At 36.0% G+C, this 72,089-nt stretch overlaps 1 protein-coding gene and 1 pseudogene across 2 annotated transcripts; one reads left to right on the top strand and one right to left on the bottom strand.

The window, feature by feature from the left end:
• Positions 1–43,919: 43,919 nt before the first annotated feature.
• Positions 43,920–44,241, top strand: LOC308422851 (elongin-C-like; annotated as a pseudogene). Its single transcript has one exon. The product of its transcript is annotated as an elongin-C-like (transcript).
• A 150-nt stretch (positions 44,242–44,391) lies between these two features.
• Positions 44,392–45,006, bottom strand: LOC308422754 (large ribosomal subunit protein eL15-like; the record flags this gene model as incomplete). Its single annotated transcript, XM_080919419.1, has 1 exon — positions 44,392–45,006. The coding sequence occupies one exon, from the start codon at positions 45,004–45,006 to the stop codon at positions 44,392–44,394; it is 615 nt and encodes a 204-aa protein (XP_080775545.1).
• Between the last annotated feature and the right edge of the window lie 27,083 nt (positions 45,007–72,089).

Below are 72,089 nucleotides of genomic sequence, written 5' to 3'. Positions count from 1 at the left end.
CCCAGTTAGGGAAATGAATTCCACAGATAGGCAACAGACATTTATTAATGGAACGTCATAAAACTGAAAGTTTCTGTAAAGCAAAAAAAAAAAAAAAAAAAAAAAAAAAAAAAAAAAAAAAAAAACCCACTCTCAATAGAGCAAAGCAGTAGCCTACAGCCTACATGTTGGGGAAAGATCTTCACTAACCCTACATCAGACAGATGGATAGTATCTAAAGTTTATAAACAACTCAAGAAATTAGACATCAACAAACAAAATAATCCAATTAAAAATGTGGTATAGAGCTAAACAGATAATTCTTGGCAGACCATTGTTGAGATCTCCAATCGCCAATGACCTAGAATCACTTTTTAAAATGTTTAATGTCTTTAGTCATCACAGAAAAATCAAAGTAACCCTAAAATTATATCTTACATCTATTAGAATGATTAAAATAAAAAACTTAAGGACAGCACATCATGGGGAAGATGGGGAGCAAGTCTTCCATTTTTGCTGGGCATACACAATTCTTCAGCTACTCTGGAAATTGTCCTGGCAGTTTCTAAGAAAATTGCAAATAGTTTGTCCTGAAGACACAGTTATACATCAACTTAGAATATACCCAAAAGATTCCCCATCATACCACAAGAACATGTACTCCACTATGTAAGTATCAGATTTATTTTAATGGGCAGAAACTGGAAACAACACAGATGTCCCTCAATCAAATAATGGATACAGAAAATATTGTTCATTCACACAATTAAGTATTATTCAGTTATTAAAAACAAAAACATCATAATTTTTGCAGGCAAATAGATTAAACTGCAAAATATCCTGAGTAAGTTAACCGAGACACAAAATACATGCTTTGTTCTCACTGATAAATGAATATTAGCCATAAAGAACAGAATACTCATTACACAGCCCACAATCCAAAGAAGCTAAACTGGAAGAAACGCTCAAGTGAGGATGCCCAAACCTCATGTAGCAGGGGGAATAAAATAGTCATAAGAGACAGATGAAGGAAGACAACTGGGTTGTAGAGGGAATGTGCAGGGGAAAGGAATGGGTGGTGGTCAGGATCGGTGTGAGTACATACAAGAGTGAATGGTAATCTGCAACTGATGGTGTTGAGAGGTGGTAGAATCATATCTATGGCATGCTGACATAATAAGACTTGGGATTGGGGATGTTCCCAATAGTCAGTGCAATGAGGCTATGGAATCTGAAGTGACCACATCCAGGTAGGAACCCCAGTGAAATTATGAGGATAATAACTCATTCACAAAACATTCAACCCAAAAATTTGTCCTGTCTACAAGAAATGTGGGGACAAAGATTCAGCAGTAAATAAGAGAATGTCCACCCATTAATCAGCCCAAATTGAGACCAATCCTATGCGCAAGCATCAATCTTTGACACTATGAAAGTTACTGTTATGCTTTCAGATAGGAGCCAAGAGTAACTGCCCTCTAAGAGGCTCCACCCAAAAACTCATAGCCTAACATTGAACAGAGCTTAAGGACTCTTATAGAAGAGTTGGAAGAAGAGTTGAGGCCCCTAAAAGTAATGGGAACACCACAGTAAGACCAATAGAGTTAATTACTCTGGACATGTGAGGGCTCTTAGAAACTGAACCATAAATCAAAGAGCATACTTGGCTATACTGAGGGCCCTAGCACATATATAGCACATATATAGACTTCATGTGTTCCCTAACAACTGGAATGTGGGCTGTCCCTAAAACTGTTGCCTGTCTGTGAATTCCATTTCCCTAACTGGGTTGCCTTGTGTGGCCTCATTGAAAAAAGATGCACCTAGCCCTTCAGAGTCTTGGTGCCGCCACTCTCTTAGAAGATAAGGGAATGGTGAATGAGGAAGGAATTCTATAAGGTGAAACCTGAAGGGTGGGCAGTATTCAGTATGTAAAATGAATGAATAGATAGATAGATTCATAGATAAATGATAGATAGATAAATAGAACTAGAAAATATTTTTAATATATTTTATTTATTTATTTTTCAATACATTTTAAGGTTGTAATTAAGTATTTGTGGGTACATATACATACACATATGTATATATGTAACAATAGTATAGGAATAGAGGCTATTAATTTGAGGGGATAGGAGAGAGACTAGAAGGAGCTGTAGGGAGGAAAGGGGGATGTGATACAGTTCTATTTTAATTAAAATATATTCTAGAAAATATCATCTTAATAAGGTAACCCAGACAGAGAAAGACACTTATGTTACATACTCACTTATGAGTAAATATTAGTTGTAAATTACAAGTTGATACAATATAAAGACCTAAATGGCCTAGTAACAGTGAGGTCCCAAGGGAGGATACTTGAATCTCTTCTGATACTCTAGGTTTTCTCATGGGGTAAGAAAACCTGCAGTTAGTAAAACAGAAAACAGACTTATAAAAGCTCATTATCTTTAATTGATTTATTCTCATGATTCTGAGCTCAGATGAACATCCAATAAAATATCCACATATTCACTCCTTATCTAAAGCTAGCTGGCCTCTATTTATCCACATATTTGTGTATACATATATATGGATATTGAGTTCTTGGGTTATGTTATGAAAAATACTAAGGAATCATTAGAGGTACCATAATTATTGAGAGTACTAAAATTCATTGTTACAGAAACTTTCACAATTCTTTTAGTTTTATGATTTTATAATGAATAATTTTTCCAATAATAAGTGAATTAAAATGAAGTATTTAGTCTTATTATGAACTTTTTAAAAATTTGGCCACTTAATATCCTGTAATTTTGAGAAGTCACTGCTTAAATAGTAATTTTAAGAGCAAATGAATTATTTGTACTTTTCAGGAGAATTAGCATTTTCATGATCTTAAAGATAAGTGAAATTTCTTAAGAAGAGTTGAAGAGTATGTCATTAACATAGGCCTAATAAGTAAGTAAGCCGAGGGGAAAGATGCATTCAAATTAAAAGCATTATTATTTTTAAAATTTATTTTTTATTAAAATGATAATTATACACCATAATGAATTTCATTGCAATTTTATATACAATGTATTATTTTATTCATCTCTATTCTCTTTTATGTTCATTATACTCCTTCTGATCCCTTTCTTCTATCCACCACTTCATATATATATAAAGATTAGTATGATGAGTTTCAGAAAGACTGTGGTCCAATTACAACTTCCTGCCATTGGAAAGGCCAAGGATTCTGCATTGTTCAGTCTATGAGACTGGACATCTCAGCAGTTTCAGTCTGTTGTGGGCATACAAGGCAAGTCCTAGAGAGATTTTGATTTTCTACATTATATTTCCAAAGATGTGGGTACTTAAGGCCAGTGAAGAAACGAGTACCACGGGAACTGAACAAATAAACTTGCCAGTGAGAATGAGCCCAAGCAGACAAAAAGCAAAAGTATATTCTTCCATGTCTTCTTATATGGGATGCCACCATAAGGTGTGGTCCAGAATTAGGGTAGAGAATCTGATTTCAAATAATCAAACAAAGAAAAGGCCTTCACAGCTGTGTCCAAATGCTGGCATTTTAGCCAAGTCCAAATGGACTCAAGCTGGCAACCAAGATTTGTCATCATACAAGGCCTTACTCTGCTGTCTGTACCAGCTCCCATGTAGCCTGTATCAGCATTCAGTTTATTCACCTTGTGAGTTCTGATGATAAAAATGTGTTCGATCATGTCTAACTATGTGTTGGTATTACTGATTAAAATAAAATAACCCTAACAATAAAATGTCATGGGTGAAGAAATAGTCAACACACATGAATGGTGACAAAAACAAAAGTTACCTCTGATTTTATCACTATTATAGTAGAGGGTAAGCACAGTTAAAAAGAAAGTAACATAAAATATAGTAAATGATACATTAGGCAGTAGTGGCCTTGACTTGCCCATGAATTAATGTTAAAATAAAAGAAAGAAACCAGGATAATGTATCACAGAAAAGAAATATTAACCATACATGTATCAACCGGTCACTGAAAGGTTCCAAACACTCTGCAATTTTCACTTTGCTTATTTCTATATTTACTCTTCACACATTAGTTTATATGTTTTGAATAACTTTATAGTTTACATGTTAACAAGAGAGACATTTTTGTTATAGTGCATTAAAAACATCAGTCGTTTAAATGGAATTTGTTTGGAATTTAATGGTTCTAACTATTTAGGAATGAATTTATAAAGTCTTTCATGTTGTTCCCTGCCAGTCTTTGTTACACATATTTTTAAACTCTCTAAGTGATTTCTTCATAATCAATAGTGGCTTTCCCTGCTTTATGGCCTCTATGTTCTTCTCATAGTTCATAGTTCTTTGTTATTCATTGTGTCTTATGAGCAGAGTTAGCATCTTTACAATTATGATGGTACGTCTATGTTTCTTAGGATTATATTTTTCTATTGGGGTTCTATACTATGAAGAATGGAGTTTACGAATAAATCTGACTTAGGCTAAAAATTAAGGAGTGCTTATGAGGAAAATAATTGCCTTTGTACTGTGTGTTCTGTGAGTGAGTGAGTGAGTGAGTGTGTGTGTGTGTGTGTGTGTGTGTGTGTGTGTGTGTGTCACAGACCATGATAATAAGAGGATGACAGGAAATAGCCACCCCTGACATCAGTGACTTTTTTGCTATAGCATAGAAAAAGCTATGTCAAGGAAGGATAACTAAGTAAAACTTTAGAGAAACCTTTTGCTTACATCTTCCAGGAGGCACTTAAAGCTTCAAGACATTCAGATGAATTCCACCCTGATTTATGACCCCGTAAGCTACCATTTGCTGTACCTGCTGCTTCTCTGAGGGTGCCTTCAAGTCCATGTTTCCTTAGGGAAATATGTGAGGCACAATCTGTTTCTACATACCAGTTGAAAATGCCATAGCATCTGAAAATCTTCAGAAGCTCCACTTGCTTCCTGATCAAGGAAAATTATAATTACAAGTCTTTCTCAGGTAGCCTTGCATTCCAAAAGTGCTTCTATGTGCAGTGGTTTTCAGACTTAACTTGAAATTATGTCATGGTTTAGTATTCTCTTTCCTTCTGTAGAACGTGTGTCTATGTCATTATTGAGTGTCTGTATGTGTATGCAGTTTACTTCTGTTTACTAACTCCCCAAAGACGTTGTTGTCTACTGTGGTAGTAAATTCAATGTGACTGCAATGTTCAGCATTTGAGCTCTCAGATTCCTGTCATATCACTCATGAAGATTTCAGTTAAAAATACTGGCTTGGGTGCTGGAAAAAATATTTGGCTCAGAGATTTAAAGTACCTGCTTTTGTTACCAAAGATACAAACTAGTTTCTAGTACTAACAAGAGGTATTTGTGATGCCTGTAACCCCTGTTTTGTGGAATCTCATGTCCTGTTCTGTCCTCTCTGGTTACCTGTCCATAAGTATTATAGGCACAGTCCAACACAAAAGTACACATGAGTAAAGATAAACCTTAAAATATTTAAAGGATGTTGGCTTACAGTAAGTTCTAAGTTCTCTCACAAAATAAGACTGAAACACCTCCTGCTTGCTTGATTGATTGATTGTATGTAGAACGGGACAGTGAGTGTACTCATGAGCTAGAAGCTGTCTACTGACTAGAGAAGGTTCACTTCTCTAGAATAGTGTCCACATAAAGATCCTTGAATTACCTTGGCTTCTTTGTAGAGGGTCATTGTGAGGATCAAAACACAAAGTGGTAGAAAAAACAGAAGCACTAGAAATTTTTTAAAAATTATTACTAATGTATGCAATATTTTATATACCTATGAATATTTCATCTATTGGCTAAATAGTTTGTTAATATTCTAATTATTTGTGAAAAGACCTTTACCAATCCTACATCTGATAGAGAGCTACTATCCAATATATACAAAGAACTCAAGAAATTCGACTCCAGAGAATCAAATAATACTATCAAAAATGAGATACAGAGCTAATAAAGAATTTTCAACTGGGAAATACCAAATGGCTAAAAATCACCTACCAAAATGTTCAACATCCCCAGTTATCAGGGGAATGCTAATCAAAACAACCCTAAGATTCCACCTAACACCAGTCAGAATGGTTAAGATCAAAATCTCAGGTTAACCCAGATGCTAGCCAAGATGTGAAGAAAAAAGCAACAATCCTCCTTTATTTGTGGGATTGCAAGCTGGTAAAAGAGATCTGGAAATCAGCGTGGTCATTCTTCAGAAAATTGGACATAGTACTATCAGAGTACCAAGTATACCACCCCTGTGCATATACCCAAAAGAAGCTTTAACATATAACAAGGACACATAGTCCACCATTTCATATCAGCCTTATTTACAATAGCCAGAACCTGGAAAGAACCCTGAAGCCCCTCAAAAAAGGAATGGATACAGAAATTGTGGTACATTTGCACAATGGAGTACTACTCAGCTACCTAATACAAAAACTTCATGAAATTCTTGGGAAATGTATGGAACTAGAAGCTATCATCCTTAATGTGGTTCACATTCACAAAAGAACACACATGGTATGCACTCACTGATAAGCAGATACTAGCCCAAAAACTCAGAATACCCCAGAGACAATCCACAGAACTTATAAAGACCAAAACGAAAAGAAAACCAGAATGTAAATGTTTCATTCCTTCTTAGAAGAAAGAACAAAATGCTAATGGGAGGAAATAAAGGGACAGATAGAGGAGCAGAGATTGAAGAAGTTGATCCAAAAAGTGCCTCCCCTGTGGATCCATTCCTTATAGCCACTAAACCCATACACTATAGCTGATGTCAAGAAGTGCTTACTGTTCTTTTGTGACTGGGTTATCTCATTCAGGATGATATTCTCTAGATATATCCATTTACCTAGGAATTTCATAAAGTCATTGTTTCTAATAGCTGTGTAGTGCTCCATTGTGGAAAAATACCATAATTTACTGAAGAACATCTGGGTTCTTTCAAGCTTCTGGCTATTACAAATAAGGCTGCTATTAACATGAGGGAGCATGTGTCCTTATTGTGCATTAGAGCATCTTTGGTGCATTTGCCCAGAAGTGGAATTACTGGGTCTTCAGGTAGTACTATGTCCAATTGTCTGAGGAACCACCAGACTGATTTCCAGAGTGGTTGTATCAGTTTACAACCCCACCAGCAGTGGAGGAGTGTTCCTCTTTCTCTGCATCCTCACCTGCATCTGCTGTCATCTGAGTTTTTGATCTTAGGCATTCTGATTGATATAAGATGGAATCTTAGGGTTGTTTAAATTTTCCTTTCCCTGAATTAGGGATGTCCTTAGATACTTCTCAACCATTTGATATCCCTCAATTGAGAATTCTTTGTTTAGCTCTGTACCCCATTTTTAACATGCAGTAACTGATAATTGGATAATACCGACAGAAAGATCTGAATAGCCAAGAAACAACTCATAGAACATATGAAGCTAAAAAAATAAAGCCCAAAAAGTAGAAATCTCAGCCCTTCTTAGAAAAACAAAACAAAACAATAAGTGTATAGCACCCTCTCAGAGTAGGGTACACCTAGACCTTAAATCATTAATAACTCAAGAGCTAAGAATGCAGCCTTGTGGCAATCTTTGCTGTTTAAAAATCATTATGTTTAATCTACACACACCAAGAAAACATTTTCCCATGTTATGTTTCGTTTTACATGTACTTTATGCTTATTGCAACTAGTAATATTTCAATGCATACTATCAAACCTTTAAAAAATCAAGTACTGACAAAATATATTCATATAGTTTTATGCCAAGATGCCTTTAAACATCTGTACATGTATCTTTGTTTTTTAAAATAAATTTGTAAGGGGAAAAAAAGTGCTTACTGGCAGAAGCCTGATATGGATGCCTCCTCAGAGGCTTGACCAGAGCCTTGCTCATAGAGATGAGGATGCTTGCAGCTAAATGTTGTACTTTGTGCCCCCCCCACCCCTGCACTGCCCCTCCAGGGAAGGTAGCTTCACACTGCTGGCCCCAGGGAAGGCAGCTTCTGGAGAGCTTTGTCTGACCTGCAGGAGTTCAGTCTGGGAAGTGTGGTAACAGATTCCATTGGGGTGCTGCCAGGCCATTGAACTCTGACCAATGCTCAGTGAAACGCTTAGATTAAAGCCCTGCAGGCAGGGCCATAAACCCTACCCTGATTGTCAGGTAGTAGAGCAGGGCCTGCAACAAGGCTCTGGGATAGAGTGTTCTTGAAGGACAAAGGAGACAAAACCTCAATGGGGTAGTGTGCCCACCCCCCCACCACACTTAGTCATTATGATCATAAGCTACATTATTACATTTTCAACATCCTTTCCAATCAGTCTAGCTTAGTGTACAAACCCAACGACAATGAGAAACAGCATTTCAAACAATGAAGATATATGGTTCTTGAGGCAAACTACACAATGTTGACCTTTGAAATCCTCACTCATGTCAGCATATTTGTATGTTTATATTTACACTACACATACACACACACACACACACACACACACACACACACACACCACCATCACACCACTACCAACACCACTATCACAACCACTACCAACACCACCATCACAACCACCACTAACACCACCACCACTACCATCAATGAAGAATCACATAAAGACATTTGTCATTCAAAAGCATGAACTGAAAGTATGACTCATACAACCCCACTAAAAGTGTTAACAATGTAAATGTTAAGCAATCTGCTACTTTCAAAATATTGATTAAATAAAAGACATATTGGTTGTAAAAACTAATGAAAAATATCTCAGTAGTTATGTAATGCAAATTCAGATTTTGTTGTAATACAATATCACAGAGTTTTTGTTAATTTGAAAAATGACTGCAGGAAGCATTATGTCATCCTGTCACTTGAGTAATAGTGATACATAAAACTATAACTATAGCTATTTATATGAGAAAGGACACAATAAAAGAGCAACCATAGGACTTCATGAATATGCATTGTTCACTCCTCTGATCATGGAACTTCTGATATATTTATGTTAATAAAATAGTATGTCTTGCTTTAAGAAAACGAATCTGAATTTGCAGGACCTATTCACCATAGAAAACCTCTATTGCAAACCAATTGACAGAAAACTATAATTTAACTCTCTGGTTCTAGTGAGTGATAACCATAGTCCTCACATTGTCAGGATAAGGACATGGAAGGTAATTGTGGAGATTGTTACATATGATGTAGGATGAAACAAATGTGTGCCTTAGTTCTTTTCTAGCTGGTGAATTGGGTCATAGTGATGTGATTACCAGCAAGAATTATCTCCATACGGCAAGTTGTATGGGATTAAGTATATGAGTTCATGTAATATAACTTACTGGTTTCTGTTTTATTTAAAGGCTAGATAAAACATTATTTTGCAAACTTATAGTTAAATGAAAACCTTAATCTCATCTTACTTTCTTGTATATATTGTGTAACTGAAAAAGAAGAAAGCTGTTCTTTTTAGGAAATAGCTTTGCTGCCAAGATCAAGATTCGATTTTAGATTTAGAACAGTGTCATTTTATATACTTGACAATTCTCTAAAGGAAGAAAAGAGTGGCTCTAGTCATTGAACATGAACAGTTCCTAGATATTATCTGTCCCCTGATGGAAGAGCATTACAATATTTGTGAAGTATCCCTGTCAAATATAGAATATAAGTCAGATCATTGTTTTATATCTTATTTAAGAAAAATAGAGATATTCTGAATATGTTACATTATAGTGTATGTTACAGCAAAGCACAAATGACATGTTATATTGATTTATTTCTTTCATTTACATGAAAAAATCATATTTTGAGTTAAAATACTTTGAATACTTTAAGTATGGTAGAAGTATTGTAATCACAATGAAAGAGGTTTCCCCGGGGCGGGAGGGGGGAGGTATATTCAGGGAATATTGTTGAGATTGTACAAAGCCTAGAGACAAATACATAATTTCTCATTATATTGTGTTACTTACTTTTGTATAGTTGTAATTTTTATACTTCAATATTTCCTAGAAATGAGATTTATTAGCCTAGCATTGATGTTTGAAACTTGCCACAGTTACTGCCAAGATGAGTCTGTTAAAGCTTGGTAAAACAAGACCATTATCCTCCTGTTTTGTGGCCAGACATGGAAAACTAACAGCTACTGTAAGCTAGGTCCTTGTGAATGCCCAAGGGAAACTCCTATTATTAAGGCTGAGAAGAATTGATAGCTATGGATTAAACTGGTATTCCAATGACTCTCAATGCTTCCTGATCTCCAGAGTCCAAATTTAACAGTAGGAATATCTGCTTAAATTGAATTCTCTAGTGTCAATGCGATTATAAGATTTCAGCATGCTAGAAACATAGATAAAATGATTTTGTCATGCAGAATGTTTATGAGAATGTCTTGCTTGCCTGGCTATATGGCAATGGAACTTTTTCTACTGTATTTTTAAGATTGACACATAAGGAAATCAATCAGTGTATACCTTTATCTTCTTTAATAAAGAAAATAAAGAATAAGGAGGAGCTATGTGCTAAAGTTTATCAAACCAGATTAAATGTTCCCCTACACAAGTTTATAAAAGAAAATATTGATTCTTTGCCCTACTCATGAAGAAATAATACCAGTCAGTAAAAATGCATTCTAGTTATCTGTGAAGGTTGTATGTGCATACCACGCCCCTGAAGTTTGCCAATCAGTAACATCACATACACTTTAAAGTCAAAAGTACACTGTCTTAATAGTTATTTATTAATGATGGAATGCTAGCCCATTACTGAAAGGCACTAAACCAAAGCTACTATAAAATAACTAGATATGTCAAAATAGAGTGAACCCACTGACTATGGTTTGTCTAGCCTTTCTATTTCTCAACCCAAGGCCAAAGGATAACAAATGACACTTCAAATTAGAAGCTAGACTATTGTGTGAGCCAGTGTACCAGTAATTCTGCTGCAAGAATGTGACTCTAGATACAGAAATTGTCCCCATATGATCTCAACAACATGACAGTGTAAATATGATACAAAGACTGACAATATCAGTTGACATGACAACATGGATAAAGGACAGATCTCATCAAGCCCAATACTCAAATGAAGGGCTCCAAGCAGTTTGCAACTACTTGAGAGAGGGGTAATTATTCTACTCCAGGGAAGAGGTCTCCAAATGATCATACATTACCATGTAGTGAGCTCTAAAGACATCTACATAGAAGTGACACTCAATAGGTTGTATTTGTGTGAGTTTGTGTATATGCACATGTGAATGTGTGTGTGTGTGTGTGTGTGTGTGTGTGTGTGTGTATTGTTTCCTTAGGACTTGGTAGTACCACCATACTTTATATAACAAATATCTCACAAATATTTTCTACATTATTGACATTACTTGAAAGAGCATGTCAACTAGGTGTATAGACTGATAAAAATTTAAACTTGAACTAGTAAAGATCTCTAATAAATTCTGGGCTTATGAAAGGCATCATAAATGAGATTCCAGTTCTTTTCATGAATGTGGTGGTTTTAATAAAAATAGACTCCATAAGTCTATATTTATTAATTTAAATGCTTTGTTCCTAGTTGGTCTACTAATTTGAGGGAAGAATGTAGCCTTTTTGAAGGTGTGTCATTGGAGTAGGATTTGAGGCTTCAAAGACCCATGCCAGGCTCAGTCTCTCTTTAGCTGACTCTTGCTTGTGCATAAGACATAAGATCTTATCTACTGTTCTAGCAGCATGACTGCCTCCATGCTGCTTTGGTCCCTGCTATATTGGTCTTGGACTTATGCTCTGGAATTCTAAATAATCCCCTATGTAAATTTTTTTCTTATTAAGTTGCTTTGGCCATGGAGTTTCTTCACAGCAAATAGAAAAGTATTTAAGACAATGGGTATCTGTGAGGTTTTGAATATGCTGACACGATTTTCTTAGTCTTCACTGAATCTAGAAGTAAAAATCATTATTATAGGAAGTTCTTCGTGAATTTCTAGTCTCATAGGAAATATTAAATGAGAATCAATATTGTATCTTGAATACAAACAGATAGACATTAGAGAATAAAAAAAAGGTTTAAGTTTCCCAGTTCCAAACATCTACCATGAATTTTTAGGCTTTTGTTTTAAATGGGAAACAAAACTAAAAAAGAAGAAAATAAAAGCAAAACAAGTAGATCAGGACACATAAAGTTAGATTGAAAACTTACAATATGAAAACATCAATTATAGTCACTGTGAAAGCTGTGTTGTATTACTGAAGCAGGTCATTGTAGATCAGGAATGTTGTGTATAGCTCCAGTTAGGGCAAGTGTATCTTTCCTTATCTTAGTAATCAAAGAAAAATACTTCATTTCCATAAGAATGTGGGGTAATTTAAAATTCACTTATATGACCCAACATTTTATTTTCTGTGACATAATGTGCAAAGACTGTAATTGTCTGACATTCATTTAAACATGACATTGGTCCATTACACTGATGGCACATTAATCTTACTTGAGCAGGAATGAGTGGCAAAGACTCTTAATGGCCTAGAAAGAAATTGCATGTCAGTTGGTTGAAAGTAAGTCATAAACATATTTATTGTCTAATATTATCAATAAAATTTTGAAGATCTAATTATCTGAAGGACATATTCTCCATGAAGTCGGTATAATTACATCTTATCAGTCCAACAACTAATAGCATATTGCTTGATGTACCTATTGAAGTGATAGTGTGTGTGTAGAATAAGAGCAAAGACCAGCCTTGGGTGTCATTCCTTAAGTACCATTTAACTTTCTTTTTTTTTTTTTTAACAAGTTTCCACTCTGGTCTAGAGATAACCAAACAGGAATGACATCCAGTGATTCCAGTCCATTTGTTCCTATCTCACTAGCACTGGAAACATAAATATGAGCTACCGTGCTATCTTTTATACATGGGTTGTAGTGACTGGAGTAGTGTCATGATTACATGGCAAGCACTTTGCCAACTGAGTTATGTCTCCACTTTATCTGTGGATTTGAATGGCAAGATAAAGAATTATGGCCAGGTGTGATGCTTTTACTATGTGACATAGAAATTTAAGGTTTCAGGTGGAACTGGGACTGATGGAAGTCAGTGTGATTCCAGTTTTCAGTGTGGTCTACCTTAATTTTCTGTCAAATAAAACCCAGTAGACCCTGTCAATAAGAAGGTGTTTGTGGTTAGAGATGGCCATTGGAGTGTCTGCAAATTCCAATAGACTTGGAATACAGATTCCATGTTTTGTTGTCATTTATTTTCTTTGAATAATGATTTAAAAGCAAGCCATAGAACTTGCTGTTTACTTGGTGCTCTTAAGGCCCAGTAGAAAGCCAGAGCACTAGACTGAGACATCAAGTGATGTCCAACAGAAGCTGAGATCATCACCTCTCTGAATTCAATCTGCAGGGCAGAAGTAGAATCAATCTATCACATACAGCAAATGATTCATTTGTCTCCCAGCCGGTGTAGTTTTGTAAACAAAAAGCAAACTGTATAAATTGTCATTACAGACACCAGTCATCCATCTCTGTAGTACCCCAACTTCTCTATCTGCTCATACTTAAGATTTAAAGGGCTGGTAAGAGCAGCATCTTCAATCAAAGGACAGAGAAAGCAAATCCTGTCCTCCTTCAGAAATAAATCATCCTTGTTTGTTGGTGTAAGTAAAAATATACAGCAGCTTCTTTCAGCTTCACTTGTGGAGATAAATACTTTAATAGCAGCAATGAGAAAAACTTCTTGTGAGTAGTGGAGCAGTGCAAGTGTTCATAATTTTTACTGAAGGTTAGAAGTAGAATTGAAGTAAAACCCCTTTTATCTACTTGTTCAATCACTTATCCATCTGCACCAGAATCTATAGGTTTGAATAGTCAGATTGAGATTGGTAGTAAATTGGAGTAGAGAAAATCTAGAATCATGTGTATGAATCTATGAAACTTGGCATAATCATTCTCTATACCTTATGTCAGAGACTAGGAAGGGAACCATTATGAAAGCCCTCGATAGGCAGAAAAGAAAATTATGTGGTTTACTTTATCAGCTAGATCTACTTTACCCTGAGTTTGTCCACTGAGAACAGGAACACACCAGCCATGTTACATAATAAATGACTGAAAGAGCCTATGGAAGTGAAGAATCTAGAAATACTCTGCTACTAGACAGTATTAAACGCTCAGGCTATTTGCCACTGGGAACAGCAGAGATCCAGGGAATCAGGCCTGGTGAAACTGCCCTGGGAGTAGCTGGGGCACGGAGAGGTCTAGGCCAAGCACACAGAAAGCACAGATGATGCCTGAATGGTTCAGGGGTGCAAGAACTGTGCCGTAGGGACTCAGTTTCCACCCGGAGGGCCTGTGCATGTAGACTAAATGCTCAGGCCATTTGACACCAGGAACAGCAGAGATCCAGGGACACAGGCCAGGTACATGGGAGAGACAGGTACTAATCACTGACAACAAGACCATGTATAATCACAGACAACAAGATGTAAAGAAGAAAGCAAAAGAACTTAAACAATTGAAACCAAGACAACCTGGCAACATCAGAACCTAGCTCTCCCATCGCAGCAAATAGCAGAATGCCAATCACTCCAGAAAAAAAATGAATAAAAACTGAGACCTGAAATCATACCTCAAGATGATGATGAAGATCATTAAACAAGAACAGGAGGAAAAGCATAAAGAAATAGAAGCTTTGAAGAAGGAAACAAAAAAAAAAAAAAAAAAAAAAAAAAAAAAAAAAAAAAAAAAAACACTTAAAGAAATCAAAGAACTAGAGAAAAACAGAAACAAAGAGATGAAGGAATTAAAATTTAACATGGAAATGGAAAAAATAAAGAAAATACTTAAAGAGACAACCCTGGAGGTAAAATACCTAAAAAAGATACCAAAAGTCAAAAATGCAAGCATCTCCAAGAGACAACAAGAGATGGAAGAGAGAATCTCAGGGGCCAAAGATAACATTGAAAACATAGACAAAACAGTAAGATAAGAAACAAAAGCCTAAAAGCTTCTAACCCCAAATTTCCAGGAGATCCAGGACACAATGAGAAGACCAAACCTAAGGATAATAAGAATAAAAGAGGGGAACAAATTTCAACTAAGAGACATAGTAAATATCTTCAAAAAACTGTAGAATATAAATTCCCTACCCTTAAAAATGAGATGACCATGAGCATAACAGAAGCCTACAGAATGACAAATAGAGTGGACCAGAAAAGAAATTCCTCCTGACATATAATAGTCGAAATGCCAAGTGCAAAAAACAAAGAAAAAATACTAAAAGCAGTACGAGAAAAAGGTTATATAACATATACAGACAGATCAATCAGAATCACACCCGGCTTCTCAACAGAGCCTATGAAGCTATAAGATCCTGGACAAACATCATGCAGAAACTAAGAGAACAAACGTGACAGCCCAAGCTGTTTTACCCAGCAAATTCTCAATCAACATAGATGGAGAGACCAAGACATTCCAGAAGAAAACAAAATTTACACAATATATGACCAAAAACCCAGCACTACAACGAATTATAGGTGGAAGGCCCAATACAAGGAGGGAAACTACATCCTGGTAAAAACAATAAAATACCTAAGCAAGAAAACTAAAAGAAGAAAGACACACAGGCACAACTCTACCTCTAAAAGCAAAAAGCAGGAAACAGCCACCACTATTCCTTAATATCTGTTAACATAAATGGACTTAATTCCCCAATAAAAAGACATAGGCTATCAGAATGGATATATGAAGAAAAAAAAAAAACAGCATTTTGCTGCATACAGGAAACTCATCTCAGAGACAGAACTAGACACTATCTCAGATTTAAAGTTTGGGAAAAACCTTCCAAGCAAATGGCCCGGACAAACAACCTGGAGTTACCATTTTAATGTTGAATAAAGATTTTCAACCAAAAGTTATCAAAAAAGATAAGGAAGGACAGTTTTTACTCATTACAGGCAAAATTTGTCAGAACGAACTCTCAGTCCTTAACATGTATGCTCCAAATTCAAGAGCACTCCTATTCATAAGAAAACCATACTAAAGCTCAAAAAATACATTGTACACCACACAATAACTGAAGACCTAAACACCCCACTCTTATCAATGGATAGAGCATGGAAGTAGAAAGTGAAATAGGACCCAGTGAAACTAGCAGAGGTTATGAACCACTTGGAATTAATAAACAACTACAAAACATATCAGCCCAAAATATAAGAATACACCTTCTCAGAACCTCATGGCACCTTCTCCAAAAGTGACCATATAATCGGTCACAAAACAAGCCTCAATAGATATGAGAAGTCTGAAATACTCCCATGCATCCTCTCAGATCATAATGGTTAAAGCAGGTCTTTAATAACAACAAAGACAACAAAAAGCCCATATACACATGGAAACTAAACAATGCTATATTAAACAATAGCAGGATCAAAGAACAAATAAATAAAGATATTAACGATTTCCTAGAATTTAATGAAAATGAAAACACAACATACCCAAACCTATGGGATGCAATGAAAGCAGTAGTGAGGGGAAAACTCATAGCTCTTAGTGCTTCAAAAAGAAACTGCAGAGTGCATACACTAGCAACTTGACAGCACAGTTGAAAGCTCTAGAACAAAAGGAAACAGATACACTCAAGAAGAGTAGACAGCAAGAAATAATAAAACTCAGAACAGAAATAGACCAAAGAGAAACAAAAAGAACCATTCAAAGAATCAGCAAACGCAAGGGCTGGTCCTTTGAGAAAATTAACAAGATTGTTAAACTTTTAGCAAGACTAACTAGAGGGCAAAGAGAGAGTATCCAAATTAACAAAATCAGAAATGAAAATGGAGACATAACAACTGAAACTGAGGAAATTCAAGAAATCATTAGATCCTACTACAAAAGAGTATACTCAACAAAGCTGGAAAATCTGGGGGAAATGGAAGAATTCCTAGACAGATACAAGACACTAAAGTTAAACAAGAACCAGGTAATCCCTCTAAATAATGCCCTAACACTGTGAAAAATAGAAGCAGTCATCAAATGCCTCCCAATCAAAAAAAAAAAAAAAAAAAAAAGAAAGAAAGAAAAAAGAAAAGAAAAGAAAAGAAAAAAGAAAAAAAAAAAAGCCCAGGTCCAGATGGTTTCAGTTCAGAATTCTGTCAGACCTAATTGTCAACCTAATACCAATACTGACCAAACTATTCCACCAACTAAAGTTAGATGGAAAACAACCTAACTCATTTTTCATAGCCACAATAACTCTTGTACCTAAACTACACAAAGACCCTACAAGGAAAAATAACTTCAGATGAATCACACTTAAAAATATTGATGCAAAAATACTCAACAAAATACTTGTAAACTGAATCCAAGAATACATCAAAATGATCATTCACCATGACCAACTCGGCTTCATCCCTGGGATGCAGGGATGGTTTAAAATATGAAAACACATCAACTTAATCCTCCATATATACAATCTCAAAGAAAAACACCACATGGTCATCTCACTAGATGCTGAGAAAGCATTTGACAAAATTCAACAGCCCTTCATGTTAAAAGTCCTGGAAAGAACAGGAATCCAAGGCCCAAACCTAAACATAATAAAAGCAATATACAGCAAACCAATAGCCAACAACAAACTTAATGGTGAGAAACTTGAAACTATCCCACTAAAATCAAGGACAATACATGGCTGTGCACTAGTACTGGAAGTCCTGCCTGGAGCAATTAGACAGGAAAAGGAAATCAAAGGGATGCAAATTGGAAAAGAAGAAGTAAAAACATCACTGTTTGCAGATGACATGATAGTGAAAGTAAGTGACCCCATAAATTCCTCAGATAACTTCTACAACTGATAAACAACTTCAGCAAATTGGCTGGATATAAAATTAACTCACACAAATCAGTAGCCTTCCTCTACTTAAAAGACAAACATGCAGAAAAAGAAATTAGGGGAAAGATACCCTTCAAAATAGTCACAAACAATATGAAATACATTTTTATGACTCTAACTAAGCAAGTGAAGGACCTCTGTGACAAGAACTTCAAATCTATGAAGAAGGAAATCAAGGAAGATCTTAGAAAATGAAAATATCTCCTATGCTCATGTATTGGAAGGATCAACATTATAAAAATGGCCATCTTACCAAAAACAATCTACAGATTCAATTCAATCCCCCCAAAAATTCCAACCCAATTCTTCATAGAGTTGGAAAGAGTAATGTTCAATTTCATCTGGAATAACAAAAGACCCAGAATAGTGAAATCCATCCTCAACAACAAGAAAACATCTGTGGGAATCACCATCCCTGATCTCAAGCCAAGGCAATTATGTTAAAAATTGCATGGTACTTGTACAGAGATAGGCATGAGGATAAAAGGAATAGAATAGAAGATCCAGAAATGAGCACTCTCATATTGGTCATTTGATTACTGACAAAGGAGCTGTAAATTTTCAATGGAAAAAGGAGAGATTCTTCTACAAATGATGCTGGTCAAACTGGCACTCAGCATGCAGAAGAATGAAATAAACCCTATCTTATCTTCTTGTACAAAGCTCAAGTGCAACTGGATCAAAGAACTCCACATTAAACCTGGTACATTGAAAATATTAAAACAGAAAGTAGGGAAAACCTTAGAACATGTAGGAACTGGAAAATGTTCATGAACATAACACCAATGGCTTGTGCTCTAAGGTCAAATATCTTCAAATGGGACTCAATGAAATTGCAAATTTTCTGTAAGGCAAAGGACACTGTCAAGAAAATAAAATCGCAGCCAATAGATTGTGAAACGATTTTTACCAACCCCACATCTGATAGAGGCCTAATATCCACGGTAAAATCAAACAACCCTATTTAAAATGGAGTAGAGAGCTAAACAAAAAGTTCTCAATTGAAGAATACCAAATGCCTTAGAAGCATCTAAGGAAGTGCTCAACAGCATTAGTTATCAGGGAAATGCAAATCAAAATAACCCTGAGATTCCACCTAAAACAACCATAATGGCTAAGATCAAAAATTCAGATGACAGCAGATGCTGGCAAGAATGTGGAGAAAGAGGAACACTTCTCCAATGTTGGTGGGGCTGTAAACTGGTACAACTACTCTGGAAATCAGTCTGGTGATTCCTCAGAAAAATTGGATATAGTACTACTTGTAGACCCAGTTATTCCACTTCTGGGCATATACCCCAAAGAACCACCAACATACAACAAGGACACATGCACCACAATGTTCATAGCAGCTCTATTTATAATAGCCAGAAGTTTGAAAGAACCCAAATGTCCTTCAGTAGATGGATGGATACAAAAATTGTGGTATATTTACACATTGGAGTACTACTCAGCTATCAGAAACAATGACTTTATGAAATTCTTAAGAAAATGGATGCATCTATACAATATCATCCCAAGTGAGGTAACCCAGTACCAAAAGAACAGACATAATATGCAGTCACTAATAATTGGATATTAACCCCAGAAAGCTCTGAACACCCCAGAAAGAACTCATAGGCTATATGAAGTTTGAGAAATACAAAGGTCAAAAAAAAATGATGACAAATCACTATGCTTAATCTTTACACACCAAGAAAACTTTGACTATTTCAAGGTTATATCTTGTTTTACATGTACTTTATGCTCTTTGTAACTAGTAAGATTTTAATGCATATTATCAATTTTTTTTAAAAAAATCAAGCACTGATAAAAATGTATCCAAATATTTTTATGCAAAAATGCTTTTAAAGGCTATACATTTATTTTTGTTTTTTAAAATAAAGTTGTTCAATTAAAAAAAGAATAATGTAAATTTCACTCACTTTTTAAAATTTACATAAAATTAGTGGGGACTTATTAACTTAAATTTTCTTCTATATTTAAAAAATTATTCATAATATAAGCAGAAATAAAATTGTATTGACCTTTTCAAATTTTATGTTTTTCGTTAATGATTTCTTTGCATTTTGCATTTTCAAGTTCTTTAAAAACTAGAGTGAAAATAACTGATCTTTGTCTTCAAATACTTTCAATTCTGCTTTGGGAGAGAATTTATTACTCTTTTAAGCATAAATGAATATTTTCCAAGGTAGCTTCAAAGATCGTTCAAAATTATTTGTATTTGATAAACTAATTCAAATTGCTTAAAATATATAAAGAATTGCTTTTAGGACATGAGATCAAAATGGGTATTTAGTAACTGGCTAATTTTGTTACTTTAGATAAGTAAAGACCAAAGTAATTTAGAAACAGATCTTTCCATCAGATGACAAATTTGTCAATTTGGGTATTACTCAAATTTTAAAGATCTTACATAAATTTGAAGATATTAGAAGTCACCTAAAAATCGTGACTTGTCCCTGCAATCAAAACAAATATAAGTGAATTATAATAATTAACTGAATTAAAATCAGATGTAAATTAAGTCAATGTTACTCATTTACAAAGAACTTCTAAATAATATCTGAATTAGTTACTTTTTTTTCTGATTTAAAATTTAGTAGTCTGAGATGGTATTATTTTTGAAGTAGACATTATTCACATGTGGCTCTTCAAAATCAATTTAGTAAAACAAATTGGCTACTGGGTCATATTAAACACATTTTAAGTACTCAATAGCCATATGTAGCTGTTACTTAAAACTTTTGTTGAGTATTCCTATTTTCAAAACATTTGGATTATAATCATTTTTATGAATGCTTTAAACATATATTTTAATTAAAATAGAACCACATCACATCCCCGTTTCCTCCATTCAGCCCCTTCCATGTGTCCTCTCATAAAAAATAAATAAATAAATAAAATAAAAAAAGAAAGAAAATCTGATAGAATTCTGAGTTACATCTGCCTTGCCATGTGCTTTAGAACAAGGGGCGAATACTTTTAATGACTATTTCTATTTCACTAGGGGTCAGATCTTTTAAATTACTTATAAGATCTTAATTTAACTATTTTTTACTTGTACACTTTTCAACTCAAAGATATGAACTGGATGTGGCTATTGCACACATGTCAAAACATGCATATGCTCTCACCTCAGACTGTTTGATCAGAACTTGCACATCTGTGAAAGACACATATGTGCCAACATTTAACCAAGCTCACAACTTGACCATGTGTGAGCACTGACATATGACTGTGCTCAGAATTTCACATGTAAACAAGTGTATTTGCAATGATATATGTCCATGCTTGCAACTTTATTTCTTTTTTTAATTGGATATTCTCTGTATTTACATTTCAGTTTTTTTTTCTCTTTCCCCCAATCCCTCCCCATCCTCCTCGCATTGCCTCCATGAACGTGCTCTCTCTCCCAACCTCCCTCTCCCACCTCAGCCCCTTGGCTTTCCCATACACTGATGGTACCTATCAAGCAAATTATTTCTTTTAGATAAAAAAAATACAATACAGGTCCTGAAAGTATACCCTCATGATTCTATGTATTCTTTTTATGTCTGTTGTTATGTTCCACTTTTTATTTGTGGTTTTGTAAATTTTTAATATTATTTTTGCATTTTAGTCAGTGTGGATAAGGATTTGTCATTATTGTTGATTTTCTCAATAAACCCTCTCTTTTTCACTCATTTTTTGGTTTTTTAATCTAATTTCAACTTAGGGTTAATTTCTCACCATCTACTCTTCTTGAGCATTATTGCTTCTTTGATTTTCTCTCTGTACAGTTTGTTATCAACATTGTGAAAAGGTTTATGATGTACAAAAGAAATTGCATTTGGGTGAAATGTTCTGTAAATATCTGTTATGCTCATATAGTTTATAATGCCTATTAGATTTAGCTTTTCTATGTTTAGATTTGTACCTACATTACCTATTTTTGAGGAGAGTGGAGTATTGACATCTCCTACTATAAATATGTGCAGGTCAATATGTGACTTAAGCTGTAGTACTATTCTTAATTTGTTTTATTTTGTAATTGTTTTACTTGTTTTTACAAATGTTGGTGGCCTTATATTTGGAGCATAGGTGTTAAGATTTGAAATGCAATTTTGGTAGACATAAATCCAAACACCTATGTGCCATGTGATTTTCTGATAAATGAACAAGAAATACACACTAGAAGAAAGACAAAATGGTGCTGTTCAAACAGGATATTAGTATATACAGAGAGATCTATCGTATAACCATACATAAAACTCCAATTCAGATGGATCAAATACCTAAGTGGAAATCAGGCACATTGAATCAGATAGGATATATAATAGAGAATGTTCTTGAACTCATAGGCATGGGAGATAACTTTTCTGGTCAACATTTACAAGTCAGATGGTTGTCATTTAGAGAAAGCAACAGACTACAGAATGGGAAAAGGATTTTTAGCCACTCTATATTTAATACAGGACTAATGTCCAAATTGTAGGAAGAACTTCAGAAGCTAGATATCACAAAAACTAATAGCCAAATTTAAAAACTGTGTAAATGTCTAAACAGAGGATCCCAAAAGAAGAAATTCAACTGGCCAAGAAACACTTAAAGGAATGTCCAGCATCCTTAGCCATCAAGGAAATATAAATCTAAACTAATTTGAGGTTTCATTTTACATCTGTCAAAATGACTAAGATTGATAATACAGGTGACAGTTTATTCTGGTGAGGATATAGAGCAAGAGGAACACTCTGCCATTACTAGTAGAACTGCAACTATCTGCAGTCACTACAGAAATCAGTGTGGTGATTCCACAAAAAGGTGAAAATTGATTTACCTCAAGAACCACTTTGGAGCATATAGTGAGAAGATGCTTTATCCTGCCACAAGGACACTTTCTCATCCATGTTCATTGATGTTTTATTAACATTGGCCAGTAATTTGAAACAACCTAGATATCCTTCAACTGAAGAATGAATAAAGAAAATGTCATGTATTTGTACAATGAAGTATTGCTCAGTTATTACAATGATGTAATCCAGATACAGAAAAACATATATAGTATGTATTAAATTATATCCCAGTATTAGATATTTAATAAATGATAATAGTGTTACAATCTGTAGACCTATAGAAGTTATACATAGAGTTAAGAACTAGGTGAAACCCATGAATCTCAGAATCGGTTTTATGAGTGGAATATAGCATAAGAGTAGGCAATGGGAATGAAAGGATCACGGGGAAAGGGAAGATGGATGGGATTGTGGGAAGAAATGAAGGAGAGACAGCTAGAAAAAAGGAACAATTAACAAATGTGACTACGGTGCTTCCATTAACAGCGATTTATGAAATCCAAACCATTTGCATGAGCGTGTAGTCTGTTTTGATGTAACTAGGTATCATGACAAGCTATGATAGTTACTTGCATCCTGATTTAATTTTAGAAACATTTAAACCTTCTAATAGTTCAACCTGTTTCTTGATTTGTAAATGTGCCAAGCCTAACAAACCTGGTACAGTGACATTTTAATCCACCTACAATGAGTATAAAAATAAAACCAGTTTTCTACGTATAGTGGAAAATGCATTAAACACTAAGAGAAATACATTAGCATTATTAAAATAGAGTATTAAGAAAATAAAAGTGAAATGTGCACTGTTCATATAGCATGATTTCAGATGATTCAGATTCAATTATTTCTTTCCTTTAAACACAGTAGCTATGAACTTTTATAGTTGGTAAGCATAGAGGCTGAAGTTCACGTCCTGATTTGCACATTAGAATCAACTAGAAATTAATATTAATGATAGATAAAACCCAACAGAGAAAACAAATGAGAGCCTCTAGGTAGAGTCTGGGGATCTATATTATTTTTTAAATTTCCCAGACGACTCTAAACTACAGCCAGATTGAAAGTAAATCGTTTTGCATGCATTAAGCTTATGGAGAGGAGTGCAAAAGCTGACTCCCGTTTATGGAAAATCGCTTGACAAACACATTCAAAATGTAAGTTAGCATTAAATGAGGAAGTTGCCCACATTTCTGAAAAAAAACATTTTTATGTTGCAAAATGACAGGAACAAAACTCTTCCAGAGCAGAGTGATGGCTGCAAAAACATTGTTCATACAAGTGTGAGGTTGATCACTTTCTAACAGGTTGACTAGTAAATGATAGAAGAACTTATCCAATGGTACAGGTAATTACTTAAAGCAAACATTAGGGCATACTAGAGATGCCAGGTTATTTTTTTTTTTGTTTTGTTTTGTTTTGTTATTTTTTTTTACTTTATATCCTGATTATAGCTCCCCTTCATCCTCTCTTCCAAGTCCTACCCTTACAAATCCCTCCATCAAATGCTACCTCCCATTCTCCTCAGAGAAGAGGAGCCCCTTTGGGTACCACCCCATCCTGGGCATCTAGTCCCAGCTTGACTAAGCACATACTATCTAACTGAGGCCCAAACAAGCAATCAAGTAGGAGTAAGGAGATCCAATGGCAGCAAACAGAGACCCAGACATCTCAGTACCCTTCCCTGTTCTAATTGTTAGGAGACTTACATGAAGACTAAGGTGCACATTTGCAGCAAATGTGTATGGAATCTAGGCTCAGGTCCTCCATGCACACAGGTTGGTGGTCCAGGCTTAGGTTGACTCTGTGGGTCTTCTTGTGATATCCTTGTTCCCTCAGACTTGCTCATTTATATGCCCCCTCTCTTCAACAATATTCCCCTGGCTTCAGCTTATGCTTGGCTGTGAGTCTCCACATCTGCTGCGGAATGAAGCCTCTCAGGACACAGTTATGTTAGGTCCTGTCTGCAAGCATAATAGAGTATCATGAGTAGTGTTTAGAAATTGATTTTCTTAAATGGTATGGGTATAAACTGGGGCCGGTATTCATTGGCTGTGCCCTTAGTCTCTATTCCATCTTTATCCCTGTAGAGAGTGTAGGCAAGACAAATTTGGGGTTGAAGGTTCTGTGTGTGGATTGATAGAAATCTCCACCCTCGGGAAGTTCTGCATGGCTATAGGAAGTGGTCACTTCAGTTTCTATATTCTCCTCTGATAGGAATCATAGTTATGGTATCATATTGCCCTGTATTTTGTTGCTTGCATTTTTATGATCGTCTTCAGCTATCTGGTTGTCCTTGGATGTCCCTCTTACAGCAAAAATTTGGAGGAGGCCCATCCTTGATAATCCTGTTTGTCAGATGTCTGGTGAATATGGGTTGGACAGTGGAACTCAGGACATTAAGCAAATCTTCCAGCAGTTATCCCCTAGAGACAAAACAGAAAGTGGATTGTGGCAGAAGAAAGCATGCAGAAAAGTAGCTGAATAATGGAGGTCCAGAGGTCAACAAGCTGCCCTGATTGATGGGGCATGCCCCACAAAACTCAGAATGAGAATCTTTTTTTTTTAATAACTATAATTTTTTAAAACCAGAGATACATGTATGAATTTTTAAAAGCATTTTGGCATAAAACTGTATGAATATATTTTGTCAGTACATCCATTTTCTTAGAGATTTCCTAAGTCATTCTTTCTAATACCTGAGTAGTACTCCTTAGTGTAAATATACCACAATTTCTGTATCCATAAATCTAATGAAGGACATCTAGTTTCTTTTCAGCTTTTTGGCTATTATAACTAAGGCTGCTGTGAACATGGTGGAGCATGTGTCCTTATTATATGTTAGACCATCTTTGTGGTATATGCCTAAAAGTGAAATAGCTGGGTCTTCAGGTAGTACTATGTTCAGTTTTCTGAGAAACCGCCAGACTGGTTTCCAGAGTGGTTGTACGAGCTTAGCACCCCACCAAGAGTGGAGGGGTGTTCCTCTTTCTAATCTTCCTCGCCAGAATCTGCTGTCATCTGACATTTGATCTTAGCCTTTCTGATTGGTATGAGGTGGAATCTCAAGATTGTTTTGATTTGCATTTCGCTGATGACTATGGATGTTAAACATTTCTTTAGGTGCTTCTCAACCATTTGATATTCCTCAATTGAGATCTTGGTTTAGTTATGCACCCCATTTTTAATAGGATTCTTTGATTCTCTGGAGTCTAACTTCTTGAGTTCTTTGTATGTATTGGATATTAGACTTCTATCTGATGTTGGATTGGTAAAGCTCTTTTCCAAATCTATTGGTTGCCATTTTGGTTTCTTGACATTGTCCTCAGCCTACAGAAATTTGCAATCTCATTAAATCCCATTTATCGATTCTTCCCATTGGTGTTCTGTTCAGAAAAATTTCCCCTGTGTCTATGTTTTCTAAGGTTTTTCCTACTTTCTTTTCTAATAGTTTTATTGTACCTGGTTTTTTGTGGAGATCTTTGATCCATTTGGACTTAAGCTTTGTACAAGGAGATAAAAAAATGGTATAATTTCATTCTGTAGTTGAGCCAACACCATTTGTTGAAGAGGTGTTTTTCTATTGAATGTTTTCAGCTCGTTTTTCAAAGATCGAGTGAAAATATGTGTGAAAGTTCATTTCTGAATCTTCTGTTCTCTTCCATTGATCTACCTGCCTATTTCTGTACCAGTATCATGTGGCTTTTGACACAATTTTCTTGTAATATAGCTTGAGGTCAGGGATAGTATTTCCCACAGATGTTTTCTTGTAGTTGAGGTTGGATTTTAATATTCTAAGTTTTTTGTTATTCCAGATAAAATCAATTCCAGAAAATATTATAGTGCTTAGCTGTACATACCAACATTTAATGGATTAGAAATATTTGAAGTATCACATATCTTTAAAACTTTCTTTTATATTATTATTAAGGATACTACCCAATTTTTTCTATGAAGCCACAATTACACTTGCAACTAAACCATTCAAATCCTTTCCAAATGGTAACTCCAACCCAACCCCCCTCATGAACATCAGTGCAAAGAAATACTCAATAAAATTCTCATAAACTAAATCCAAAAACACACCAAAATGATCACCCATTATGATCTAGTTGAATTCATCCCAAAGATGCAGTGATGATTCAATATTCAGATATCTATCAATGTAATTCTCTATACAGAGAAACTCAAAGAACACACACACACACACACACACACATACATACACACACACACACACACACACACACACACACGATTATTTCATTAGATGCTGAGAAAGCATTTGACAAAATTTAACAGCCCTTCATGATAAAAGTTATGGAAATATAAGGAATTCAAGAGCCATACCTAAACATAGTAAGAGCATTATACAGCAAACCAGTAGCCAACATCAAACTAAATGGTGAAAAACTTGAAGCAATCACACTAAAATCAGGGACTAGACAAGGCTGACCACTCTCCCCCTATTTATTTAATACAGTACTAGAAATCCTAGCCAGAGCAAATAGATAACAAACGGATGCCAAAAGGATAAAAATTGGAAAGAATAAAGTCAAAATATCATGATTTGCAGATGATACTATAGTATACATGAGTTACCCCAAAAAATTCATCAGTGAACTTCTACAGCTGATAAATAACTTCAACAAAGTGGCTGGATATAAAATTAACTCAACAAATCTGGAGCCTTCCTCTTCCCAAAGGATAAACAACATATACAAAGAACTCAAGAAGTTAGACTCTATAGAACAAAACAGCCCTTTTAAAATGGGGAACAGAGCTAAACAAAGTAGTCTCATCTGAAGAATATCAAAAGGCTAAGAAGCACCTAAAGAAATGTTCCAAATCCTTAGTCATCGGGGAATGGAATCAAAGCTTTTTGTTGTTGATATCCAGCTATTTTTTTCTGGTGACTCAATAGGATTCAGGCCTGTTTGTTGTTTGGTTGGTTTTTGCCTTAGACGGGATTTCCATTCCTGCACAAAACACCATGAGCAAGAAGCAAGTTGACAAGGAAAGGATTTATTCTGCTTATTCTTTCCACATTGCTTTTCATCACCAAAGAAAGTCAGGAACTCTGGCAGGCCAGGAAGGGGGAGCTGATGCACAGGCCATGGAGGGTTTTAATAACTCGTTTACTTCCACTGGCTTACTCAGCCTGCTTTCTTATAAAATCCAGGTCTACCACCCCAGAGATGGCATAGGCTGGGCCCTCCCAACTTGATTGCTAATTGAGAAAATGGCTTACAGCTGGATCTCATGAGAGGATCCTTTCTCTACTATAACTCCAGCTTTTGTCAAGTTGACACAAACACAGCCAGTACAGTTTTGTTTTTTTTTTAATTTTGTTTATATTTATTTTTTCTTGATACACAGTTATCTGGCCAAATTGAGGAAAGGTTCTATGAATGTTATGAATATATATTATTTGTGTTTTGGTAAAATGTTCTGGATCCGTTATGTCCATTTGGTTTGTAATATTTGTTATCTCTAACATGTCTCTGTCCTGTTTCGGTCTGGATCATCAGTTTATTAGCAAGAATGGGGTAATAAAGCCTCCATCTATTTGTATGAATGTCATGATGTTTAAGCTACAGTAGTGGTTGTTCTATTAATTTTATGCCCTTGTTTCTAGTTCATAAATTTTTAAAATTATAATATCTTTTTGTTTTATTTTTCCTTTGGTAAGTATTTGGTGTCAATATCCATCTCTTATGAGAAGTTTTGGCTTTAAATCTATTTTGTATATGTAGATAAATGTTTCAGGTTAGCCAATGTATGACTTTTACAAGACCCAAGTGACATAGCCTAAGCTATGCTAAATTTTCCGGGTATGACCATCCCTCCTATTCTCACCTGCTTCAGTTAGAAACATTACTAGACTTTGTCTTATATTCTTCTGTTTAAGAATGGACCTTATTTTTGATTTTTGTTTAGGATGTCAAGTGCATTTATATTCTTTGAATCAAATAGACAATAGCTGTTGCAGTCAAAAGTAAAGGTAGAATTTATTTCTAAGTGTGACTGAGTTGTGTGTACATTTACAAAAGAAGAAGAGATAAATAACTACATTCTAGGCCATAGAATCACAGCAGAATCCTGAAAAGCCTCCTGGGAACAACTGAACATGAAGTAGTGTATCTTTTTCCTTGTCTCTGCTCCATAGCCCTTCAATTTAGTATATGCACATGTACAAAATTTATGAAGCAAACTGCACTCAGCCAGGGTGCAACAGATTGTCGCAAAAGGGAAGGTACTCAAGACTATAAAATATGTTTCTAAAAAATTCAGTGAGTTAAAAAAATTAAATTATACATCTGTTTTCCCTCCAAAGTTAATCTCTCCATGTAATTAAGATTTTACATACTGCATGGGAACCATCTCATGAAAGTCTAATAGGGTACATTTAGTGATAGAGAAGAAAATTTCCAGTGTTATCTTAGGTGTTAATGTTGCATTAAGTTTTAACGGTCAACAATATGAAATACATAACTGAGTTTTGAATAGTCATAACCCTGCATTTTAATATTTGTTTAATGGATCATTTCAACCTTACAATTATATCTTCTTTGTCCTCTTTTTATTCTAATGAAATATAATAAACAAGTTTGATTTATCCTAATTTATACTTGAGAAACACACTTAAGTCAAGAAGTAAGCCACAGACTATTCTGTACTAACACAGGTTTCTTTTACTGTGTAAATAAGAACATTATAAGTGAACAGGGGTAACAAGGAAAACACATTTCATACTTTCCATTGCCACTGAATTAAGCTAGCAGGTATTTTGTACTTAAAATTTTCTAATACAATAGTTCAGATTTTATCTGCATAATGCTGAAATTGTGTGGGGAAGTGAGTTATTTACATAGTGAATGGCTCAACTGGTACAGAAATAGCATATGAGAGAAATGTCATCTATCTAAACTTTATATCCAGCATTCCACCTACAATGTACAATTACAGGGACACTAGAAAAAAAAGAGAACATCAGAGCATAAAGCCACATTTTAGAAGGAAGCATAAATATGATTGTGTAGATATATACATATTTATACAAATATGTTCTTTCCTTGAAGATGACAATAAATTTCTAAATTAGTTTCTGTTTATATTTTAAGTAGTTATGAGTACATAGGAATAAAGCTTGATTGGTGGGAAGAAATATATCTTAGGGAAGTGATTAAAAAGCTGGAATTAAATAAGAAGAGGATATATAGAAATGAGTGTAAAGTACAATATGGAAAGAGAAATGTGGAAGGAAACATAAAGGAAGAAAGGAAGGGAAGGAGGGCAGTAGGGGACAAAAAGTACTGGGCAAGGCTAGGTAGGAAAAAATGGGAAGAAAGAAAGGAAGCACAATCAGATGCTAGGAAAACAACAAAATGACTATTTAGAAAAAGAACTATAAAATGTTAAATTAATATTTACTATAACCTATATTCCCTGTCTATTATATGATTTCATAATCATAACATTTTCAAGACATAATTATTCTCTATTATACTGAAAATAATGGTACATAAGAGTTACTCAATATACAATTTTACAGATAAGAAACCTGATTATTAAAAGAATGGGCAATGAAACAATAATTTATAATATGTACTTATGTGTAGCTATCATATATATGAATAAAGGTAAGGTACCTGAGTTACAGAAATCTTTGATTATTGCTAGATTGATCTTCACATGTTGCCATAAAGTCACAACTTCTAATGAAAGTACCTTTTAATCTGAAATGCTTTTGTTCATGATTCTTGGCATAGGCTAACTGAATTTCGTAATTATACTCTCAGACCAACAAAGTAAAGGTTGGCCAGCTGCACTCTCATCTGGAGTCTCAGTTGGGGAAAAACACACTTCCTATTCACAAACACATTGGAAGTATTCAGTCCCTACAGTGATGAGCATGGGTACAACTTGACTTTGCTAATTGCTGGTAGAATTGCTTTCCAGAAGGGAAGAAACCTTACAATTCACTGCTATATGTGATCTTCCTTATTAGAATAAAATACACTTTATCAAGGTATTCAAAAGAGACGGTATCTGCTATCCAACCACTCTATTCTATATTTACTACAAGGTTATAGATTCTGCCAATGTTTCAAAGAACAAAGTCATGCAAACCATGAACTAGTGACAGGGATCAAGTGATAATCCATCGTGTAAAACAAAACAAAATAAACAAAACCCAAGATTTTTATCTAGACCATTACAAATTAATTAAAGTCTAAAATCATTCTACATACAATTATATTTTGGGATGGAGAAAATTATGATGTTGTGTTTTATGTATTTTTTGTGTCTGTTGTTGTTGGGTTTTGTGTGTGTGTGTGTGTGTGTGTATGTGTGTTTGCTGATGGCATTTTGTTTCAAATACAACTATAGAAATTTAAAAAAAGAACAGATTTTGAGTGTGTTGGTTGCTTTTCTAAGTTTAGTCATGTCAATAAGATGCTCCAAGTAGTAATTTTTGAGTTGAAAGGCACCTATGAATTGTTCCTGGAATGGAATGTACTCTCGGATATAGACAGTGCAATGTTTTCTCATGTCTTATTATCCCAGGGACAAGAGAAAATCTGGTTAAGTAAAAAAAAAAAAAAAAAAAAAAAAAAGAAAAAAAGAAAAAAGAAAAAACACCGAGAGTAAAGACTGTCTAGATAGTGTGGTATAGATTTCGAGGGCTTGGAATTTCACATGGCCTGAACTTTGCATAGTGATTGAATTAGCAAATTGGTCTATGGGATCAAACAAAAACCAAAGAAATTAGCCACTTGAAACAAAGGTGACATGAAATTTAGCCAAGGGACATCAGGAAATAAAGTCAACAACTGGAGTTCCCAGGCAAGATAACAAAGTGTTCAAGCTTACCAGAGAAAGAGACAGAACAAAATCAACTAGAGAACAGATTAACCTAATCATAAACCAGGCATGTGGCAACTCCACTGATAATTGCACTCTAGTGAATCACTTATAATGTCATTACAGTGCACATTAGTCACCCTTCTGCCCTACTTGCCCAAAATAAACTGCAGACTGCCAGTATAACAGCTGTTCTCTGCTTTGTAGAGCTTACAAATGTTGTGGAAACAAAAAGACTAAAGTATATACCTTCTTGCATTGTGCTACCCTGTCTGCTAATAGCAACATAGTATTTCCTCTAATAGACAAATAAATAAGCAATCCATGGGGACTCTCTTACTTTTTACAGGCACTTCTTTGGTTTCTGAGTCTGTGTTTCTTTGAAGGGGTAGGAGGTACCTTGAGACAAATGAGAACAGAATCTCTTGTTATTATTTGCTAGGTTTTGAGACAAGACTTACTAAATAGTTTTGATCACATAGAAATCCTATATAGACCAGGCTGGCCTATAATTAGATTCTTAATTTGGATGGCATTGAATAATCAAAGTTTCTCTTCAGACACAAATATTTTAGAAATGTTGCTGATGTGATAATAAGAGAAAGATCTAGAATTCTGTGAAGTATGATATTAAGGACCTACATAATGCTGTAATAAGTTTGACATATTTATAAAATAGTGTTTATTTGAGTTGACACCATGTTAAAAATTAAGGTTTCATTTTTAAATGTTTCTGTGACTTACCTTCTCAAACACACTGAACATGATACTCCAGCAAATAATATACATGAATCTGTAAACTGCATTAAAGACAGACAGTCCTTAAACGCAAGAATTCAAAAGACTAGTATGATACTAAACATTCAAAAACTTATTGAAAAAGCAGTATTTTAGTGAAGTGTGTGTGAAGCCCACAAAGGCAGTTCTGCCTGTTGTAGAAAAAAACCACTTCAGCAAAGATGGTAATTCATCTGGATCTGAGCAAACTATATGAGTTTGATAGATGACAAAAGAGAAGGAAAGGTAACATTAACAATACAATATTAAAATTGACATCTAACACAATAGTTTAGGAATCTCATTTATCCTGGTGCTGGATAGACAACACATTTATTCTGGTACCGGATGGCACATGTGTGCTACTTTGGCATCTAGCCAAATTCTTTTATATAAGAATGTTCTTGGAGGAAGTCTGATTAAAAAGAGGAAGCAGGATCCTTGATAAGGAAATGACTAGAATTCATATAAACATGCAAACATTTTGCTTAGGCTAAGGAGAGTGATGAGGTGAGTTTTCTATTAATTTAAGGCTTAATATCAAAAACTAACATTGAATATATCTTCCAAATATTATGGCCAGGCTGTTAAAACATAAGAAGAACCATTAGATGCACAAAGTTAACCAATGTATGCAAGTTTCAGTTTTAATTGTAATTCTGAAACTGATATAGCTGATGATACAAGAGTTACATATTATTACTACAGAAGGTCTCTGTGACTGATTGCATGTTTTGTACACAAGTGTAAATGGCGCTTTTATCTAGTGTGTAATGGTTACATTTAGAATGTGATTTATTCATTTTCTAATATATTTTGAGCCCAATGTATGTATTCTGCATTGTCTTTGGGTATATGAACATACATCTTCCTATACAGAAGTTCCTTTTGGCCATGTCTTTAAGTAAAATGTTTCTACTTCATCTTAAAATTAAAAAAAAAAAAAGAATGTTCTTCACTTCAACTTTCCACTCATTTGCTTGGATGTTTGAGGAGCCTGGCAGACATAGGTGCCCAGCCACAGGTGGGTAGCATTTGTATTGATTAACTTCCAGTTAGCTCACTGCTTAATTCTACAAGCCTGAGGGTACAAAATCTTTGCTGTCCTGAAACTGTTACGCAGAGTCTGGCATGCAAATAATACTAATTAAACAAAATATTAAATTTTCACTTATAGTTTTATTATGATGTCTCACAACTAGTCAATTGGGAATTTTTTGGTAACCAAAATATTGTCATCTTAATGATTCTGTCTAAGGGTAGGTGCAGGAATGGGTTTGTTTCCTTTGTTAATTAGAGAACTGAAAAGTAGATGAAAAAGTGCTTTAAGATGTTGGAAAGTCATGGCAGTTCCATCCCAGGATATTGATGAAATTGGGTCTTTCCATTCTCAGTCTCAAAAAAAAAAAAAAAAATTGAAAAACTCACACTAAACCATGGGCCAATTTATCAGAGAGATTAAAAGGGGAAAGTCCTGTGTAAATCTCACAGACACCCAGGGGAAGAGAATGGAGACAATAAGCATATCCAGAAGTCATCTACACGTCAGCAGTTATCCACAGGGTGGGAGAGTAGCACTGCAGATAAACAAAGACGCACAATATTAGGTATGAGGTTTAATAGCTTACCTAGATGCTACTCAGCATATGAACTAAATAAAAGAGAAGGAAAAGGAATAGAATGTGTATGTCATTCTGAGTCAGTACCCAGAAAGGAAGGCTAGACAAACCTTATGTTGTTCCTTCCTAGGGCTGCTCCCTTAGACAGGTCCCTGGCATATCCCTCTGAAATTTGAAGCCAGAAAAATATGATTGTGTGCATAATATAAGAAACCACTAAATAAATTCAGAATTCCAATCAAAGTCCTGATTTTTGAACATTTTCAAATTACCATAAAATATGTTGAATTTCACTATGGCTTTTTACAAATACTTTGTTCTTATTTGTAGATTTAAATTCTAGGTTGTTCTATGAACAGTCTTAATGGCTTGACTTTTTATAACTTGATTTTAATGCTAACTACTTAGATTTTTTAAATCTATATTTAAAACTTAAGCATTAAATATTTACATTTTTAAGATACTATAGCATTAAAAGTTAGCTTTATGATACCAGGAACACAGACTTTTTAAATTATAAATCAACAGTATCAAATAGTAATTAAGAAAATAATCTATATTTCCCAGCATTACATTTTACTAATAGTCTCATTTTTATTGCCTTAAAGTTGGGATTTGTTAGTTTTTATTTTTTATTACTATATTTTTTTTACTGTATATATAATTCATGGTCTTGAGAATGCTAGGTAAGTGCTTTGCCCTATTTTAAATACAATGTTTTAAATTTCTTTTTTAAGCAAAATTTTTAAAAGTTACACTACAAAAATAAAGCATTGCTTTTAACTATGATATCTATTTACTCATTTTAACTTTAAAATGACATGAATGTAAGGGTTTTATTTAAAAATAAAAATGACATTTAATTGAAATACTTTCTAAATGAGGTCTTATTTCTAAATAATGACTCAACAATGGCTTGTTTAAGATTACAATCCCTTTATTGAGTAAAGTATATTTTTTAGTACCTGGATTCTCGAGTCAACATGTATGCTCCTCTTTTACTTCAACACAGAACTCATCTTATGTCCTGAAACCTGATGAATTAATATGAGATAAGTATGCAAATGTTGTTGTCATTTAGAATGAATGATACATAAAGAAAGTTGAGTAGGAGGAATTAATTTACATCCCTTTTGTTTAAAAACTATTATGTTTAGGACTATTAATAGTTGCCCCCACCTCAAAAACAAATTTTTCATTATCAGATTATAATATGTATATGAAATATTTCTTCATTTGATGAAACTCTTATATATGCATTTTAGGGTTTCATTGTTGTGAAGAGAAACCAAGACCATGGGAACTTTTCTGAAGGAAACCTTTTAAATGGAGGTAGCTTACTCTTTCACAGGTTTAGTCCATTGTCATCATAGTGGGAAGCATGGTAACATGCAGGCACACACAATGCTGGAGAAGATGCCGAGAGGTCTTTAGCTTGAGCCAAAAGCTGCAGAAGACTATGTACCACACTGACCTTAGCTTAAATAGAAATGACTTCAAAGCACATCGCCACAGTGATATACTTTTCTCCTACAAGACCACATACTCCAAAAAAGCCACACCTCCTAATAGTGCCACTCCTTATGAACAAGCAATCAAACACACAAGTGTCTTGGGGATCTTACCATAATTAAATCACTACACATGCCTAATTTCTTTCATTTTTCTCTTTTTATATTTATTCTAAATTAAGAGGGAGTAGTAGTGAGAATAGATTAGAGACAAATAATTCTTCTATTCGATATTCAAATGTATATTTATCAACTATACAAGCCAAGCCACAGTTTGAAAGAGAGTAAAATAATAACTTCCCCATTTGAACACACATAAGTATGAAAAGATGGGTCTAGAATAACAGTTGTAAAGTATAACCACAAAGCCACAGAGAATAACTGAGAGCAGTGTTGAATTCAGTGAATAGTATGCAGATCTAATTGGGTTTTCCATCTTCAAGTATTATATGAGATCCTCATAAACATTAGAGAATGTTGAGATAACTGGGAAGAAAGCTTAAAGAAATTTGTGAAGTAGCACACACTTATCCCAGAACTCAGGAGCCCAAGGCAGTTGGATCTCTGTGAATTTGAGACAACCCTGGTATACACAGTGAGTTCCAGCATGAGCAGTACTATGTCGAGAAACCCTCTCTGAAAACAAATAAATATTAGAAAGAAAGAAAGAAAGAAAGAAAGAAAGAAAGAAAGAAAGAAAGAAAGAAAGAAAGAAAGAAAAAAAGAAAGAAAGAAAGAAAGAAAGAAAGAAAGAAAGGAAGGAAGGAAGGAAAGGAAAGAAAGAAAGAAAGAAAGAAAGGAGAGAAAAGGAAGGGAAGAAGGAAGGAAGTAAAGAAGGTGGGAAGGGGGAATAAAGGAAGACATTTCTGAAATAAATTGCATACACTAGAATTTTATGACGTTCAATGGAGAAGCCATATAAAGATTGGAAAAACAAATGAAGAGATGAGTACTTACTCAGTTCTTATTAAAAAATGTGTGAGAAAATGCTTCATTCTTATCAAAAACAGTGATTTTACACAAGAAAGATATAACATCTTCAATATTTCCTACTTATTATTTTTTATATCTTCTGGATAATATGCACAAAGTTGTTAGCTGTAAATGTTTTTCTCAATATATAATTTCAAACTAATAGATCTACATTCAGTAGTGTTTGAATCATGGCTTGACCACATGTGTTGCAGGTGTAAGCACAATCCCAGCCCACTGTTGCAACCATTTGAAAAGTAACTATAATTATTATTCAAAATTTTATAGTGACAACTAATTTAATACCCATTAATGATAATAAACTGTATACAGTAAGGCTGTTTATACACAGGATTATATTCAAATTTTCTCAGATTATCTGTGTCTAGTAAATATTGCTAAGTAGACAGTGTCTTAAAACAACTTCTAATGATTTTTAGCTATATCAATAGATACATACATCTCTTGACCTTCATTTGGGAAGCTTTTGTTTATACCAGATGGTGATTAACACAATGAGCCCAACTGGTCATAGCACAACAAATGCCAGAATGCAGAATATTTAATCCTAAAGGGAACATATATACATATTACCCACCCGTGCATCCCTATGGCTCAGAGATGATTTTAAAAGAAGAGAGTTCAAGAGCCTGAGGCAATGGACAACTACAAAGAAACATCTTGTGGAAAGAGCAGGGCAGCTGCTCATATGAACTCACCCTGGTCCCAACAGCATTTAAAATGCCTGAGAAAGCCCAATCCAGAACAAATACCAGCATGAAGAGAGGAACTGGCATACAACCCATCCCCAAGCTGTGGAACTATTGCTGTCAGCTGCTGAGAGATAAGAACTGTTTCCTCTCAGATTATAGCCCATGGTAAACCAACCTCTTTCTATTCGAAGACCACATATTCAAGAATAACTGAACAAGACAAATTGATCTTATAAATAAAAGTGTACAAAGTTAATTTTTTTCAGGGACAGACTGCTACCTTTTCTGTTCCCTGGAAGAGGTTATATGCTGAGGCATACCAAAGAATCCTTGAACTCAGAACATTTGGGAAAAAACCCTCTCATAGTCCCACACCTAGCGATGGGAGCCCAATGGACTCGGGGACCCACCATTCCACAAAAAATCCCGCCCACCAAATACCACTCTCCTTCTGCCAAATTCTTTCTATTGGAACAGGCTGCTACCTAGTCTGTCCCTAAGAAGATGCCATATTCTGAGGCATATCAGTATATCGGCTTCACTCAGAGCATTGGATACTACATCCTGAGGTATCTGAGTACACAGCTGGAGGTATCCCAGGAGGTCCATTGTACCCAGGACAGGACAGCTTGGAGGCATCACAAAAGTACCTCTGTACACAGGGCAACTGGGCAGCTGACACCACAGTCTGAAGACATCCCAAGAGGCCTGGCATATAGGGTAAGTGATCCAAAAGACCTAAAGCCTCATTGGAGTTAGCTGCAAACAAAGTAAAATACTACAGTTCATAAGCTTCCTAAGAGAACAGGACCACATTTTGACTGTTTCTTTGAAGACCTAATAGTCTGAAGCCCTCCCAGGAGATCTACTGCAGCCATGGCAACAAATCAACAACAACAACAACAACAAAAAAAAAAAAAAAAAACAATTAAACAAGTGAATGAGTGGTTCAAGACCTAAAAGTGGAAGTAGAAACAATAAAGAGAACACAAATAGAGGCAAATGAAAATGAAAAACCTAGGAAATAGGTGAGGAAATACAGATTTAAGTATCACCAACAAAATATACAAGAAAAAAGAGAGAATCTCAGGTGTGGAAGATAACTTAGAAGACATAGACACAACTGTCAAAGACAATTCAAAACATAACAAAATTCTAACCCAAACAGCCAGGAAATTTTGTACTTAGTGCTATGATTTTCCTCTTAGCATTGTTTTCATTTTGTACCATAAATTTGAATATGATGTATCAATATTTTTATTAAATTTCAGAAAGTGTTTAATTTCTTTCTTTTCTTACTAAATTATCATCGAGTAAAGAGTTGTTCAGTTTACATGTGTATGTGAGCTTTTGTCATTTTTGCTGTTATTGAAGACAAACCTTAGATCAAGAATTGATAAATGAGACCTCATGAAACTGAAAAGCTTCTGTACAGCAAAGGACATAGTCAATGGGATAAATTAGCAACCTACAGACTGGGAAAAAAGGTCTTCACTAACCCATATCTAACAGAGGTATAATACCTAAAATATATAAAAAACTCAAGAAGCTAACCAATAAAAATAACCAAACAACCTAATCAAAATATGAAGTGTAGAACCAAACTAAGAATTCACAACAAAGAAATCTCAAATGACTAAGAGGCACCTAAAGTAATGTTCAATGTCCTCAGTGCTCAGAGAATGGAAATTAAAACAACCTTGAGATTCCAGGTCACATCAATTAGAATGGCTAACATCAAAACCTCAGGGGACAACACATGTTATTAAGGATGTGGAGAAAGAGGAACCATTCCTCCACTGTTGTTCCACTGTTGGTGGGATTGCATAATGGTACATCCACTATAGAAATCAATTTTTTGTGTTTTCTCAGAAAATTAGAAATAGATCTACCTGAAAATCTAGCAATACCACTTTTAGCAATATACCCAAAAGATGCCCTATCATGCCACAGTGGCACTCTATGTTCATAATGGCCTTATTTTTGATAGCCAGAAATTGGAAAGAACCCAGATATACCACAACATAAGAGTGAATACAAAAAATGTGGTTCATTTACACAATGGAATACTATTCAACCACTAAGAAAGAGAACTTCCTGAGTTTTTCAGGCAAATAGATGGAACTACAAACTTATCAATCTGAGTTAGGTAATGAGAACCCAAAAGATATGCACAGTATGTACTCACAAATAAGTGGATATTAGCCTTCCTCTCCCCCCCAAAAAAAATAAAGTATACAGAAAACAGAAGATACAGTCTTCAGAACTCAAAGACCTCAACCAGATAAAGGAACCAAGTGAGGATGCTTCAGTCTCTCTTGGGAGAGGGAGGAAAGCCAGCACAGGTAAGGAAGGAAGGAGGGACCTGGTAGAGAAAGGGGAGGAAATGTGAGAGGGAATCATGATCTGGTTTTGTGTAGGGGAAAAGTGAGGGAGCCATGAGGGACAGCAGAAAGAATGAAAACAGGCAACCTCTGTAGTGAGGAGGTTGGGAGGACCCTCCAGAATGCACCAGAGACCTAAGAAGTGAGAGACCATCAGGACTCAAAGGAAAGAACCCTAGATGAAATGTCCTAAGGTGTGGAAAGGGAACTTGTAGAGTCTGCCTCCAACAAAAAGACAGGACACCAAGTGAGAGATGGGCTAGGTTTCTCACAGTCAGAACTCTGACCCATAATTGTTCCTTTCTGGGAAAAAACAAAAACAAAAACAAAAACAACAACAACAACAACAAAAAAAGAGAAACTGCAGGAATAGATAGGGAGAAGAGCCTAAGAGAAAGAAGGTCCAGGGACAGGTTCACAAGGGGATCCAGCTCAAGGGGAGGTCCCAAGGTCTTAACCTATTACTGAGGCTATGGAGCATTTATGACTGCCCTCTGAAAGACCCAACAAGCAGCTGAAAGAGTTAGATGTAAAAATTTACACCCAGCCAATGAATAAAAGCTGCTGACCACTGTGGTTGATTTGGGGAAAAGCTGGAGGAAGCCAAGGAGGAGGGTTACTCTGTAAGAGGACCAACGATCTCAATTAACCTGGACCCCTGAGAGCTCTCAAACCCTAGATCATCAGCCAGGCAACATACACAAGTTGATACAAGGCCCCCAACACATATACAGCTGAGGACTTGGTTCAATTGGAGGAGATACACCTAACCCTCAAGAGACTGGCGGCCTCAGGGTGTTTAGAGGTCTGGAGGGGTGGGTGGGGTGGAGATATCTTCATTGAAACAAGGGGCAGAGGTAGATAGGTATGGGATGTAGAAGAGTTGGAGTCTGGACTGGGATGGGAATTACATTTTGAATGTAAAAATTAAAAATTAAATTAAAAATATATACAAAGTTACATGGGTAAGATGGTTAATTGGGAAAGCACTGTTATTTTTTAATATTATCAAAACCCCTATGCAAATTAAGTTCTATAAATATATAAATAAAATATAAAAAGTAATATTATTGTCCCTTTACTGGAAAGATATCTGGCACTAAAAAAATAAACATGTGACTACATGAATGAATCAGAGAAATTGTTCATGGCCATAGAGAAGCAATGATCATATAATTACTTACGGTCTAACAATGGTATAGTTTTACTGAATTTTTTTAGAAATATTGAGGTGAGGTTAGTCTTTGAGTTTATGGCTGTGAGATTTCAATCAATGAGATAAACCCCATGAGTCTTAGATTTTTTGTTGTGTCAACTGAGGATAAGAAATGTAGAATAATATTTTTTAGAGCAAACAAACAGAGAATGGGAACTTACAAGATGATCAATAAATTGAAGTTCAAATCACTGTCACAGTCCTTTCTATGGAAACTATGATTAGTGTGTCTTCTTGATGTTCCTAAAACTAGTTTTGATATTTTTTCAGTATGTAGTCTTCTTTCTTTTCAATACTGGAATTAGAATCAAATATGCTAGTGACATCCTGTCACTGTTACAAATATCTGATACAGAAAAACTTGAAAGAAGAATCAATGGTCTTGATTATGCTCTCTGAACTTTCAATCTATTGTGCAAAAGATGACACAAGGGGACAGAGTTTACACCATGGTAGACAGGAAGCAGGGAAAGAGAAATAATGCATGCCATCCAAAGAGTATGATATACACATTGACAGAATCTACCCTTAGTCCAAGCAGTACTAGGTTTCTCTTGAGCTACTGCTATAGCAGTCTCCAAATTTCCAGGTCATTTCATGTGACAAAGAGAAACAACGTACTTGACATTTAACTAATCAATTAACATTGAAAATTGAACAAACAGGAAGAGGTTGAATAAGCAGAGTGGGAAAGCAAGGAAAAGGCTTGTATTTGTACCATCCAAACACTCACAAATTCAAAGAGCTTTATTCCAGGTAGCCATGAAAAGCAACAGAAAAATAATCCAAAGGTTACATTATTTGGATACGATGAAGGCTTTCAAATAAAATTGGCCAACCTGGATTGAAACTCAGAGAATTATAATGTGAGTGACTGTTGGCAATGAAGAGTTTCTGGGAAAGGGAATTATTATTTGTTGAGGATGTAAACACTAGCCTGCTCCCCATGCTCTAATGGATGGTCCAATGCCCACACAAATTATCAGCACTAACTTGACTTAGTTGTTATAAAAAGAGGCAAAGGTGGAAAATGTTTGTGTTGGAAAAATGGAAGGAGTTTTGTCAGAATAGAGGAATAAGCTCATCACATTTTATCATTATATGCATATAAAATCAATTTTGCAAAAAATAAGATATTAGTGACAAAAATTTATTAAACATAATAAAATTTAACAGAAAAAAAATTTCCAGAATCTCAGGTTGTTTTATAGCCTATGAAAAGTAAAGTTCAACAAAAGTCCTTTTATTTTTCCTTGAGCATCATTTTACTAATATATTTCCTACTTCAGGTAGGTTATCTTATGATTTATTTGTGATTGGAATTATTTTATTGCTTTATGGTATATTATCTTAGATAATTATTTAATTAAATCATAATTGCAGAGCATCAAAATAACAAAATACTCAAATGAATGAGAAATTCACATTTAAGAAAAGACAATTTGGACTCCGGTATGCTATAATTGCCATCTCTTCCCATGAAAACATTGAAGGCTGAGAGGATGAAAGTATATTCATAAATATTATAAACAACTTTTATTTTAGAATGCTAGAAGCACTCAGAACCTCATTCTCATTTGAAAGACACAATAAATTTCTAATTATGACAATTTTAATTTTTCCTTTTGACTTGAATAACAAAATGTTCAAGATCAGTTATGTATTTTATGAAGACCAAATGGGAGTTACAGAGAAAGGCAATATGCTGTAGAGATATATGGAGATTTGGGTAAAAATGGCACCCATATGCTCAAAGAATAGTACTATTAACAAATATGAACTTTTTTGGAGCAGATGTGGGCTTTTTGGAAAAAGTTTGTCACTGAGTGCAAGCAGGGGACAGCCAGGTCCAGTGTCACTCTCTCTACTTGCTGCCTGCCATTCCAGTGTAGAACTCTCAGAAGCTACTCTTCCTCCATGCCACCATGCTTCTTGCATGATGATAATGAACTAAAACTATGATCTGTAAGCCAGGCCCAATTAAATGGTTTTCTTTATAAAAATTGTCATATCCATGGTGCATCTTTATATATTAGAAACCCTAAATAATGCAAGATTGAAATGGCCATTTGCAAGAATAAGACTAGCAGACAGTACATACTTATTTTTAATCAAAGACTTCCATTAGCTTCTCTGCATAGGTTGATGAGCTTAGTGTCAAAACCAGAGGCTTTGACACAATACAGTGTTATAGATTCATGAAAAGATATAGACCAGACTATACATTTAAAGCTGAGTAATATTTATACTGTAACTTGGATGTTGAAAAATGGAATTAGGGTTTGAGGAATACCCCTAGCAAAGTTACTTTTGGAATGGAAAGTAGATTATAGTGTTTCATGCTCATTCTGGACTTTATTCTAATTAGTCTAATTTTATGTGAAAGAGGACCATTTAATTTCTCTGGTGCCTGAATTCATTTTCTACTGCTATAACAGAAACTTGAGGTTATGTTCTCTGTTAAAATAAAGAAGCTTGAATGCCTCACAGTTAAGATTTAAGAGATGAAAACATCTCTGGTTTAGATGTAATTAAACATTTAATTTTGGCAAATGGCATCAAAAATATTACTGTAGGTATAAGGGGACATCATGATGTGGCTAGAAAAAATCTAAAGGGGGTTCCTAATTTGCTTATAACTGTAACAGAAACTAACTTCATAAGACATAGATCCAACTCCACCCCTTGAGACTCTACCCTGTAAGGTTTCCATACCTCAATCAAGACATGGTAGTAGATGTATAGGACAACAGTTACGTGGGATGTTTTCTGTGAATAAGTTGTGATTTCCAAGCTATTGTGTAAAACATAGTGGGACTTTGTTTCAAAAATAAAAGTAAGTAGTGAAAAACACAGGCTCCAGCCAGTTTAGCATCAGTATAATAGTGACCTAGCACATAGGTTTTGAAAACACAAATCATCTTCAAGCAAAGCTTCTTGCTCCTGCTTAAAGGTGGGCATGTTCTTCACAATGCCATGGTTATTCTCTCAAAGAGTCCAAAGCTTTAAGCCTTTTCAATACAGCATGAGACATTTTAAGCATATCTGAGATTCAAGGCAACCATTACAACTATATGCTTGTAAAAAATTTAAAAAGCTCGCCCTTCCTTCTAACACAAGTTATTAGAAGACCACGTTTTGGCCTCGCCAGGAAACTACTAAAGTTCCTCTGGGATCAAATATAATTTTATAAGAACATAATGGATGGAGAGAAGAAAACCTATGGTGGCTGTGAAGGCCCTGACGTGAAATTAATATCTTCTAATGGTCGTGAATTTAATGTAAAAAGAAAACATTTATTAACATCAGCTTTAGTGGTCCAGGTCAGTTTGCGGAGAATGAAACCAATGAGGACAATTTTAGAGAGATTCTTCACTTGTGCTATCGAAAGAGTGCACGTATTTTACCTACAAGGTCCGCTATACTAACAGTTCCACTGAAATTCCTGAATTTCCAATTACACCTGAAATTGCACTGGAACTGCTGATGGCCGCGAACTTCCTAGATTGTTCAATAAAATAAATTGTAATAAACTGTTAAAAATGAAAAAAAAAAAAAAAAAAAAAAAACGAGTTTTCTAGTCCTGAGATATATTCATCCAAAAGGTATAAAATATTTATTTTTTTACTGTCTTAAATTGTTTATTGGATATGAATTTTACAAATACGTGTATTAGCGGTAACGGTGGAGCCGGAGAGTACTGCGCCTTCTCCTGGCTGCACGGCGAGATCCACCAATAGTGTGGTAGAACTTGTGACCCTTTCCAAGGCCACGGCTCTTGCGGCCAGCAGCTGTCAGCCCACGCATCTCTCTGTGCTTGTGGACTGGTTTGGGGATCCACTGGGTGTCAAGATTTCTTCTGATAGCTTTATGGAATGGATCAATGAGAATAACCTCGAAAAATTTATATGTGGAATCTTCACCAACCCCGTAGGAATTCAGGACTCTCAAAGCCCCACAATGGTGCCCAGCTCTCTCCTCAGCAACAGACTGAAGGCTTTGGGCAAATTTCAGCTGGTTAACACCATGGTGGACAGGCTTGCCGGAAGTTGCACCCTTAGGGACTGGGCGTTTGCAACCACCACGTCGGACACGAATCCTGTAGATAACATAACCTTGCTTAGCCTTGTCCCCCAGCCTTCGTGCCTTATCAGGCTGGGTGGGGCGGGGAGCCCGGTGCATCGTGGAGAGCTGGCGGTAGTGCCAGCAGCGGACCCTCAGAAGAAAGCACATCACGTCGGACTGCTTCTTCCTCCATAGCTCCTGGATGTACTTGTATGCACCCATCTTGGCTCACCTGATGGCTGCCACCAGAGAAAAGGAAGAAGCCCTTCTCCCACAATCCTTTTGTCTAAAATATTTATTCTTGTTTCAAAATAATAAAAAAAAATCTTCAAATGATACAAAAGCATTACAGGGCCCCAGTTAAGTCAAAGCCTGGAAAGTCACAGGTAAGATTTTACAGTGGTCATATAGCATCTTCTCTTCCACAGATCGTGGTTTCTATGTGTTTGCTGGGTTCAGTTCACATAACTGAATCCATATGTGAGAGCTTGGGCCCTGTGCAAATCCCCAGCTAGTGTTCAGTACTGTGGACAGGTGACGTCAACATCTCTTAGAAGAGACTCCTTGTGACAATCCTACCTACATGCCTACATTTTAGGCATCCATGTAATGTCAGTAAAATTAATCATATTCTTGTAGCTCTTTCATTTCTGTTGTTTACAGAATTAGCAGCATATAGATGCCATCAAAGTGTACGGCTTTCTCCTTTAGGAGCAGCAATGACAGCTGAATCTAGGTGTGATCCACAGCTGGAACGACTGCTGAGTAGTCCCGAAAGAGTAAAGATCAGACTCACAAAGCAACCCTGAGCAGTGAGCGATTAGACAGAACCCTGGACTAATTTTATATAAGATCTATGGGCTCATGAATAAAGTAATCTCACTGGACAGACTTGTGCCCTCAGCCACATTATCCTGATGTCCAGCAGTAGGCTCCAGTTTAATCACATCTCATTACTTCACCTTTACATTATTGTTTTCTTTGCTCTTTTCTTCACCCAGCTACAAATATTACAATTTTATGGTACTCAGCTATAGTTTTACTTCCCCTTTAATTATAGTTTTTCAAGCCATTGCTTTCTTTATTCATTCAAATCAATTTAAATTTAACCAAACAATCATACAATGTTTTGCTGTTCAAAAATTTCTGCAAAAATTTCATCATTAAAAACTTTAGCTTCTTACAATGCTCTAGAGCACAAACACAAAGCAGTTGAGTCCCCCTGTACTGATGACACAAGGAAATCCTTTCCCTGTATCACCAAGGAAACAATCCTTATCTCTGTCTAAGACTTTTGCCAGTAGGACTACAGATGTGCACATTTCTATTCCTGTTCTGTTGGTTTCCGTTCAGACTCTGGAAATTCCACTTCTTTGCTAGTCTTTTACCTTCTAGACCTCTTAATACCATCCTATAATCTTTGGTATGCTAATCTTTCCCAACCTCTGCCAATTACCCAATTCCAAAGCCACATCCTTGTTTCCAGGTCTTGCTATAACAGTACCTCATTCCTCTATATCAACTTTGTGCCTAAGTGGTTTTTGTATTCCCATAACAAGACAGCTAAAGCTGATTCTTTATAAAGAAAGGACATTAACTTGGCCTGCCATTTAAGAAACTGGGGGAAGTCCAAACAATTCAGTGATGGGTCATGAAAACAAAGGAGAGAAATAGAAAGGGGACTGAGTGAACACAAAACAATCAGTTGTATAGAGCACCTTCACTTTACAACACAGTCTATTCTCATAGAAACTAATCATGTGTCACATGATCTGACCCATTATCATAAGAAAGCAACTACTAATTTACTGGTGAAGGTGAAAGCTCTATGTCTATATTCTCCTAGGTTCCCATCTCTGAAATCACAATATAAGCTTTCCAGCAAATGAACTTCTCAGGGCACAAAATCTTCAAAACTGTGTAGATTATTTTTGAGTGGTTTTAAAGATTCACTGAGAGTCAATATAATCACAAATGTTACCTGAATAAATTGCACTTCTTATAATACAACATAACGTTGTGTGTTCTGTTGAGAAAGTTACAATCTACACTGCCTTTATCAGGCAATGAGTGTATCTAGAGACTAAGATCGTATTCTACAATAAGATTTAAATAACATGATATTATTTAACTATCTAAATGCTAATATTATGATAATAAAATCTTCTGGTCATTTCTAGATAGCTCTTTTTGCGTTTTACTGCTTGTCATATTGGTGTGGAATCAATATTATAAATAAGATTTGTATATCTATAAAAACTCAACTCTTGGTGGAAATTAAAAGTGAGTGGCATACTACATCGAAATGAAAATAGTCACAAACTCAACGAATATATTGTAGATGTTGTAATCATACATGTATGTCATGGGATGATGTTCTCCTGTTGTCCATGTTGAGAGCCATATCTTTGATTCTTCTCATGCTCTCTATACCTATCAACAGATACTATCTCTTCTTTTGTCATTATATATTTTCTGTGATAGGATTTGGTATAACCCAGGCTGGTCTCAAACTTTCCCTATATGAAGATGGTATTGAATTACTTATTCTCTTGTCTTTGTCTCACAAGGGAGATAACTACAGGCATGTACCACTCTGCCTGATACAACACTTTATCTTCCATCAACTCAAAAAAAAAAAAAAACACAGAAAAATGAATAATATCAAGAATAGGCCATGACAAAGATATTAGCATTTATAATTAAATCTTTACAAAACATACATTATAAAACTTATATCATGAGATTGTTTGAAAATTGATTCCTATAAATAATGTACATGGTTTATTACTTAACCATCCAATTTCAATTATTTATGTGTTTATTTATTAATTTATTTAATCTGTGTATGTTCACACACATGTGTACATGTGTTCATGCGCAGGCTAAAGAATATCTTAGTTATCTCTTTGTTGCTGCTTCTATGGTTTCCAGAAATTGACTTATGTTGTCAGGCCTGGTACCATGTGTCTAAACTAAGTCATTTCCTTGCCTTACAGGTAGCATTTTGAATGAAAAGCACTGAATGATTAAACTACTCAAAATTATACAATAAAGAAGTTGTTGGCTTAAGATTAATTAATTAATCCTAAAAAAATGATTCAAGAAGCACTCTAAACCACAGCATGCAATTTAAAATACCATGCTCAGCAATTAAAATTTTCTGAGCATAGATATGTTGATAAAATAGGGGATTTTTCAAATCTATAAATCTGTTTTGTCTTTTCAAGTATCAAAACATTATGAGATCCCTAAAATAATCCAAGAGGTTTTCAGCCAATATTTTTTTCTGAATGAGGATTTCTAATCTAACATAAGAAAAGTTTAAGGTACTCACTTAATCCTAATAGCAAAAGCTGAAAATCTAAGATATTAACATCTCTAGATCTGTAATAAAAATGAGGTTGCAAGGCAAATTGCTTCCCCTAAATCTGACAAGTGAATGCATAAAATAACAGCCCAACAGGCAGAAATCTCTGTGGGAAATGATTCCAGAATGGGAAAAGCTAAATTGTAATTGAAAAATTGCTGGAGGCTCACCATGAACAAGTGTGAGGGATTAAAAACTCAGGAGAGTTTATCAGAATGTACCCCACATGTTTGTGATTTTTATCCACTGATGATCCACCTGTTCTAGTAATGAATGAAAAAGTACCATTCATATTCCCTTCAAGGTGACAGGAAACTGTACCATCTTGGAATACCATCAGAGCTTTCTGTTTCGGAGGTCCTCTCTCAAACAAAAGTATTTAACCAGATCACTAACTGCTAGGATTTTATTGGATTCTAATTAAGATAAGGAGAGGTAAATATTGACCTTCAGCTAACTCTAGTCTTTCATGAGGTATCTGATGGGAGTAAAACAAGAAATATTCAAAACATATAATAAGGACTATTCCACAATTGAGGATAAGCTAGCCATCTGGTCCCAACTACTGAGCAATTGAAAATCACTTGTTCACAAACCAGAAGAACAAGTTTATTAAAATGTCAAGGCTAATCTCATGGGTGAGAAATATCTCCCCACACTGTCATCACATCAAAGTCCAATGTACATCACTTTCACTTACACAGTGTATCATATATAACTATAAAAACAACATGAAATGGCAAAAACATCACTATTTAATGACACAGTATCACAGTGAAGATTTATTTGGGCACATAGTTTCAAGCATTTCACTTGACAGCTGGTTGTTATTTTGGGCTTAAGTCCCTGGAAAGAGAATATATCATGACCTGAGTAATTAACATAAGAATCTACACCTTTAGAACAGCCCGAGACCACAAATGTACACTATACCCTTCCCAAACAAGCTCTCAATAACCTAAGTTCTTCCACTACACTCTCAATGGATCCACCACCACCACCTTTCCAAAAGCACCATGAATTAGGAATCAATTCAGGTAAAACTATAACAGTATATCATAATGAAATCACAGAAAATCAGTTAGAGTGGAGATTGTGACATTTTATGGTGATTCTAAAAAATCTGACAAGAAAGAAATTGTTGGCCCTGAGTACTGATTAATTTTGCTGGGGTTTGCTATTAGGGTGAGCAGTGAAGTGTAATGGTAGATAAAATGTGCTTGAGGCCAATATAAATATTTCTAAAATATGTTTAATACTTGAAAGTTTAAATGACAAAGGGTTAATCCAAAAAAAAAAATGTTAATGTTGTAGAATAGCGTAAGGAAAATTGTCCAAGTAGCCTCGCAGAAAAAGAAAGGAATCCCTAAACGGACTGGGTGTGGAAAGGTTTCAAAAATTTAAAGTCCTTTCAAAGACTTGAATCTTTCTGGCAACAACACTCCTCTGAGAGTAGGTTTTTAATTTAAAAAATAATGCATCCATGTGGGATTTCCAATTCTCTCCACAACAGTCCATCACCGACTTTCTTGTTTTGCACTCAGGTTTAGGTCACCCCCATCCAGTTCTGGCCCCTTTAGCAATATCTCTAAACTACTTGAATGCATTAGCTCTCTTTGTAGCAACTATTCTACTGGAGAAATGCCGCAGCAGAGGAGTTGCGGTGGCCCTGCAATTTAGCCATAAGTGTCAAGAAACCATCTTCCAACTTGACTGTGCATTCTTCTCAAAAGTGGCAACTTGGAAGGGGAGTCAACATAGGGTACCAAGCAATAACTGCTGAAAGCATGCAACAAAGAGTGAAAACATAAACCAATGCACTGCAGCTCAACAGAAGACACCCTTTCAAAACAATCCCTTCCCTGTTCTTCCCCAGTATTGGTAAAGTTGTCAGAATTACCACAACAGTGTAATGATTTGAAATAAGTCATGTACTGTTTTATTATTAACAGAGAAGGGCTCCCACTCTTTGACTCCAGAGGTACCTACAGCCACCAATGGACATGGTCTAATTTTAGCATTTGCTCAGGAATTGAGATAACGAAGAATGAGAATCACATTTCAGAGCAAATGCAGCCATGGATCTCTGTAGAAGGAAGAAATGGGGGATGGTCTTATTTCTGGAAAGAGTTTATGGTGCTGTGTAGTTCAGAGCAGGGTGGGCATGTTTTTGTTCACAGTTTAGGGAAAGTAAATATATTTCTTTGAGATTCAAAATAGCTACTTCCCTAAAGTGGGGCATGTTGTAGTAATTATTAAAATAGAAATCTGACTTATCTCTATATTGGCACTGTGGTATCACTTCACGGGCACCACTTTTAAATATGGAGCTGCTCGAATGGACTCTGTCACTCCGACTGCAAGCTGTATTCTTCACGTGGCTCCCTTCACTGGCAGTTTAGTCCACCTGCCCTGGTGCTATTGCCCCTGTCCTGGGTGGAATTACCACCCCGCCCAGCACAAACATGACTCTAAGGCCCGATAGCTTTTCATACAGGTTTATATATTCAATTCTCAATCCACAAACCCTCTATTCAATAAGATTACATCCAATAGACAAAGATATAGACTGCTCTTCCATATGAGATAAAACCTATTAAATCTTTAAAAAGTTCTTAGCTACCTAATGCCAATTAAGGCCACCTGGATCCAGCTCATACTTCCCGAGCCCCATCTTGATCCTCCTCTCTGTCCCCTTCTCTCTCCCGTTTCCCTGGCCCTCTTTTTCCACCTTCCCTTTCCCTGCCCAATCACTGCTTTTATCTTACTAACTAAAATGGGACGAAGCTTCTAATGAAGTCACCTGTGTACTTGACTAGTCAGCCCTTCTTGGGGAAGTGGAATTAACATCAAAATACAAAGGGCTGCAGGACAATTGTACATGAATTTTTTAAATTTTCATAAGCCTTTTTGGAGGAAGGTTATTGCCTCATGCTCAAGATCCCTACCCCAGAACATCATTACGCTTTGTATCCTAAGTGAAAGAATTGGTTTTGTCCTCACTGATAGTATAAAGAAGTCAACGTGGCTAATTTATTTTTATTAAAGCAACCCTGCTACATAATCTTTACTTTGAAAAGTTTTATATGTGTATGTAAGGAAATACAGTTATGTCTAGTTCCATTTTGTCCCTTTAACTCTCCCAGTAGTCCCCAAACACACTTCAATCAAAACTCCATGTTTACTTTGCAAATAATGCAATAAAAATAGTTTGTGTTGTCTATACACAAATGGTATGGGACATGATTCTCCCTTCTCAGAAACAGAACACTAATAATAACTCTTCAGTAAGAAGCGAGGCCTGGAGATTTGTTACCCTATCTATTTTAACTGGCACCTATAGCTGCAATATGAATGTGTGATTGTATTGGTCATGACATATCCAAGAGGTAATATTCAGCCACATCTCTCACTATCTGCCACCTGCTGTCTGCCTGGAGGGTGAGGTGAAACCAGGACAGATAGGTTTCATGGAGCTCAGGTCTAACCAGAAATGCTGAAAGTGTTATAATGTTTAGAAGAGGAGCTAGAAGTTTGGGGTTGCCTGAATAGAGCTGGTAGCCAAGGTCCTGGATCTTTTATCAGCTACTGAGGTAACTACAGTAACTGTGTCAGGGGCAGCAGCTGTGCTAGTGTGAGCCTTGCCAAGCAGGCATGTCCAAGATATAGCAATGAATGCTTCAGGAGAGAGAACTCTTCCCCAAATGTCAGCCCTTTTCAGATTGTCTTCAGTAAAATAACATGTGTGCTCTTTCTATGTCAAACAGGGACTTTACAAACATTAAGGAGTAGGGTAGAACTTATGGGTAGGTGTATCCTACTGGTAAAATTTGGGACATTAGCTGATGCTCTATTTTCATGACAAAGGCCTCCTGGTCTTTTCTTGATAAGATTGAATGCCCTAGTGGGCATTCCTCTCAGTGGGGTGTCCTGGTTATGTGATCCAGAACAGATGCAGAAATGGATAGGGAGTGGCAGCTCGACTCCTGCCTGTATCAAGTCTCTGAGATAATGGACGGCTCTGCACTAACTCCACCTTACCAGTTCTTATGCCTGCCTGGTAACAAGGTCCCACATGCCATCTAACTCATGCATTTTTCTGTCTCCTTATTCACAATGCCTGCTCAGTCATGGTGTTGGCCACTGTAGTTGGGAAATAAAGATGTCCCATTTGGGGCTGAGAACTTTACTAATCTCAGAATTTTTACACATTGACTACTGTCAAATGCAAAAGTAGCTTCTAGGGCAAAGGTTGAAAGAGAAACAGGTTTATTTGTATAAGTATAGATACTTAGAAGTCACTTTGATAATGTGATCATTTAGTAAAATGAAAGTACCCTCTTGTACCCTAGAGCCTATGAACTCCAGAAACACAGAACTTTAACAAGAATTACAGTCCAAAGAAGCAAATTCCCTTAATGCTCCTGGCCTTAAACACAGTAAGAAAGTGAAATGTTACTTAGGACACTATTGTGTCAGAGGTACATCTGATCTGGAAGGTCAGTATTACAGCATGTAGGGGCCAGTGTTTGATAAGACTCTTGGTGTCTTTCAAGCTTCCAAAAAGGATGTTTCACAGGTGGTTTTATAGTCAAACTGTGCAATACTTTCAACAATAAGGACTTATCAATGATTTCTAGTGGGAAATAAGAGCAATGTTCCCAAAGAGACTGTCTTGCTTTGGAGATTTTGGGAATCTTCTTAAACAATATTTCTCATAAGCTATGCCATGTCTTATTCAGTAATTTTTGTTTAATAACCCATGCATTCAAAGATCAGTGTTGACCACTTATGATATGATACTTATGACACTTTGAACTTTTTACAGATTCATTTTCAAATTAGCTTGGAGATGAGTTTGTTCCCATAGGCTTTTTCATAGAGCATTTCTTAACTCACCCATTAAACCTTCCTTTCCTTCATTCCCTAATTCACACTTAATCCTTTAACCCTTAATATTTCTCCTTCTTAAATATTTGCAGATGTTTTCTCCTATCATTACACTTAATTTTTTAAGTTTGGTTGTGAGAAAATAAACTTCCCAATATGGCTTTTCATACTTCCTTCACATTATCCCTTCCTACACTGAATAACCCCCCCCCCATACTCCTACACCTCTTCATTTTAAATCTTATCTATGGGCAGTATTATGATTCACTACTTTTTTTTTATTTTGCGTGTATTCTATTCTTCCCCTGCATTAACATTCCCCAACAAAAGCCACTTACTAGTTCCTGGCTTTCATTTGAGCTCCAATCTAAATAAACAAAATAAAATGACTTGAAGCTAAGATTCCTGTCTGAGAGTGAATGTTAAGACATAGTTCTCCTCCTGACTTTGAGTTATCTCACTCAGTATTATTTTCTCCGGTTTTATAAGATTTCCTGAAAACAACATGATTTCGTTTTTTGTTTAGAGCTGAGTAACAGCTTATGTTCTATGTATACTACATTTTTCTTATCATTTTGTCTGATGATGGATATCTACACTGATTACATATCTTTCTAATGTGAATACAGCAACACTGAACATGAATCTACAAGTGTCTCTGTAGTAAGATACAAAATCCATTGTTAATATGCCCAAAGTATTTAAATATTTTTAGATAACTAGCTTGATATCAGGAGAAATGGAAAAAATCTTATTTTATCAATATTCACTGTAAACAGAGTATTGTTTAATTATTATACATATATATACACACATATATATATATATACATTAATAAACATAATATATAATTATGCATCAAGTTCCTAATTATTAATGAGAAAGGAGGAATAGTTTATATTGTTCCTTTACTTATCTTTAACTTTATTCTAATGACATTTTTAAGTTCAAATATGTAATACTTTAAAAAGTTGACATTCAGGTAAAAATTAAAGGAAATTTTATACTGAATGATTAAGTCAAAAGAAGAAGAAAAATCATACTCAAATTTCCATAAAATACCTGTAAATCATTAAAGATCTTTTTTAATGATTTAACATCTACTCTGAGAGTCTTTAGACTAAGTTATCATCCACAGGAAATAATGTCTGAAAGAAAATTAATACATAAATTGAAGAGCTTCGGTTCTTTAAGTAGAAATATATATTTTTTCTGTATAACAAATATTTCTGTAAAATAGTTCCCCGGTTTTTAATTTATCATTTCAATACATGACTCTGAATTTCAGCAAGAGTGTGTATCTGTCTATGCTTTGTGTGTGTGTGTGTGTGTGTGTGTGTGTGTGTGTGTATGTGTGTATGTGTGTGTGTGTGTGTGTGTGTGTGTGTGTGTGTGTGTGTGTGTTTCCTTAGGAATTGTAAAACATGGACTATATCTTTTTTGCAACACACAAGCCATCATTTTCCAGATTGACTTTAATCACTACAAATATCCATTTATTATTTTAAAGGACATTTATTACTCTTAAAAGAGTCATTATTTTTTTCTTTTTAGACAGTGCTCTATTACATTTCCTTCATGCACAATTCTCCAATCCCATGTGTGACTTTAGTAGGTATTTTATACTCCCTGATTACTAATTTATAGAAAAACAAACCAAAAAAAAAAAAAAAGAAAGAAAAAAAACGTTTTTCTCAACTCATCAGTGAAGTCCTCGGAATGAGTCTGGTAACATGATACAAGAGGAGGACTTCTGAATCTACCCCCACACAATAAGGCACCAAATAACCCTCTACTCAAGAACCAAAGAAAAAACCAGAGAACGAAGATGAAAGACCTCTATACCAAGTATAAAATTGGTGGACTATTCTGTCATGGCTCATAGCTACAGAGAATATATTGTACCCAGACAGGGATCTAAGCCTTCAGCTTCTCTTTGAAAGGGGCAAAATTGAAAATTAGCATGTAGTGTTCTAATTCTAGGGGTCTGTCTGGGTCAGGGTTTCTATTTCTGCACAAACATCATGACCAAGAACCAAGTTTGGGAAGAAAGGGTTTATTCAGCTTACACTTCCACATCAGTGTTCATCACCAAAGGAAGTCAGGACTGTAACTCAAGTAGGTCAGAAAGCAGGAGCTGATGCAGAGGCCATGGAGGGATGTTACTTACTGGCCTGCTTCCCGTGACTTGCTCAGCCTGCTTTCTTATATAACCCAGGTCGACCAGCCCAGGAATGGCACCAACCACAATGGGATGAGCACACCCCTTTTGATTATTAATTGAGAAAATACCTTACAGCTGGATCTCTTAGAGGCATTTTCTCAACTGAGGGTCCTTTCTCTGTGATAACTCCAGCTTGTGTCAAGTTCACACAAAACCAGCCAGTACAGGGTAGTTTACAGGTGGCATTTAATTCACTACCTCTGTCGTATTAGACAATACATACATGTGTCTCTAGACCAGGGAATGTACCTTTAGAGACTTATTTCTCTAAAAACAGTGTACAAAAGGGGTTTGTAAGGTCCATTTCTTCTTTCTGCTCAGAAAGACTCTTCATGTAGTTTCTCCTTTGGAAAATTTGCATGAGAAAATTATACATTTTACCCTTAACAGTAACAACCTAAGTAGCAGATTGCCAGCCTCCATGGCTTCCTCTCTGTGGGATACTAGATATGCTAAATCCTTTGGCAATGAGTTTGTCCACATATTAAATTTTATTGGTACTTCTGAAAAGCCAGCAGGTCAAAACTCCTCCCTTGGGAGCACAAAAAAATGTGTATGTAAGACAATCTAGAACACTTAAATGAAATCTTAGATTCAAACTTCAGCCTCTGTAAGTAACAAAGATAAAATATCTCTAAAATGTGGATTCAGGAATCAAAATGGTTGCCAAGTCAGTCCTCTGTGAATTGAGAATCATCTCCAGAAACAGACCAATTCATGCATTGAACACCCTTCACCAGATCTATAAAAGCAAATTGGAAACTATAGTGACTACCTTTATTAACCATAAAGAAAGGCTGCCTTGAGAAAAATAGACAAACAAAAAATAGGCTGTCAAAAAAATTATTCCTAATGACATTCTACTATACTCATAGATGGGTACTGTACCCAATCACCACCATCATATAGGTTTCCTCCTCCAGCTGATAGAAGCAGATGCACAGACCCATAGACAAACACTATGTGAATTTTGGGAAAAACCCCCAGAAAAGGTGGATAAAGGAGGATTAGAGGAGCCAAGGGGGTCAAAGACACCAGGAATACACAGCCCATAGTATCAAGTAAGGAAGACTAATGGTAGCTGGAAAAGACTGAAATAGCAACCAAAGAACTTCCATGGGTCTATGATAAATAATCTGCAAGTGTACAATAGTTCTTTGGGGTTATCTCAAACTCTTTTTCCTGCCCTTAGGACCCTTTTACTCTGACTGGGTGTCATTGTCCTGCTTTAATATGAGGGTTTGTGCCTCATCCTTTATGTCTTTTTCTCGTGCTATGTTCAGTTAATATCACTGGAAGGCCTACTTTATTTTTTAACACAAAATGGAGGAACACTGGATTTGTAAGAAAGGGGATATAGGAGAATAGAGAGGAGTGGGTGGTAGAGCGGCTGTGTTTGAGGTGTATGGTAGGAGAGAAAATATAAAGAAAAAAATTAAAAGAAAGACGGGACAGAGTAATGCACACTTCTCAAGACTCTAAGCAGAAAAATGGAAACAGAGACTTTTGACTTAGAGAGAGACAGGGAATTAACTCCAAGCCTAAGACATAAAATCTTATACTAGATTGTCACAATGAAAACAGGTGCCACAGTGGCAAAAGGCACCAAGCAGAGCACCCACAATGTCTAACATTGGACGAGTGCCAGTCAATTGTGCAACAGTAAGTCTTAGCTAGGCAGCTAGTTATCTCTAATATCTCTTCAGTAATTTCACTGAGTAGAAAAATAACATTTTTTTTACCTTTGAGAGTAATGTAGTAACAGCTGCATTCAACTTTATTTTTGAGCTCAGTACCAATTACATGACAGTAAAAGCATCAGTTACAGCCTGCAGGTCATGCATCCAGGCCAGGGTTCAAAGTCCTTCTGGCACTTCCTTGACATTTCATGGAGCTGGTGAGACAGATTTGGGTTCTAGTCTACAAATTTGATAGCCTTACAGTGGACCTGGGGCACTCATTGCCTACCACAGGTAGACTGTGTAGGTTCCTGTGACAGTGAGATGTCAGATATATGAGCCTGATCTTTAGGAGAAAATAAAGTATTTACACACAGCACCCAGATCTCTATAACAAAGGGGCATTGTCTTGCAGACCAATGTTCACCATTTTCTCTGGAAGCAGAGACTTGTGTCTGTTGGGATGGATTTGTATTTCAATTTGCAATGCGAAATACTACAGCACAGCCCTCTGTGTGCCTTTTAGACTTTATAATTCCATGCATTGCATGATTTAAGTACAAAGTAGCTTTAGCTTGATGAGCACACCACTACTAGTGGAATATAAGGAAGTATATTATGGAGCAAGTCCCCACACAACTCAGAGAAGACAGGCTCAATAATGACAGAACTTTAGCCTTGGATTTAGGGTAAATGTTAGTATGGGGTTGGAGTTGGGGTTAGTGTTAGGGTTGGGGTTGAAGTTAGGATTACAGATATGATTAGGCTTGGAGTTGGGGTTAAGTTTAACATTAGGGTTAGGGTTAGAGTTAGGGTTAGGGTAGGTTAAGTACTGGTGAAACCTAGTAATGAGTAGATATGAGAGACCTCATCACTAAACTGCTTCTGCACAGCCTAGAAAACACATTTAATATTAGAGAAAGGCATCCAGACCATAAACAACAAATGCTAGACATAGTAGTTACTACATAATCACTTCATAAAGAACGTTGACAGCAAATGTTACATTATTCCTTATAAATAAATGTACTTAATAAAACTTGTATTATTTCTATTATTTTTCTCTCATATGGGGCTGCAGATTTGGCTGAGCAGTTAAGAGCACTGGCTATTCTTCAAGAGGACATGGATTCAATTCCCAGCACCCACATGACAGTTCACAACTGTCTGTAACTCCAGGTTTCAAAGACCCAACACTTTTACACAAACACATGTTCAGGAACAGTAATGATTAACATTAAATAAAAATTAAATCATTTAAAAATACACATATTTTTTAAAAGCCACACAGTGGTGGCATAAGTCTTTAACCCCAGCACTCAGGAGACAGAGACAGGCAAATATATGGGTACATGGCCTGTCTGGGTCAATGAAACATGATCCAAGACAACTAATACCCAGAGAAACCCTGTCTCAACAGAACAATGACAGAAAATAAAAAAGGTTTTCTCTCATACACTACTTACTCATTGTGATGGTTTGAATATGTGTGGCCCAGGAAGTGGTTCTATTAGGAGGTGTGACTTATTGAAGTAGCTGTGGCCTTGTTGGAGGAAATATGTCATTTCAGTTGTTAGCTTTAAGATCCTCATTCTAGCTCACTGAAAGACAGTCTTCTCTTGATTAGTTTCAGAACAAGATGTAGAACTCTCAGCTCCTCCTACAACTTAATAAATGGATCTAGAAACAAGCAGATTTAACTGTTCTGATAATTGAAACAATACTAGATTAAAATCTTCTAAAAAGAAATAAAGAATCATGCCCTAATTTCAAAAGGAATAACAAAAATTTATTTTAATTCACAATATACATATATATTCCCCAAGCACAGATACAGTAAATTTCTCTCTTAAAAATATCTAGATGTGGAGCGGAGCCTGGCCCATCTGCCACCCGGAACGGCGGCTCATAGAGGCTGAGCAAATGGTGAGTGGGAGACCTGGGCTCCCAGAAAGCAGAGAGATCTCTGCTGAGTGCACACGGAAAGTGCAACCCCTGCCTGGCCCTGCCCTGCCCTGCCTGATCCAGCGACCAGGAACAGAACATTGGAACTTCTGTTTCCACCTGCCAGTGACTTCAGGGCGCAGAGCGGAGACTGGACCATCTGCTATTCAAAACAGCGGCTCGTAGAGGCTGAGAAACTGGTGGGAGAAAGACCTGGGCTGCCAGGGAGCAGAGAGACCTCTGCTGAGTGCACACAGAAAGTGCACCTCCTGGTTGCCCTGCCCTGCCCTGCCTGATCCAGCGACTAGGAACAGAACTTTGGAACTTCTGTTCCCACCCGGCGACTCTGAGGCATAGAACAGGGCTTGGCCCATCTGCCACCTGGACCAGTGGAGATCCAGGGACACAGACCACATGCAAGGGAAAGGCAAGAACATATCACTGAAAAGAAAATGGCATGAGGAAAGCGAAAGAGTATATCCCAAGGAAGCCAAGACAATCTAGCAAAACCAGAACCCAGCTCTCCCATAAGAGCAAACATCAGAATTCCAAACACTCCAGAAAAAGAAGACACAGACCTGAAATCATACCTCAAGACACTGATAGAGATAATTAAACAAGGAGGAAAAGCAAAAAGATTCAGAAGCTTTTAAAGAGGAAACAAAAAACTCAAAGAACTACAGGAAAACACAACCAAAGAGATGAAGGTAGGGAAGAGAGAATTTAAAATGGAAATTGACACAATAAAGAAAACACTAAAAGAGATAACCCTAGAGGTAGAACACCTAAAAAAGAAATCAGGAGTCACAGAAGCAAGCATTTCCAATAGACTACAAGAGATAGAAGAAAGAATGTCAGGGGCAGAAGACAAGAATGTAAACATAGACAAAACAGCCAGAGAAGATGCATAAAACAATAAGCTCCAAACCCAAAATGTCCAGGAAATCCAGGACACAATGAGAAGACTGAACCTAAGGATAATAGGAATAGAAGAGGGAGAAGAGTATCAACTAAGAGGCACAGTAAATATCTTCAACAAAATCGTAGAAGAAAACTTCCCTACCCTCAAGAATGAGATGACCACGAGCATAAAAGAAGCCTTCAGAACTCCAAATAGGTTGGACCAGAAAAGAAATACCTCCCGACACATAATAGTAAAAACATCAAGTGCCCAAAGCAAAGAAAGAATACTAAAAGCAGTAAGGGGAAAAGGTCAGGTAACATATAAAGGCAGGCCAATCAGACTCACACCCAATTTCTAAACAGAGGCTATGAAAGCTAGAAGAGCCTGGACAGACATCATTCACACTCTAAGAGAGCACAAGTGCCAGCCCAAGGTGCTATACCCAGCAAAACTATCAATCACCATCGATTGAGAGATGAAGATATTTCAAGACAAATCAAAATTTACACAATATCTGACCACAAACCCAGCACTACAATGAATTATAGGTGGAAAACTCAATACAATGAGGGAAAATACAGACTAGTAAAAACAAGAAAACTCCTAAACAAGAAAAAAAAAAGAAGAAAAACAAAAACAGACACAACTCAACCCCTAAGAGCAATAATGGCAGGAAACAGAAACAACTATTCCTTAATATCTATTAACATAAATGTACTCAACTCCCCAATAAAGAGACATAGGCTATCAGACAGGATACATACACAAAATCCAGCCTTTTGCTGCATACAGGAAACTCATCTCAGAGACAAAGACAGATACTATCTCAGAGTAAAACGGTGGAGAAAAAACTTCCAAGCAAACAGCTCCAAGAAGCAAGCTGGAGTGGCTATTCTAATATCGAATAAACTAAATTTCCAATTAAAAGTTATCAAAAAAGATAAGGAAAGACGCTTTTTACACATTACTGGGGAAATCTGTCAGGAGGAATTCTCTATCCTTAACATATATGCTCCAAATTAAAAAGCACCCACATTCATAAAAGAAACCTTACAAAAGCTCAAAAAATACATTTCACCCCACACAATAATAGTGGGAGACTTTAATACCCCACTCTCACCAATGGACAGATCATGGAAACAGAAATTAAACAAGGACACTGCAAAACTAGCAAAGACTTTGACCCAACTAGAATTAATAGATATATACAGAACATATTTACCTAAAGTAAAAGAATACACCTTCTTTTAACCACCCCATGGCACCTTCTCGAAAATTGACCACATCATTGGACACAGAATGAGCCTCAATCAATATAAGAAGATTGAAATACTCCCATGCATCCTCTCAGGTCACCATGGTCTATGGCTTGTCTTTAAAAACAACAGAGACTACAAAATCTCACATACACATGGAAACCGAACAACACTCTGTTAAAGGATAGCAGGGTCAAAGAAGAAATAAAGAAAGAAATTAAGGATTTTCTAGAACTGAACGAAAACGAAAACACAAAATACCCAAACCTATGTGATGCAATGAAAGCAGTATTGAGAGGAAAACTCATAGCCCTAAGTGCTTTCAAAAAGAAACTGGAGAGAGCTTACATCAGCCACCTGACAGCACAGCTAAAAGCCCTAGAACAAAAGGAAGCAGATATACCCAAAAAGAGTAAACAGCAAGAAATAATCAAAATTAGGGCAGAAATAGACCAAATAGAATCAAAAAGAAGCATTGAAAAAAATCAACAAAACTAAGAGTTGGTTCTTTGAGAAAATCAACCAGATTGGTTAATCCCTAACCAGACTAACTAGAGGGCAAAGAGAGAGTATACAAATTCACAAAATCAGAAAGGAAAGTGGGGACATAACAACTGAAACTGAGGAAATTCATAAAATCATCAGATCCTACTACAAAAACTTTACTCCACAAAATTGGAAAATCTGGAGGAAATGGATGAATTCCTAGACAGATACAAGATCCTAAAGTAAAACCAGGACCAAGTAAACCATCTAAATAACCCTATAACACCTAAAGATATAGAAGAAGACATCAAAAGCTTCCCAACCAGAAAAAGCCCAGATCCAGACGGGTTCAGTGCAGAATTTTATCAGACTTTTATTGGGGCTATAACACCAATATTCTTTAAACTATTCCAAAAGATAGAATCAGATGGAATACTACCTAATTCATTTTTTTATGGCTACAATAATGTTTGTAGCTAAACCACACAAAGACCCTACAAAGAAAAAGAACTTCAGACCAATCTCACTTATGAATATTGATGAAAAAATACTCAACAAAATCCTTGGAATCTGAATCCAAGAACACATCAAAACGATCATTCATCATGACCAAGTAGGCTTTATCCCTGGGAAGCAGGGATGGTTTAATATAAGGAAATCCATCAACGTATTCCACCATATAAACAAACTCAAAGATCAAAATCACATGGTCATCTCACTAGATGCCGAGAAAGCATTTGACAAAATCCAACACCCCTTCATGTTAAAAGTCCTGGAAAGAACAGGAATCCAAGGTCCAAACTTAAACATAATAAAAGCAATATACAGCAAACAAACAGCCAACATCAAACTTAATGGCGAGAAACTTGAAGCAATACCACTAAAATCAGGAACTCGACAAGGCTGCCCACTCTCCCTCTCCCTATTCAACATCGTACTGGAGGTCCTGGCTGGAGCAACTACACAGCAAAAGGTGATCAAGGGGATACAAATCGAAAAGGAAGAGATAAAAACATCACTCTTTGCCGATGACATGATAGTGTACTTGAGTGACCACAAAAATTCCACCAGAGAACTCCTACAGCTGATAAACAAGATCAGCAAAGTGGCTGGATACAAAATTAACTCAAACAAATCAGTAGCCTTTTTATACTCAAAGTACAAACATGTGGAGAAAGAAATTAGAGAAAATGTACCCTTCACAATCGTCCCAAATCTATGAAATACCTTGGTGTGACTCTAACTAAGTAAGTGAAGGACCTGTACGACAAGAACTTCAAACCTCTAAAGAAAGAAATTGAGGAGGATCTCAGAAAATGGAAATATCTCCCATGCTCATGGATTGGAAAGATCAACATCTTTAAAATGGCCATCCTACCAAAAGCAATCTACAGATTCAATGCAATCCCCATCAAAATTCCAACCCAGTTCTTCAAGGAATTGGAAAGATCAATGTGCAATTTCATATGGAATAACAAAAGACCTAGAATAGTGAAATCCATCCTCAACAACAAAAAAACATCTTTGGGAATCACTATCCCTGACCTCAAGCTATATTACAAGGCAATTGTGCTGAAAACTGCATGGTACTGGTACAGAAATAGGCATGTGGATCAATGGAATAGGATAGAAGATCCAGAAATGAGCCCCCACTTATACGGTCTCCTGATTTTTGACAAAGGAGCTGTAAACATTCAATGGAAAAATGACACCCTATTCAACAAAAGGTTCTGGTCCAACTGGTACTCAGCATCCAAAAGAATGAAAATAGACCCTTTTTTATCTCCTTGTACAAAGCTCAAGGCATGTGGATCAAAGATCTTCACATTAAACCAGATACACTGAAACTATTAGATGACAAAGTAGGGAAAACTTTAGAACATATAGGCACAGGAAAAAATTTCCTGAACAAAGCACCAATGGCTCAAGCTCTAAGGGTAAAGATTAACAAATGGGACTTAATGAGATTGCAAAGTTTTTGTAAGACTAAGGACATTGTCAAGAAAACAAAATGGCAACCAACAGAATAGGAAAAGATCTTTACGAACACCACATCAGATAGAGGCCTAATATCCAAGGTATACAAGGAACTCAAAAAGCTAGACACCAGAGAATCAAATAACCCTATTTAAAAATGGGGTACAGAGCTAAACAAAACATTCTCTGTTGAGGAACACCGAATGCCTGAGAAACATCTGAGGAAGTGCTGGACATCCTTACCCATCAGGGAATTGCAAATCAAAACAACCCTGAGTTTCTACCTCACACCAGTCAGATTGGCCAAAATCCAAAACTCAGATGACAGCAGATGCTGGCAAGGTTGCGGAAAAAGAGGAACACTTCTCCACTGTTGTGTTTGCAAACTAACACAACCACTCTGGAAATCAGTCTGGCGATACCTCAGAAAATTGGATATAGTACTACCTGAAGACCCAGGTATTCCACTTCTGGGCATGTACCCCAGAGACACTTTAATACACAACAAAGATATATGCACCACAATGTTCATAGCAGCTCTATTTATAATAGCCAGAAGCTGGAAAGAACCCAGATGTCCTTCAGAAGATGAATGGATACAAAAATTGTGGTACATTTACACAATGGAATACTACTCAGCCACCAGAAACAATGACTTAACCAAATTCTTAAGAAAATGCTGCATCTAGAGAATATCATCCTGAGTGAGATTACCCAGTCACAAAAGAACAGACATAATATGCAGTCACTATAGTAGGATGCTAACCCCAGAGGCTTGCACTCCCCCAGAAACAACTCACAGACTGTATGAAGTCCAAGAAATAAAGAAAACAAAACAAAACAAAAAAATATTTACAAAACAAGAAAACTTTGACTATTTCATGTTACATTTTGTTTTACATGTACTTTAGCTCATTGTAACGATTAAGTTTTCAATGCATACTATCAAACCTTTAAAAAAATCATATACTGACTAAAAATATATTCATATAGTTTTATGTAAAAATTATTTTAAAATCTGAAAAAAACAGTACTGGCAAAAATGTACAATTTTAAGCAAAAAATGTTTAAAGTCTGTCCATTTATCTTTTTTTGTAAAATAAAGTTGTTTTAATAAATACAAAAAAAAGATCTACAAAGCAAATATTTTATCTTTCAATAAGTATATAAATAAGCACTAGTTAAAGCTGTATGGCTGTCTTTAATAAAACAGCATAATACAGTTTCAGTTTGATTTACTTATAAAGCTTTATCTGCAATATTTCATGTATTATTCATGTGAATGTTTTGACTAATGAGTCAGTATCCTATTAATAAATTTCCAGTCCTGGAGAGATTGCTCAGTGGTTAAGAGTGTTGACTGCTCTTCCATAGGTCTTGAGTCTAATTCCCAGCAACCACATAGTGGCTCACAGCAACCTGTAATGGGATCCAAGGCCTTCTAATGGTGTGTCTGAAAACAATGGCAGTGTATTCGCATATATAAAATAAATAAATTAATCTTTAAAAAAAACATAAATTTTCAAATAAAAAAAAATTCTAGATGTAAACCCACAAATTTTTCTCAATTAATGATAATGAGTGAATTCAGTATCCCTTCCTTACCACTGAAGTCCTGGAGACAAAACCAAAAACAGAGAATTATTGGATATAAATTAAACCATAAATTAAATGAACATAACAAACATCTACAGACTATTTCATGCCCAAAATAAATAAAGCATATTCTCACAGGTCCCATAGAACTTACTCAACTTCTGCCATATTCCTTCTCTAAGTTGGTAGTATGAATTAAATAGGACATTCCTTCCACAAGGTTCCTTTATGTAACAATGAGAAAAGTAACTATTGTGTTAAATAACACTTACAGCAATTATTGCTTTAAATAACCAACTAGGAGATGCAGCTTTTAGCTGTGTATGAATTTCTAGTACATGTAGAAGCAGGATGGAAGAGCTCAAACACACTTCTTTTAAAAAACTATCAATATTATTTTCTTCAGAAAATAGGAATTATAAAGCAATCAACCATATTTTAGAAGGGGTGAGGTCATACCATATGTGCCAGCTACCATGAGTATTGAACAATGGAGGGGTTTTTTGTCTTAAGTAACTAAATGAATCTAGTTTTTGACAACTATACAATGATTTATCTAAGTCATAATTAAAGAGCAATTAACTCATTTTGTAAATAAAATTACCATTATTAACGATATACCATATGGTTGTCTACATGACTCAATTTTAAGACTGAGCATCATAATTAATGAAACAATCTAAATATAAAATGTAGGCATAAATAGAACCATGGCTAGGACCAAAGAAGTCATGGAAGACAAATGCAACTATATGTAGAAAAAGTATTATGATACTTAGTTTGTTCTTCTGTTCTTGTTGTTATTGTTATTGTTGTTGTTTTCTTTTTTAGAGAGCAGTATTTACATGTTTTTGCTCCATAACACTTCCCTTACAGTACTCTTCTAAGAATACCCAAGCTGTAGCATTCTAGTAACAAACCACACATACTTTTCTACTCTTTTCCTCTGAAAGTACATACACCGTTCTACCAAAAGAAGTCAGCACATTAGGTGCAAAGATAGTTGTTTATACATAATTGGAGGACTGAAATGATATCACTTTGTTAATCTAATGAGACATTATCACATATTTATTTTCAAGTAACTATTCAGGCAGATCTTTTGAAATAAGTTACCTAGATATCTTTAGTTGCCCAAAAAAGTTCTTACACTTGAAACCTAGCTGCATAATACTCTTACTTCCAGTCAGTTCTCTCTCACTTCCCACATTATCACCTCCTTATACAATTTTTAATCATATTTCCAGAAGTTTCTCAGCCAGGGTTTCTTTTTACCTACCCTTTCATCAAATGTCTTCTCATCTTCATTATTGTCCTGTACACCACCTCACACACAACTCAGATACCCATGATGTTTGTTATATTGGCCTTTATCATGTTCTGTACTTATTATTTCACTTCAGATAAGTGGTACAGCTAAGCCTCCAATACAAGGAATCTGGCACATTTGGAGAAGAGTATTTATCTAGGAGGCTTATTTCTCTTCAAGATATAACTGTGTTGCTGTCTACTGACTAGAAAACTGAGAAGTTATGAGATGTGATTTCTATCATTAATGTGAATAAAATGACTTGACAAATCATATTGAAAATATGACAGAAATAGAATACAGAATGAATCAATAGATCCACTAAAAAAACCAAAAATTTATTCAGAAACTAGGTTTTGTTTTTTAAATTCTCCTTGTGAGTAGACGGATTTCCCTATAGATCCATTCCCTGGATTTTCATGTGGAAATTTGAGTCAGGGTTATAGAGAAAAAATGTTCACTCATGACCCAGCTAGAAGGCTAATCTCAGTTCTTAATGAAGTCCTACTTGCTCCTATAAAATAATGACTTGTTTAGGACTAACTCTGTCTTCCCCAAGTAGGTGCAAGTTGATCTAGTTTTATATGCCACATACACACATACACACACATACAAATTAGGATTGTTAAGATATCCTAGTTTGCAGAGTTCCAAGACCAAACTCATGAATGCTATGTGATCGCTGCTTCCGTCTCTCTGAGTCACACTGAGTCCTGTTTAGTTGATTGTGTTTGCCCTGTTACTCAGAAGTTCCCTCTACTTCCTACTAATATTTGACTGTGGGTCTGAGTATCTCCTCCCATCAATTGTTGTTGGGATCTGCTGGTTTCAATATGCTTGGCCCAGGGAGTGGCGCTATAAGGACATCCACAGTCTTGTTGGAGTAGGTGTGACCTTGTTTAAAAAAGCATGTCACTATGTTGGTGAGATTCAAGACTCTTCTCCTTGTTGTCTGAAGGCAGTCTATTCCTGGCTTCATTTGATTGGAGATGTAGAATTTTCAGGACCTACAGCACTGTGTCTATCTGGACACTGCCTGGACATGACCATACTTCCCACCTTGATAATAATGGACTGAACCTCTAAACCTGTAAGCTAGCCTTAATTAAATGTTGTTTTTTATAAGAGTTGTCTTGGTCACAATGTCTCTAAAGAACAATGGAAACTCTAACTAAGATATAAGTTGGTACCAGAGTCTGGGATATTACTGTACCAAGGCCTGTCCATGTTTGAAGGAATGTGGATATGAGGACTTTGGAAAGCAGTGGAATGCTTTAAGTGGGACTTAGTGGGCCACTTTAGTATGAATATGGAATGCATTGGTGCTAAGGGTGATTTGAACTGTGCAGACCTGGCAGAAGAAGTTTCAGTACAGAAGAATTTCAGAATGTGACCCAGAGGTTGTTTTGTAGTATTTTCATAAAGAATGTGCCTGCCTGTTGTCCTTGTCTGAAGTGTCTACTTAAGGTTAAGGTAAAAATATTTATATTAATTGCATTGACACAAGGAGTCTCAAGAAAGGCCCTGCAGAGACTGCTTTCCAGTTTAATCCCATGAAGAGCATTTTGATCAAGCTTAGCAAGGAAAAGTACAAAACATATGACTTAAAAAATAAAGGTGTACCAAGAAGAAACTGAATCCTATATTCAAGGAGATAAACAGATTAAGAAAGTCATAGATTCAGGGCAACATCTTACCCATCTAAATGTATTGTTTATGTATTTGCAGTTTAACAAGCAATAGTTATATCATTTTAAGTATTATTGCCTAGTTCTTGTTTTTAATTTTACTTTTAATCTGGCATGAACTACAATTTAAAATGGAAGGCACACTTGTAATCCAGCTCTCAAGGCTGCAAAACATAGGCTTTAGATCCAGGTGTAGAAGAATAGTGGTCATGGAAAGAACTGGTACAGATCTTTAATCCCAGGACACAAAGGCAAGTAGATCTTTGAGTTCAAGGCTGGCCTGGGACAGAACAGGTACTACGTGAAGAGAAGCTTAGATCCAGGCATGGTGGTACATGTCTTTAATCTAGACATTCAGGAAATGGAGTCACACAGATCTATGTGTTCAAGGTCAGTCTCCAGACCAAGTACCAGAACAACTAAACTTAAGTAGTAAGATGAAAAACAGAAAATTAGTAATAATGTAATAGAACAATGATGATATATTTTAGTCCCAGTAAGCAGCAGAACTCAGCACGTGGCTTTAGATTCAAGAATAGAAGAGAATACTGGGACAATTGATTCTGGCTAGCTGGAGCTAAGAAAGTAGTGGTGATTAAAAAGAGAACAGCATCACTGAGGTGAAATCTTCTGGAAAGTGTTTTGTGATAGTACAAAGAAGCTGTGTTCAGAAATAGAAAAGGTTGTGATTCATGTGGCAGCTGGATTTTGTAATGTTTAAGAATCACCCAGGTGGTACTGGTTTTGAAAGCCTGAAGGTGTTATCGATAGCAGATGAAGAAGCACCGTGAGAGGCCAGGGAAGACCATTGGTGAAGGTACAGCTTCAGTTGCAGCTGAAGGCCTAGGACTGAAGGGATCATGCAAAAAAATCTGAGGCTTGACACCATTAAGAGAGTCTATACAGACTATTGGTGAAGCCTGTTGTAGCAGAAGACTCCAGTAAATAAGAGACAACTAAGAATAGCAGCAGCTGTGGAGTGGATCTAGCTGAGCTTAGTACAGTATCCAAAGCTAGAGAAGTAACCCAAGCTCTTTGGAGTAAAACAAAAGATCATGTGTGAATCACAGAAAGTCAAACAAGAAACTGTAAGTTGAAGTCATCTTGGAGACCCCAAGATGTTTGAGATGTCAGAGACACAGGATATCTGCCAAGTAAAGATGTTAACAGGAAGTAAAACCAGTCCTAGAGAAAGAATTGTGCTGAAATCAACAAAGCTAAAAGCAGTTTGACATCAGACATAGAGATCTGGAACTTCGGGTTTGCCCAGCTCACTTTCGGTCTTGCTTTGGTCAAGTTTTTTCTCAGTATAATATTTTGGAATGGTAATGTACAGCCAGCGATGTTGGAGTTATGTGATCTGCTTTTTCATTTTCATTTTTTAGGGAATTACAGTTAAGTGATTAGATGAATCAAAAAAAAACTGAACTTTGGACTTTTAGCATTGTTGAGACTACTATAGACTATAAGGACTTTTGAAGTTGGACTAAATGTACTTTGCATTGTGCTATGCCTCTTTATGACCCCCATAGACTTATATGTTTGAACAATCCTATGGAGGCCAGGAAGAGGAATGTGGTGGTTTGAATATACTTGGCCCAGGGAGTGTCAATATGAGGACTGCCACATCCTTGCTGGAGTAGGCATGGCCTTGCTCAAGAAAATGTGCTACATTGGGGTTGGTTTTGAAACCCTCCTCCTTGCTGCCTAAGGACAGTCTGCTCCTAGCTTCCTTTGGTTAGAAATGTATATTTATCAGGTCCTCCAGCACCATATCCACCTAGACATTGTCATGTTTCAAACATTGATGATGATAGACTTGAACTTTAAACCTATAAGCTAGTATCAATGAAATGTTTAGGGTTTGTTTGTTTCTGTTTGTTTATTTGTTTGTTTATAAGTTGCTTGCCTTTGTCATGGTGATTCTTCCCAGCAATGGAAACCATAATTACAGCAACACACTTCCCTTAATAAGGCCACATATATTCCAACTAGGCTGTGGCACTCCTAATAGTGCCACTCCTTGGGCCAAACATATTTAAACCACCATAGAAGAAATAATTAGGAATCACTTCATTGCCTTTTTGTTGTTGTTATTGTTAGTTCTGTTGAGTTATACCTCAGTCCTCTAACTTATTCAGATTTCAGTTCTTGGGCACTTAGGCAACATTGAACATGGGTTTCCTCTTATGACTTGGTCCTCAGGTTACAAAGTCACTGGCTGGCTATTCTCAAGAGCTCTGAGACACCACTGCCACAGCACATATTACAGAACAGGTTAGGAATCAAAAATTTTGTGGCTAAGTAGGTGTTTCTATCCAGCCACTAGGAGCCTAGCCTACTTACCGAAGATGGCCAATTCAGGCTCCATATCTTCCATCAATAGGAGTTCTCACTATGGTCAACCCCACAGGTTCCAGGATGTTTCCAGTACACTATGTTTACACACCTGCTTCTGCTTACACCAGTTGTCTCTCCCTCCATTCCTCTCTCCCGAGCTGAGCCTTTCTGTTCCCATGCTCACTAGCCCCCACTACAACCAACAAAAATCTATTCTATTTCCCCTTCCCAGGGGTAGATACATGCATCCCCCACAGAGCTCTCAGCATTACTGAGCTTCTCTGTATTATTGTTGTTGTTGCTGTTGTTGTTAGCAGCTAATATCCACTTATAAGTACATATCATGTGTGTTTATCTGGATCTGGGTTGCTTGATATTTAGCTTGACTTTTTTGTTGAACTCTTATCAGTGAGAATGGAGGTGTCACTGATTCTCTGGTCTGATTGAAGACCCTTTCTTCCTACTGACTTGCTTCATCCAGCCTTAATAACAAGCCTTGCATCTTGTGATGCTGTGTTCAGTTGATAATGCTTGGAGGTCTGTTCTATTCTGAAGGGAAATAGAAAAGCAGTAGATCTGGGGTGCAGGGGAAGTTGGGAGGTGGCTAAAACGATGAGAGAGAAGGGGGAAGTAGGCTGTGCCTGGGATGTGTTTCATGAGAGAAGAATTAAAAAAAATAAACTTTAAGAAAAATGTGTGGGTCATCAACCCACATGTATTAGCATCAATTATCATTCAGAAATAAAGACAAAAATGTCGTTAAAAAACCAAATACATGCAGAAAACAGTGATTAAATAATAAATACAGTTTTCTTCAGATGAAAGGAACAAAAATAACAACCTACTTTGGTGCCAAATCTCTTGTGATAATATAGAAAGATAAATATGAATGCAATATGAAAAGAACCACAGACCCTGGATACTTTGAAGAGCCTTTTAACACTAACTCAGAAAAATGTGTTCATAGGAAGTTATCGGTCAGAATCATCTTTGTCATGGGTAACAACTGAGTTCAGCTGAATAGAAATATATGAATATGTGCATCTTTTTAATTATTTTTATTAGTTAATTTATTTATTTATATTTCTAGTGGTATTCTACTTCCCAGTTTCCCTCCACAACCCCACTGTCTCCTTTCCCTCCAGCTAACTAGATGAGGGTGTTCCCCCACCCACTCACCCACTTCTGCCCTAGTACCCTAGCATTTTCCTATTCTGGGTCATCCAGCCTCCACAGGACCAAAGGGCTTCCCTATTAGTGATGCCAGATAAAGCAATCCTCTGCTACATATCTAGCTGGAGCCATGCTCCCCCCCCACCTAAGTACTCTTTGGTTGGTGGTTTAGCCCTGGGAGCTTTGTGGGGGTCTGGTTCATTGGTATCATTGTTCTTCCTGCGGGGTTGCAAACTCCTTCAGCTTGTACAGTCCTTGCTCTAACTTCTTTATCGGTGTCCCTGCATTCAGTCTGATGTTCAGTTGTTTACATCCTCATCTGTATTGATCCGGCTCTTGCAGAGCCACTTAGAGGACTATTCCAGGCTCCTTGGAATCAGCAATAGTGTGTGGGTTTGCTGTCTGCAATTGAGATGAATCACTAGATGGAGCAAAAATATATATCTTAAAAGTAAAGGTAATTGATTTT

Source organism: Micromys minutus (assembly GCF_963924665.1).
Source record: "Micromys minutus genome assembly, chromosome: 7".
Lineage (NCBI taxonomy): Eukaryota > Metazoa > Chordata > Mammalia > Rodentia > Muridae > Micromys > Micromys minutus.
The sequence above is the reverse complement of the archived record's forward strand: the minus strand, read 5'-3'. Positions and strand labels throughout refer to the sequence as shown.